Source organism: Acromyrmex echinatior, chromosome 3 (genome assembly GCF_024713525.1).
Source record: "Acromyrmex echinatior isolate Ae372 chromosome 3, ASM2471352v2, whole genome shotgun sequence".
Classification (NCBI taxonomy): domain Eukaryota; kingdom Metazoa; phylum Arthropoda; class Insecta; order Hymenoptera; family Formicidae; genus Acromyrmex; species Acromyrmex echinatior.
The window spans coordinates 8,995,259-9,056,617 of record NC_141854.1 but is presented as its reverse complement, the minus strand read 5'-3'; the positions used below and the strand labels follow the sequence as shown (position 1 = coordinate 9,056,617).

The following is a 61,359-nucleotide window of genomic DNA, read 5'->3' as shown; positions in this document are numbered from 1 at the left end:
CCATAGATCTTTGAGTTCGTGATTTTTTTCAAGAATTCTTTCAATTCTCACAGATCGTTGGATTTGAATAAATTCCTGTGAATGTAAATTTTTTTTTAAATTAAAATTATTGTCACTAATTCTCTTTATTTTCTTCATATACCATTCACAAATTGAAATATATTCTTTTGATAACCCAAAATATTTAAAAAATTTGCGAGTCCAAATCCGTAAATCCGAGCATTTATGAGCTCAAAAATTAGTAGATTCAACAATCTGTGAATCCGAGTGTCTCTGCATGCAAGAACCCATAGATTCCAAGAATTTCTATCGCATGAAAAATGCATTATATAGAATCATAGATCATCATACACATTCAACATATTGTGTGGCAATAACTATTGATCGCCTCTTTAATATCCGTATCTTTGCTTATACTTTTTCATCATACTCTGTAGCAGATTTCAATATAATAACACTTAATTTTAACTCTCAATTGAAAATATTCGGAACAAAGGAATACAAGTAACAATTGTTAACATACAAGACTTAAGTATCAATACAAGTATAGCAATGTAAATAAAATTTCCACCTATCGTATAATATAATCTATATCGTAATATAATCTGTATCTCATTAAACGTAAAAATCTGTATTTTAATAAACGTAACTTAAGTTGAGACAATTTTAATAACACAATTTACTAAAGTAAAAAAAATCTGATTGTTATACTTTAGTTATAAATCTCAGTGAGATTTTTTAACAAATTTTTTCCATTTTTATAAAGATTTTATCTTTGTTTCTTCAATACCAATATTTGGAAAAATTTCGAACATAGAAACTTCATACATAATTTATAACTTTATTTAACAATTCGATAAACAATTTCGCGTCGCTTGTGATTAATTTTCCCTTGTCATATTATTAACGTTATTCAAAGTTTTAAATACCATTACAAGTTATCATAGTTACTTAACAGCGATTAGTCCAACTGAACCTGACACGTACTTGTACCCCTTTGTACCTGCTGTCTTTTATTAAAATTTGCCAAGTACCACTTCTCTTATCAATGCCCAAAAATTTCAACATACTGACATGCCAAGATGTATCATAACGCGATGGGCAAAACACACTAATGTAATACATCTACATGGCTGAACTAAGATCATCGATCATCCGCAGTGCCATGACAATCGGCTGAGCTTGTCTTTGTGAAAAGAAATGTGTGTGACGCAAAGCTCAAGATATCTAACTGGAACGGTCGGTGGGCTCTTAACTAAGGGAAAACTTCTCTCTCTCTCTCTCTCTCTCTTTCTCTCTCTCTTTCTCTCTCGCGCGCGCGAATTAAGTTTTGCGAACGATCGACTAGCCGTCGATGGTCGAGATCACTCCCCGTGACACAACCCTGGCAGAAATAAGAGAAGATACCGCCCGGCTTTTGTGCGGGATTGTTCATTTCACCTTTCTTCCCTCCCGTTTAGTTTTGTGCATCTCGATTGTAGTTGATTGCTTCGTTGAGTTCATTTTCTTGTTTGTGTTGCTATTCCCTTTTGTTCAGTTTCTCTTTTTCCTTTCTCTTTATTTCTTTCTCTCGTCTTCCCTTTTTCTTTTTTTCCCTTTTGTATCCTTCTCTTGGCAATTGACATGATAGATGGATAACGCTGTTACAATCGTTGTAAGTACGACGAAGACGATGAGCTGATGAAATGATGATAGTGAGAAGAAGTAAGGCTAATCCGGAGCGGTATCGTCGGGCAGAGAGAAAACCGGATGGTACAGGGTGTGATCGCGGTCGGCCAACGAGGCAGGTTAAAAAAGAAATGTCTTCTTTCTGTTCTATTCTCTTGCGGCTTCCTACTTGGACGCGGTTAGTAGCGATGATGATCTGGCAATTGACAGGACTTAGTCCACCATCAATTCGAAGTGCACCGAGCCACGTCTCTCAAATCTGTCGTGGATGATGTTGTGCGCCCATGCCTTACATTCGATATTAATGAGTACGCCGTCTGTAATAAAATCAATAGATGTTAATTATTTCATTACATGTTACTACATACATGTTGGTCTTAATGGCTGCGTTCAAAGATAACTGATTAATAAGCGCTCAGTGATTTTTTAATATTGACTCCTATACTTAGATCCAGTAAAGAACTAAAGACAAATTGTATTAAAGAATCATTGAGCGCTCATTAATGAGTTTTCCCTTTTCTGCTAAATGCAGCCATTGACTTCCAACTTATAAACTCTAATAAACAAGATTCAACGATTTTTAGACATTTAAATTAAGTTTCAAATGTTGAAAGATAGAAGAGCTATCATAGTAATATATAAGAACTATTATATTAATGTATAAAAAATTGCTTTCTATTTCGAATATATTACGTTAATAATAAAATGTTAAAAATAAAATTAAGCGTATACGTACACTTGGGCTTTTCGAAGAACACAGCTACAAGAGGGCTCAAATATCCTTGGGTGTTCTTAAATGGGAAATAGTAGCCAGGAAAACCTCGACGTGGTATGTACTGAATTGCACCCATATTTTCCACATCGGCAGGGTTTTCACCAGCACAAGACACCCAAACAGTATCCAGTCTATTGGCTTTTTCTTCTTGTCTGATATGCTCCTTAAGATCTGCTGGCATCAAAGCCGGCAAATCTTTAGTATTGTTATAAAATTTCGGTTCCCATCCAAAAATCTAAAATAAATTTAAGATATGATTTTGTTAAATCGACATTTTTGTATAATTAATGTATCCAGTCATTTTAATTGCTTTCGAAATTTGAAATATTAAATGTATCTTTGAAAAACGATAAAGTTAATATTTTATATTCCTAAAAATTGATTTTTTTTTAGTAAGCCTAGAAAATGCTAAAACGTTTAATAAACTAACAAGAAAATTTTTAATTCAATAAGTCAATAAAATTTTAAAATATTCTTAATCTTTTTTTTTTGTTCATATATTATAGAAGAGAAAAAGATTTTTAAAAAATTAAAATCTAAATCTCAATTTAATATTCGATTTTTCTTCTTGATCTATAAACAAAGTTTCAATTTAAAGATTCAAAAAGAAAAAAATCAAATAAATAGGCAATTGGGAATTGGCTGTAAACGGTGTGCAGTTTTTGTTTCTATAAAATAATTCTATATTATGTCATTACTTGTATATGTTTTAGCTAATCTTTTAGCCTTCCTCAGCAAAAATTTCAATATAGATGCAATATTACAATATGTTGATTATCCATACGTCGTATAAAAATGAGAAGGAACTTTTCCTCAGTAAAATATCGATACTGTTCTATATCACTGGTCTTTGTCGTTTTCTTTTTAACCAGTGACAATTTTCTTTTTAACAATTTTGTTAAATTATATTATCATTTATTCAACTTTATTACACATTTATCATTGCCTACGCCGATAATTTTATCATGACTAATTTATTATAACTATTGACTTTGTTATTGTAATAATTGACCAATATAATCATCGGTTACATTATGGGATTTCCAGTCATTCACTACTATCCAGCTTTCAAACTGGAGAATTTTATTCTATTATGGAGGAATGTTACTGCCACGCAATGATATCGATTGTTATTTCATTATATAATGATTTTTATATGACGAATGGATAATCAACGTATTGTAATATTGCATACTGAAATTTTTGCTAAGGAAGGAAATTTAGTTCGTAATTTATTTACCACTTTCAATTTAAAGAGTTCTATGAAAGTTTAGCGAGCTACATAAAAAGAATACACAAACCTTATTCAGTTTCAAAAAAATGCAAGGCGCGGATCTGCTAAAACCATATTTGTTGAGCTTCGTACATTGTCCCCAACTCGCCATGTCTACATCGCAAACTTTGCCTGGTGGTGCTGGCCTACCGTAATCGCAATTTACTCTCTCATAGTTCGCACCCGGTGATCTTTGATATTCTGTATTGTATGGAAATTATATTTTAAAAATCGTATATTAATTTCATATTGATTAGTTAATAAATATTTGATTCAATAACTGATTAAGTAATATATTAATTAAACAACATTTCTTCAAAATAAATACTCTTGTAGAGTAAATTAATTTGATTTCATTTTTTGCTTTTATAATGAATCATGAAATGATCAAAGTATGTATGTGTGTACTATATGAATTACTATATGAATTTCTTTGGAAAATTCGTGTAGTACAATCACAAATATTTGTTTGTTCACATAAACTATGTTGATATTGAAAGATCGTTTTTGTCAATTGCCTTCTTCATATTAATTGTAAATAATTGTTGTGTACATACATATGATCAGTTTCGTGATACTATATGTTAAAACTGTGCACGCATACACTTCGCTCATGTGTGTCTTTCTTACCTTCCAAGAATTTGTCCAATTCTCTGGTCCAGTGAAGATAATTACCCTCATCGCTAGCCTTGTACCAAATCAAAGTACTTTCGACGTTGCTTTCAGGAGGCATAGGCCTAAAACCGAGACCCGGATTGCTGCCAATCAGCGAATTATCTAGCTGCCACTTCGGTGCGTTCGGATCCAACGTCTGATAGAACACAGCGAGCATCGCACCGAAGAAGCCGGACAGGACGGCATAGAAAATTACGTAGAACAGCAAAATTTTAGCTGAAAATATATTTGCTTATATAAATTTTAATGCCATTAAATCTATAATGCTAGAAATATATTTTCTTTTAGTTTAAAAATAATTTAAATGTCTTTTTTCAGATTCAATTCTTTATCTATTTATCAATTATATATCTATTGACATATGAATATTAATATTAACATATTAATATTCATTAATCTAAACTAAAATTAATCTATAACTAAAAAGATATTAAAACACATAGATATATATCTACACTATATATATATATTATGTAGATATATTTTACTAACCATAAAATTATTTTTTTATTTATAATATAAAATTGTAATTTTAATTTATAATCAAAACAACGGACAAGAATTATTTATTAAAATACATAATGTCATATAGCTCAAAGTAAAGTAAAGTAAAGTATATTAAATAAAATTAATGTAATACGAAGGACTAAGAGCCAAACCAATTCAAATTTAATATAATAACTAATAAATAATACCAAAACAATTGAAAATAAAAACAAACAGATGTTTCAATCTCTTTTGAGTCATTATCAATGTTAAAACGTGTAATAATTATAATTAGGATATAACGGTAATAGCCAAGATTGAGAATAAATACATAAAAAAATATATTATTATACAGACTTCGATTAAGATGTAATCTGAAAGAATGATTCGATATAAAAGTCTCGCATGTAACATTTTATTGGTATTCACAATTTCTGAAAAATCGCAGTACAAGATTTTATGACATAATATGGTAACGCCAATACATAGTTCATAGTAGTCGATAATATCTTATAAGTAGTCAATTGAATGAAATAATAGAAAAATCTATTAATATACAGAAAAAAAATTATTAGTATTAAGTAAAATGAAAAAGTAAATTAGTTTCATGGAATTTAAAATATAAAGTATAAAAAAAAGAAATGTGTACATAATAAATATAAAATTAATACCTTTATAAGTGAAAATGCAAGGTTGGATAATGCTAAGTTAAAAAGTTAAAAATTAAGTTAAAAAATTGAAAAGTTAATTAATTTTAACATTATTTAGTTACATTTTAGACTTTTAACTTTTTAACTTTACTTAGTTTTATCGATAACACTATTAACTTTTAATTTAATTTTTTTGAAATTAACATCAGAGTTGGATAATTATACGGATCCTATACTCCGATTATATGCTTATACATTCGTATCTGTCGATGTATTTTTCTAATTTCAAATAATTTCAAATCTTTCATTTATGTTTAAATAAACGTTAAAAAATAGGTTTAAAAGCAATCCGTCATCATGACCTCTCAGGAAAAAATGTTTCATTAATAATTATATAATTCTATATAATTATATACAAAATATGTCCATGTATATAACATTTTTTCCCGAGCTAAAATCATATTTTCTCGAAAAATATGCAAAAATGCAATTTACTGCTTTGTACAGGGATTATTTTTTGGTATTCCAGAATAATCTGAATAATCACGAAAAGATGATCAATATTCATGAAATATGCGTCTCTCCTTGTTAGTTAATTTTTTAAAATGTCTAAAATTTAATTTTTAAGTTAATTTTTTAACTTAGTTTTTTAATTTAGTTAAAAAAAAGTTAACTTGAAATCATAAAATAAAACAAATTTAATTTTTAACTTTTCAATTACCTTTTTTCATTAATTTAACTTTTAATTAATGGCACTATAAATTAATCTTTTATCTTAACTAAGTTAAATTTACAAGGCTGTTAACTTTAACTTAACTTAATTTTTAAAAAAATTAACTTACCCAACCTTACAAAAATGTGTTGTATAGTGTCATAGTATATTAAAATGTATGTAATAAAGTAAGATCAAGTCAATATATAAAATAGAGATTGGCGTGTAAGCAAATGCAATGATGATCGTTACTGTCTAAAATGCTATTGTAAAATAAGAGTCATATAAGAGTCAAACTAAAGGAAAGAAATATTATCGATATGGAAAGTTTAAAAATAGAAATGGAGAAAAGGAGAAGGAAACTAGGAAGAGGAAAGAGATTGTATAATATAAAGATAGAGTTCATGTAATGATTCCGTGTCATTATATCTATTTAAGCCCTGTTTTCATATCGATATTTTTTTCCTTTAATTTGACTCTCATATGACTCTTATTTTACAATAGTATTTTAGATAGTAACGATCATCTCTATTGCATTTGCTTACATGCCAATCTCTATTTTATATATTGACTTGATTTTACTTTATTATATTTTATTATATACCATGACTACAAAATACATTTTCGCTTATAAAGATATCAATTTTATATTTATTATGTACACATTTCTCTTTTTTACACTTTATATTTTAAATTTCATGAGCCTAACTTACTTTTTATTTTACTTAATACATTTTTGTATATTAACAGATTTTTCCATTATTTTATTCGATTGGCTACTTGTAAGATATATCAACTGCTATGAACTAATTTTGCACAAGATACGTTCTCCTCAAGAGACATTTTTATCTTTATTTATATTTAAATATTATAAATATTTGTGCAAATAACTTTTACGCTTTGAATACAATAAAAAATTTAAATGTTGCATTTAAATGATGCTTCTTTTAATGAGGTTTTTATTGTGCAACATATGAAAAAAGTATATCAAGGCTAATTCTATAAAATCGATCGAAACTACTCGAAACGCGAAAGCTGCTTTATTACGTAACTGCAAATCAAACTTAATTCTTTTGAAACATGCCATCTATTATATAAGATGATATTCAATAAAATTTTTATATTAACGTGTTAATTATTATTATTTATGCCAAAACAATTTTATTTTATGCCGATCGGTATATATTATATATAATATCTTTTGGAACAACGTTTTTGCTTTAATTTTTAAAATATTCATTAAAAATGCGATTATAATATTAACTTAACAACTGTATAACAATAATTTAGCTAATATTTGATTAAAATTTGATATAATATAATTAATGAAAAACCAAAATATGTAGAATATATTATCTAATTTAGAATTAAAATATTGAAGCTAATATATAAAATATATTTTATGAGCGTAACTTCTATTGTTGTATCGTTTGTTAGTTGAAGGCTGGAGCTCCGAGACAATTATGATCTGGCGTCTAATTGACCTGAATTGGTATTAGGTAAGCGATACCATGCGTTTGTTACACAAATCATTGACGAACATATTCTTACGCACGCAAAGCGATATATCTTCCAAGAGATGCATTCTCTAAATTGAAGATATCAATTGTAATTTTATAATTATTATAATTATTAAAAAATGCTTTTAAATGTCATGTTTAACTCTCCGTGATTACACTCTATTATAATTCTCTAATTCATTACATAAATGATATTGCCAGATCTTCTCTCTCGTCAGATTTTAATAAATAAAATTATTTCTAAAATGCAATCAATTATATTTTATTTCATTATGAAAGAATATAAATTACAATATAAATTACAGAGAGAAAAAAAGATTTCATTTTTAAATGGAAATTTTTCGTTTATTTCTATCATTATTAGTTATTTGTTTCTGAACGATAATATACTGCACGTATATAGTTCGCTTAATCGAATAAAGCTTGCGCCGGATCATAATTGCGTTGAACCTTAATATATTCACACTATAATTAAATGGGTAATTACAAAAGTTACAAATTAATTACAAATATATACTCGCGGACGTTCATGACATTCCATTTTTCTCCATCTTTATACCTGAAAGTGATTATTTAATAAACGAATTTTGGGAAAATATAATAACTGGCGATTCTAAAAGCAAAATACACTTTATTTCTCATAAGAAGTATTTTATGAGTTATTCTTCCTAATATAATTATTTTCGAAATATATATACATAAATATTTAATATTACATATCTAATATAAAAAATTTTATATCATATAATATTAAAAAATTATATAACATATATATAATAATAATATATAATTTTTACTGATTATAGCATATTTTATTATATAAATAGAAAAAGAAAAAAAACTCAATATGTAAAAACCATATTATAGTTGATAAGATAAATTGAATATCTCTGCCAAGTCTTCCAAAAGATAAGGTAATTATTCTAATCTTTTAATTCTAATTTTCTAACTAATTTCAAACATCAAGACCGTAAGCTAATACAAAAAAAAATAATAATCAACTCTCTATTATATGTATATCAATAGCTCTTAATGTCAATGGCTGCATATTCACCAAGTCGTTACGGTAACATTTCCATGACTTTTCTCGAGATATCGATCGACACGATATGGAATACAACGATGCGTTAGCACTGACAGTGTGCTATTAGTACTACGTGATAATAATAAATAATGCATGATTACTAATAATGTCAGCTAATTTGTAATATGCCGTGGGATATTACAAATCTCGTTAATTTGCAAAAACTTTTTGTCACTTGTCAAAAAATTTGCAGGATCGAACTGAAATGTAGGACATTCGGCTAGAAAAATCGGCTGCGTTACTAGTGCGCAGACGCTAACACTATCCAGTATAGAAATCAGACCATACCATTTCTGTGAGATGGTAACGGAGACGGCTTGTATTGATTTTGGCGGAAGTCGATCGACCTCAACAGAAGAGCGAAAAGGTAGCGGTAGAGAAAGCGGTGAAAAAGAGATAAATGGAGAAGAGGAAAGATAAAAAGTATAATAAACATAAATGGACTAAAATTATATGAAAAAAATTATTTAAAAAATATGTATCTTATTATAATAAATAAAATATCAAAACATTCAAGAAAGAAAATTTAAAATCGCGACATATATTTTCGATCGCGTAATAAAATACCCGTCAGTTATTTAAAAGAATCACCCTATTGAAAGCTTCTGATACCTTCACTCGTATATTTTCTCCTGTTCCTATTATATCTCAAGCGATAGAATGTAAAAATAGAACAACGGAAGTCTCCAGCGAGGTTGCACCTCTCAATGTACGGATGAAGGAAACCGCAAACTTTGATTTCGTTGCATAAAAAAAAACTTCAAACTAAAACAGATAACAGTAATAGTGAACTCTTTCTATGTATGTTCCCTCCTTACGAAAGAGAGTTTTCATTATTATATATAATATATATATTATATATATCTTTTATACCCCTTGTAATATATAAAAAAATAATAAATTGTAATTATTAATGGTTAAAAATATAAAATAAAAATTACATTGAAATTACAGAAAATGTTCTATTTATCCCATTAAACAAAAACATTTTCAGATATACATCATAAATTAATAATATTATTAAATTATTTATATACGCACATAGAGATTTATAATAATTTATTTAAATATTTTTATTAAAGTAAAAAATTTAATTTTTCATTTTGAAAACGTTTTTAAAAAAATTAAAGAAATGAAATAGATTAAAAATTATTAAGCTTATTATTTGCGTATACAAACTTCTCTTTAATAGTAAGAAGTAAAAAATATTAGCTTGACAAAACAGGATGTGCGTAACAGTACATTTAACTAAGGAGAAATAGCCACATTAAATAAACTACAGTTAGTACTCTGTTGGAAACTTTATATTTGTCACAAGATATTTTCGGTTTACCTTGTATATACGTAAACGAACGGAAATATTTCAGTCTGCATTGGAATCATCGTCGGACCGATTAATGTATTAGTATAATAGTTAGCCTAAAGATAATTTTAAACGTATTTGGCTATTTAAAAAGTTATTTAAAAAGTTAAGTTATTTAAAAAGAAAATATCAAGAAATCTTCAAATCTTACTCGATTATTCTATCTTCGCTTTGTGTTGGTTTCTTTAGTTAGTTTTAGTTTTGTTACGTAATCATCTCTATTAAGAAAATTGCCAATGTAAATTTAATTTTATTTATTTATATAATATATTAAATTTATATAATTTATTAAAAAATATAATTCAGTGTATACTATTATTACTTCAAACTTAATTCCTCCAAAAAAATCTTTAAATTTTGATATCTCAAGTGCTACATAATTTCTAAATTAGTATTCAATTTAAATAAACAATTTATGTAAATTTAAAAATTAACATCAGTTTTTTTATTATTTGCAAAATGCATTCCTCATTTTTGTACTTTTTTATTTTAACTTTATACTTTACAGTCGGTAAGTAATAAAGAGCTATAAAACCTTATGCTGCATATAATACTTTCGATGAAGGAAACTATCTTACGTAACAAGTTCACCAATAGATAAATTTTTGCTTCTATGAATAGTTGCTTTGTATAATAGCATAACGCGTGTTATGACTAATACCATTTCAAGTTATACATTAAGTCACGTTTTTACAAACTAAAAATATGTAGTACAAAGTATGTTACAACAATTCTAAGTATGTAAATTCATATACGTAAACTGAGGTAATAATATTAAGGCTGTGTTCTAAAATTCTCTGCCAGTGCTGAAAATGCATATTGTACATAACCTATACGTAAACTATAGATTTTCAGCGCTGGTAGTGAATTTTGAAATACAGCCTTAATAAATAAAATCATGGATAATCTCACAAGCAAAATTCTCAAATAACTTACAAAAAATAAAAGTTTCATATCAACTTTATCGATCATAATTATTGTACTGAGTAAAAATAATATTCACTTTTTCCCTCTCTCTCTCTCTCTCTCTCTCTCTCTCTCTCTCTCTCTCTCTCTCTCTCTCTCTTTCTAGTAAACATCAATTCTTGAAAATACTCAAATAAAATATTTTATAAATTTATTGAATTTACTTAATTTAATAAATATTAAATTTGTTAAATGTTTTACTGTATTTAATTACTTAGTCTCAACTTTTAACAAATATTTTAACATTATTATAAAACAGATATATCTAAAGATAAATAGAAATTTACATTGATACGTCAATAAATTTAGATCAAGTAAAAATTACAATTTAAATTGCAATAAATAATTGGCATATTATATAATATATAAATTAAAAATTTTTAATTGTATTTTACATATTATTGTTTGTGCATATAAAAATAAATTGCTATAACAGTAAAGAAAAATCGCGACAAAATTTTCCGATCTAAGAAATGTCATAGTGACACACACAACTACTATCCTCTATGTATTATTACGTAATGAGACTTCGTCATATATAACCTTCGACTATTCGTATCTTTTGAAATTTTCATATCTTTCATACTTAATATTAGTTAACAAAAGTTGATTTACTAATTTTTTATATAAAGATAAAATGTGAAAGATGAAACAATAAAAAGATACATTACAGATATATTTAATGCTATTAATTTAACAAGCGTTAACTCTAGTGAAAACACATATTTTTCTAATTTCTGATATCGAATAATTTTTTAACTTTTGATTTTACATAACTTGTTTACATAACTTTGATAACATTCAATATAATAGAGAAGAAAGAAATTTATTTATAAGAGAAATTCATTGGAAAAGTTGTATAAATCATTGTGTAATATTGATACAGATTTAGCATGTAATTCTTGTCTCATATTCTTCTTATTTTTATTAATACACATTTTTTAATAGTTTCACCTTAATTTTATCACCGTAACGCTGAATAATGTAAAATACCAGAACTGACGGTAAACATTCTAATCTAATAAACTATGGCTGCATTCCAAAATGTACTGCCAATGCTTGAAAATCTATAGTATGTGTAATGTAAATTATAGATTTTTAGCGCTGGCAGTGAATTTTGGAACACGGCCTTGTTACATTTATATTGACTATGTCATATATTTTGATCGATAAATTTTACAATAAAAAATTTTTGAACATTTCATAAAAAGACATTTAAAAAAAAATATCTTTAAAACATCTTTTAGACATGCGTATTATTTAGAACTAATCTCCCTTCAATTTTGCACGTTCGATAATAATAATAATAATAATAATAATAATAATAATAATAATAATAATAATAATAATAATAGCTTTATTGAGATGCAGAACAATAAAAAAAATCTTGGTATAGGTCAAACGAAATGTAATGGAAATAATTCGAAGTAGATCGAGTCGAAGAAAACGAAAATGGAAAATTCCGTAATAGTATTAATTTCGACTATTGTTATTAGAGAAATTAGATTGTAAATAAATTATTTCAAACGTATTTTGTAAAACAAGTTCAATATATACATTCTAGAAAAATTCTAAAAATTTAGTGCACGAAAAAGTGTGTTGAAATAATTTTTGTAATTTCCTTGGCAAATACGTTCCATAATTGGATCATAATGCTGTCAGAATGCATGTGATTTTCTTGCTTAACTTGTCATTTGTCATGCAAAGTGATACGAATGAAATAGTATGATGTATAATATAAATATGGAAACAATTTGAATGATAACGGTTTTCAGTAAGCAATATACTATCTAATCTACACTCACACACGGATTGGTCGAACCGCTACTCAGTTCCACAACTCACGGTTAACTCTTAATCGAGGTTCAACTTGTATCTCATTTCTTTCCAATTCTAGAATTGAAATGAGAAATAAATTGAACTTCGGGGGGGGGGAGTTAAGAGTAAACCGTGAGTTGTGGAACTGAGTCTTAGATTACTTTTCACGTCTAAAGATATTCTTTACGATCGAATCGTTAAAGACATTACAGTGACGTAACAAAATACAAAGGATTAATCCTCTACGACCTATAATTTCCACAAATAACGTATTACCCTACTTATATCTATATTTTTAGTATCAAAAATTTTACAATACTAAGTACTACGTGACTTTAAGGTAACATTAGGATATCTCGATTCTCTTTATTAATCAAAATTTGATAATTGGAGTCAGCATTTATCTCCCAGAAAATAATCTTGCGCACAGAGGGGCGGGTCAAAAACGCAAGGACTCAAGGGGAGAGAAGCTGATATTAGAATTTCTAAAGAGAATATTATATTGCCGTTTAAAAAAACTCACCCCAACTAGCGCCAGTGCGGCCCAGGAATTGTCCCGTTTCGGAGTTCCAGAGGAAGACGCGGAAGCCCTCCCATTTCCCAAGCTTTGGCGGCGGAGAGTAAAACTGCTCGACTTTTTTGCCCTCCATCTCGCTCTTACAGCGACTCCCGACGGGGTGAGAAAAATCGAGTGCGAGAAGAAAGGGTGGAACTCCGGGCGACAGCAGAAGATGTGAGAGAAGAACGCGCTGCCACCCGAAGAGCGTGCTGATCCCTCTCGAGGGCTCGAGGACTTCCTTCCTCCGGCGGAACGTTGGCCGCGATCGAACAGCTCCGCGGGCGAGGGCGCAAAGGAAGGAACGGTCGATTCGTGCCCCCGTCTGGAGGAGCCGCTGCTGTCGGGCGCTCTCGTCCGGCGAAGGGTTGAATATTGAGCGATCGAGGCTGGCCCGACCCCCGCGAGAGAGGGTCTTCAGTACCTATCCTTCCACCACTCTCCACCACTCTCACCCCCTCGCCTCTTCACGACGCACCCTCTACGGCAGCAACGCGCCGGCGTGACCACGCAGACGCGTCAATACGTGATTTCCTTAGCACCCCTCCCGCGGCACATGATCACCCTTGTTACCCATCTCTTCCTCTCTCCCCCTCGTAAAATCCGAGACCAGGTGGCTCCCCCACCGACAATCACCGACAATGGCGGGCGATGTACCACGCAATGACGATCTCGCGACCAATCCCCCGCTGATTTCGGGCCTCCCCGGCCGTTTCGTTTTAGGTGCTTTCGATCGACCCCCGTTCCGCGAAAACGCGACTGTTCAGAACAGAGCTTATGCGACGCGATGCGCAGTCGGCTCGCGTATGCGTATTAAGTCTTCTGCAAAAAGATGGATAGAGAAGGGAGAATGAGACTTAGGAAGGGTGAGGAATGCTATCGAGAACGTGTGAGCGAGAGGGGATAAAGGGGAGGAAAGCAGATAATGGGTCACGTGGAGTCTTCGACTACCGCGCGACTGCGAAAGCTCGAGTGGGAATAAACGGTTCGGTATTTTCCTCAAACTGTATTCATTACCGAAACACTGTTGCAATTATCCTCCAGTGATACGCACAGCAATGTTATACTCCGATAACATATCCGATGACGTGTACGATGTAGTACTTTATGAGCAACTTTTTACACGTCCATTCCGAAGTTATTGTCAACTGACATACTTATATTTAATCTTAATCATCGTCAATTTCGAAATCAGCAAAAGTATTACAAAATAATTTTGATTAATGTTTTCATATATTATAACAAATATAATATAAATATATAAAGAAAATCTTCATATAATAAATATTATAACATATTGTAAATAATGTAATAAGTATGTAAAATTGTAATTTTAAATAATGCAATTTGTTTAAACTAACAGTTTTATTGATATTAATCCTTTTATGTAACTTTTGGAATATTCTAATATTTATTTTTCTATTTCAAAGCTATCAATTAATAATAACATAGCTGCCAATTATGACAATTATTATCGAGTAATTGTTAATTAATGTATCGCAATTAGGTCAATTAGAAAATAGATTAACGATTTACAAGATTTTTCACGAATGTTCTATAACAAATTATTGGTTCTAATAAATTTTCAAACAATACTACTTATATTTCTTCAAAAATACAGTAATGTAAAATGAGCTTTTTAAATTGGAAAAAAATTGATAATTATTGCTGAAATTATAATTTATTGCTTGGCAATAATAATTTAGATTCAGTTAAGTTTATCAAGAGCAAATTTTGAATGTTATTTTTATAAAGTTTTATAAATAAATAGATTCACACGCACGCAATACTTACGTGTAAAAATAGTTAAATTTAAATTTAAAAAAATTGTATTGTTAAAGTATTCAATACGTTTTCTAATTTAATTAAAAATTTAATTCATCCACCTGTAATCAGTGTAAAGCGGTGTCTACATTGAGATTTTAATTAACTTAAGCATTGCTTGTAAATCACGTTTGATGTTATAGCGTTTTGAAATTAATGATAATGCCATACCAAACACAAGCTGTTATATAGCTTATTTTTACGTGATCTTTTCCTAAAACTGAAATGTCAACTGATATGATTAAATTAATATTAATATTAACTTAATATTATTAAATATACTGCTCTAAGCATCTCGTATTTCCGCACCTTAGAATTAAAGCGCATATACCTTTCTGACTAGGCATTTTTATTAATAGGCCAGCAAGAATCTAATGATATTTTTCGCGATACACAATTATACATATATATATATATATATATATATATATATATATATATATATATACACACACAAATATTAATAGCACGAAAAATATTACTATTTCCAATGGATGCGGACCAATTTAAAAAAAATATAAATAACGTAAGTACGGCATAAGTAAATATGACAATTTCATCGGGCTTCGACTTGACTTCGACTGGATATTAATTTTTTAATTACAAATATCATTTAATTTTACGTGCTTTAAAACCAAAATGCGAATTTATACGTAAAATTATATTAATAATTAATTGATAATCATATGTACTAACGAGCACAATAAACCTTAATATTTATAACTTTGAAATTATAATAAATTTGATATTAAACTTTGAACTTATAATAAATTTGATATTAAACCGATTATTTGTTATACGATCGAAATTGTCATATTTATTTATTTTATGTTATACACACACACACACATCATTAGGTACTTACTTTTATTATTAAATGTGATTGATTTTGGATTAAAGTTTCTAGTATAAATTTTTTTCAGCTCGATTTACGCATAAAACTTCATTTTTTGTATAATTAAAATTTTTAAGTATCAAAATAATCAGTTCTATAGCGTAAGAGAAATGATAAAAAAAAGGAATTTACTAAGAAAAAAAATTATTAGTCGATATATAAAGTACATTTAAATATTTCCAATAATATAATTACGTTTACAGGAATATAATTACATTTAAGTATTCGCGAAGATTAAATACATACTAACAATAAGCTGTACGCACTTAAAAGTAAGGCTTTCTTATTTCTTTAGAAGAGTACGCTCTTAAAATTCTAGATTTTTTTCTTTTATTTATAATTTTATTATTTTTACTATACATCTTGTACTCCCTTTACATTTTTGTGACAAATGCGTAATCTAATCTAGAATATCTCGTGAATTTCCTTTTTGATTGATCATTTCTATAAAGTTTTTTTTTTAATTCATCCATATTCACAACTTATGAACAGTAATATGCATTATTCACAGTCGCTATACAAATTTCGTTCGACACATTTTGTTGATATATATTTAACAACGGACGTAATCAACTTGTCTTAACACTCGAGAAGTCAAAGCGATTATTTTGACCCCTATCAAATTTTTAACTAGTAACCTTGATATTATTTGATAGAATCTTGTACTCTTTTCTATCATTTTCCAGCCATTGTGCTCTTAGATATTTCATAGCTCTTAGAAAAATTTCAATGCCGAAACGACTCGAAAAATCAAAATATGACCTTAAAAGGATATAAAAAATGAAATCATGATGAAAATTATTCAAATCAATGTTGAAATATATTATTGATTTTATTTTGAATTTGTAATTGTCTGGAAAAGAATAAGGAATCGCGAAGATCAAGCCCTTCCTATCAACTTTTCTAGCAATTGTATATACATACACGACATATCGTCTTTCTAATATTCTTGTAATTTTTAACAGTAACAGGAACTGCAACATCTAATGCCCAATCGTCAACCCTTTTAATATTTAGGGCTGGTTTTACAAACAAGCTAGGGCTAATATTTTTCCAGGAACAATATTTCGGCCATTGATCTTTCCTCGCAAAAATTTATCCAAATGCGAAAAAAATGCTGCATCCAAGAACTATGGAAATGATTAGCGCGAAGTGTATAACGGATAGAATTATCTAATAACGTATTCGATTAGACGCACTCAGTGCGCACTGGTGCATATTAAAGACGTCATATACAAAATAACGTAAAGATATGTTTATAAATAAACATAAAAATCGATTAAATCGTGAAATATTCAATACATTTTATTGTACTATTAAGTAAAATATGTAATAATATGTATTATGTAAAATATATAATATTTCATCATTCGAAATACTTGCATTTTATTTTTCTACTCAAAATTAAATCAGTGTACAATGGCTTTAATATGCACCAATGCGCATTAGTGCTTCCAATCGAATTCGCCATAATATCTTTCAGATTTATAGTGAATGGAGAATGTCAACAAAGAGTTAATTTGGTTTTAACAAATACTTCATGTAAAACTATATATTATTCATTTTTTATATTAGATTTCTTGACAACAATAAGCTTTGTTAAAAAAGTTTATATGTCAAAATTTTGCTTTTTTTTACATTCTTTACAGGCCAAATTCGTAAAAAATGTTTTCTACATTATGCTTTGATTTTCAAGCAGTTTCCATTTCTCTTAATTATATTCCTAATGTCGCTTACTTGCTACGATTGATTAAAAAAACAAAGTTTTTCAGAAAATTAGTCTGAATGTTTCAAATAATTAAAATTTTCTAATAAATTTTAATTTTAAAATATAATTTTGATATAATTATTGATTATAGAGGAATAAAATTATGTTCTTTTAAGGTATATTTTTTTTATATTTGTTTTTTTTTTGCAAACTAAAAAAATAATTTTTGAATTATGCCGTTATTGTGTAGCAAATTTAAGCGGTATATATTTAATAAAATTCAGTTATAATATAATGAGAAGGATGTGTCACAAATCAATCAATCGAAAAAAATATGCAGCTTACTTTCAAATCGTAAAGCCTCACCGGACATTTAATATTAAATTTGTTTCATTGTTTCTCGATTTGCCTGTTATATAGAAATCACAGTGATGCAAATGTGAAACGACAACAATATTATTTCTATTACATTGTTTATACAATTAGGAGAGGCAATTTTTGTTGACAACTTCTAGTTATTGACCAAATACATTATTTTATTAAACGAAATTTATTTAACTTGATACCTTCTATTGATAATCGGTATAATTTAATTTCATTTAATAACATTTTGCCATAATAACGAGTTTGACAACTGAAAAAAATTAAATAAAGTCTGAAGGCATTTTACATATTTCGGAAAATGTCCGATTTGGCTTATCAACGCTACATAATAATAGCATTTTAGTCGTTTCCGTAACTTTCTTACAAACAGCACAATTTCCTCCATTTTTTATCGGTTTCTCTTTATCTAGTTAATATATTTTCCAACTATTTTGTTCATTGCTATATCTATCGTCTTTCATTTTTGTTTTCTTTTTTTAATCAAAAATCACTTTTGCGTATTGCGACCGTTCGTACAAGAAAATATATGATTCTGTGAAGAGGAAAGTCTTCGTCTTTAAGATTCAACCATAAAAGTTCGTCCATGTACAAAGGGTTCGAGCTATTTCGCATTCGCTGATGAAAATCCGAATGATTGTTTTAAATGCACTAGCAATTTTGCTAGCGGGCTGCCACTCAACTCATATTCAGCTTTACCCTGCGTTGCTCCCTAAGAGTCCATTGCATCAACAGTGTTGCAGCTTTGGTTAACTAATCCATTTCATTTTTTGACATATTAAACAAGATTTACATTTGCATAATAAATTAACTATATAAATTTTAAAAAATGTATTTAAAAACTTGTGTCGCAAAATATGTAGACATGTACTATGTTAAATAGCTTAAAGCTAAAAAAATGGGCGATATCCTAAACAAAAAGGTGGAAAAATTGACAAAACTTTTAAGTAAAATACATCATACTTATATATTTTACTGAGTCAATTTAAAAATATTTTCAAACCTACGTCAATGAAAATACGCTTCTTAAAAAATTTGCAATTTTTAGAGACAGCGCAATTCTTCTATTTTAAATAATAGTTCCACAATGCAGACAAATACAGAGGATTTAGTTAACCACGCTTAACACATTAATTGCTGCAACCAAACGCGTAAAAAAGCTTAACGTTGATTACGCTCAAATACATGGGCAATCGATAAAAGTCGTATAAAATCGTTTCAAATGCACGTGCAATCGCATGACTACTCGTGTATAAATAATATGAGGATCGCCGTCTAACTACAAGTATAAGATAAGAAACAAGTTGTGAGCAGCAAAAACATATGTATAATTACGAAATATATATTATATATAGGATGCATATAACATATATTTCATGATTTTACCATAAACACACATATACACACACACACACACGCGCGCGAGCGCGCGCGCGCACGTACGTACACGCACACGCACACGCACGTACACGCACACGCACGTACACGTACGCACAGGCACACGCACGCACACGCACACATCCATGCACGTGCGCACTAACATACGTAAGCATGCACGCATATGTAAGCGAAACAAACACACATAGGAGCGCAACGGCAGCTAGATGATCGAACACTTTTGGTATGTTGTTCCTTCACTATTTTTTTCCATTTTTCTTTCTCGCTTTTTCCTCTTTTTTTCTATCATTTTTTTATTTCTGCCTCTTACATTCTATCTTTTTTTTGCGCGTACACACATACATAAGCACATGCACACGCACACATCGCACAACACATGCGTACTGTATACCATTTCGTATATATATTACACGCTTTTTTCTTTGTCACATGTCATTATCGGTTCATTGCGCACGTAAGAATCGAGAAAAATATATATACATAAAAACACGTCGTGGCGCAATAACGATAGTAGAAGTAATAATTATAGTTTAATAGTAATAGTAATAGCATATAGACATGGTAGATTAGAAGTTAAAGTATCGCTTGCTAAATATATTCGAATCTCGTATAATTTTTCGCTCCTTTCCTGTTTGGGGCACAATATATCTTTTATCCTTTTCATTTGCGTTTTTCTTATAGCTACTCGTTAAGAGAATTTAGGGCATAGGAGAAAAAATAAGAGCACTGCCGAGATGGGAGTCACAGTGATAAGTAACCAATAAGTGTCGCTGGAAGGACGTAAGTCATTATTTAAACCCAAAAATCTCTCAAAACGTGTCCTACAGTAAAAGAAACACAGACAAAAAATTGTGTTCCATATAACGCGGTCTTTCAATTGTTTCTCGCTTCGCTTTTGCTCTTTCTTTGTACAATACTACTACATTATATATTACATTTAGTTAGATCACTTTTCAATCACTATCATACATAAGAACTTGCAAAAGATGTACCCCATACCATAAACTGCGAAATGTCTTCAGTTAGAAAAATTTCGTCGCTGTCATACTTGGCGTCGATGTTATCGTCACCGTCATCGTCAGCATCAGTACTCACATTAATATCGTCATCACCATTATTCCAATTATAGAATAAAGTATTTAGAAAAATTACCGAAAAGTGAAAGGAGGAACAATATCGGTTGTCATTTCGCAACATCTTGTCCTTAAATTGATTCGCATTAGCGTACTGGTGATTACAATGACAGATGTGCTGGTGATGGTGATGGTGATAGTGATGGTAACGGTGATGATAAAAATGATAGCGATAGTGATATTGGTGATGACGATGATGGCAATAATTGCGATTATAGTGGCGGTGATAATTGTGACGAGTGGTAGCAGAGTGGTCCATGGCAGGGGATCACTTGTCGGAACTCGGGCACTCCCCAGTTTGCTTCATTATCGTGTAATCCAGTCGGTATTGGGCTGAAAGTAAAAGGATTTCGTGTTCTTTGTGATGACAATATGTGAGTAATATGTGTGATTACAGGTGAAACCATTCAGTATTCAAGTGCTGGTTTGTATATGCAGCAGTTATGAAATATTATGCTACAAAAAGTAAAACAAATAATATAAACATACTAAGAATAGTGCATCCATAGGCGTATTAAATTTATCCTAATTTGCATAAAATAGTTCAAATCGATCAAATTTTTTCTTTAAAATATAGATTTATATAAATAATTTTATGTAACATTATCTTCCTTTTCAATTTTTTATTTTCCGATTATCTAAATATCTCCACTTAAATAAAGGTTTCATCAAGATTAGATTAAATTCGTTTAAAAACCAGTTTTATTTTGATTACGCATCGAGTGAATCAAAAACCTTCTTTCTTCACACAACGTTCGATATTAAGAGGACGTACCTTTCTTCGTAATGTCTTCCATCGTCTGATCCTTGCAATCTATTGCGAGATGACTATTACTGCCGCAGTTATAACAAGAGATCTTTGTCTGTGGTATTACCGCTGCTGCATACGTTACTACCGGCGTAGGTGACATGTACGATGCTTGTACTGATGCTGCGGCAGCTGCGTTCGGTGGCGGTGGCGGCGGTGGAGTGCTACCAGATGCGGGATGTCCCGTGAATGGATACATAATCTCGCCGTTCGGTTGATACGCTGGTTGATAAGCTGGTCGTGCGGAAGGCCCATGCAAAAAATTGGAGTAAATACCGCTACTGGGACGTAACGTAGTTGGGAAGTGACCGTGCGGCAGATACGTGAGCTGTGAATGTGTCGGTGGCGCCGGGAAAGTGACACAGTGCGACAGACTCGGCGGTCCACCGTTACCATTGCCGGCCCCGTTCAGTATTCCCTGGCTCTTCTGTCGCATCGTGCGTGTCTGCGAATTCTTTCTGGTAAGTTGCCTGCTCTCCGGTGGCACCGACGATTGCATTGACGACTGCTGGGGTGCTGACACGACATGTGGCGGAGCCGTCGCCGTGGAATGCACCGGCGCGGAAGTCATATGGTCAGTGGCAGGCGGCGCAACGTTGTTGTCACCGCCACTGCTGCTACTGACCCATGGCGCAGCCGGTGGTGTCTCGGGGGGTGATCTACTACCGGTACTATCAGAACTGCTGCTTTGGGAACAGTGCCGGCTGCTCTCGGAGTCGAGTCGCAATGCTTGCAGTTGTCCAAGGCAATACACATGTTGAGCATTACATCTGAAAATAAATGATATATATTAAGGCAATTGATTACGTAATTCTTTAGTATTAAATATTAAATGTCAAGTATTGATGTTAAGTATTGTTCCAATCCCAAGTTCCTATATGTTAAATCTATTCTGTAAAAAAAAAAAATTCTGTAAATATACAAATTTCAAAAAACATATTTCTATTAGCTTTCGTTCGCTTATATCACAAAAAAACATTACTTTTTTCGTTTAAGATTTTTTCTTAACTTTTTGACTTTTAATATTTCTAACATAAGACAATTTAATTAAATAAAATATTATGTAAAGCACTGACAAAATTCATTCATATATACCTCGAATATCGATTTTGCATTCCAGCTACTGGTACAGTGAGACAAGCATAACATGGTGAATTCTGAGCTGTATACATTGGTGGTGCAGGATACATTTGTATTTGCGCCGGATCTATCGATGGCATACCAGGATAGCGCCGTACATTTGGAGTAGTCATATGATTGTGATAATGATGCACCGCCGGATGGTGTTCTTGTAATGGCATCGATTTCCCGCTTGTACTACTGCTTGAATCCCCCAAAACCTCTACGCCAGATGCCTAGAACAAGTATAATATAAATTAAAAAAAAAATACGTTAAATACAACATCAATTTACAAATTACATTATCAGGTTCTGAGAGTGGAAGTCTATAACTTTATTCTAATTTACTTAATTAAAAAAAATGAAGCTTACAATCTTATCTTATATATCATATATTATGTTTTTATATAAGATGTCAATCAAAATATTTTCTTGTTTGTAAAGCTAATATTTATTATTAATTATTTGTTAACACATTATTTATTTCTTAAATCAACATTTAAAGTAAAAAAATCCCGCAGTTTTCAATATATTAAAGTTTAATTTATATAACACTACTTTCAGTCAGTTTTTATTTTAAAAGTTATCATAAGATATCTTTCGATTCTTGCTAAGAAAAAATTACTCGAATTAAATAAAAAATTTTTGAAGTCTTCATATTTTATGTGCGACATTATATTTAAGCCTTACTTCATTCTCCATCGATTCGGCGAGCGAATGTGAGGTACTGCTTACGCTATCCAGCTTCTTATCCGTTGAAATCTGATTTAAGCCATTGCTGGTTTGACTTTTAACTATACTCCTCAATTGTCCCACTGCGTTCGGTGTCAAGCCGATGTCCCTTAAGTCTTCGTCACTCATTCTTCTGATCTATAATTCGCACATATGAATAATTCAGTTTCGAATTGCATATATGCAAATTATATTGTCTGTACATATATGCAAATTATATTGTCTGCACAAACATTCTAAATGATTACTATACGAAAACGTGATTTTACTTACCTCATCGCGAGAGAAGTTCTGTAGGTTACCCTTAAAATTCGGCATTTCTTTACTCAAAGTCTCTCGAAGGGAATCGCCAGAATTAGATGACCTAAGTCGTGGCGGTGGTGGAGGTTGTTTCGATTGAGTTGCCGAGATCAGAGTAGACGATGGAGTATTATCGATATTATGCCGAGAGAAACCCGACGAGTTCGATAAAGGAACGGATCGCGATGATGGGAGTAATGGCGATTGACTAGGAAGACTTCTGTTTGCACCGGGCGCTGGTAAAGGCGGCAGAGAATTGTTGCTGTTAGTAGTGTTCGAAACGGAGCTGCTTGTCTGGCTATTTGAGACGCTCGACGATATGAGACTGGTTGAGATGGATTGGGTAGATTGCGAGGATGAGGCGCGCGAGTTAACACTAGTCCTGCTACGGCTCATTGGCGAATTACTGCGACTAGGAGATCGTGACTGAGATGGCGAGGATTGGCGGCTGACTAAGGGCGAAGCGGGATAAGCTAACACGTCGCTGGTGTGATACATCAGCTGATTTCCCATCATAACCTGACTTGGCCAAGGAGGCATATGGTTCATGGATGGAAAACCGAGTTGAACATACTGCGTTGTACCGCCAGATCCCATCGGCATTTGCTCTGGACCAGGCAAACATAGTCCTGGTGGAGGTATCGTGAGACCAGGTGGTACTCCCGTGACTATAGCATTATTCCTCATTCCCATTTCTCCTAAACACAATATATCAATATATTGAAGAAATTTTTAATTCAGAGAATGCACATAAATATGTAATTCAAACGTAAAAACGCGGTTAATATTATTGTATTTAAAATCATTTTGAACTGGATATTATAAAATTCAAAATGTTATTAGACACAAAGATCCGTTTTAATCAAATAAGACCTTCTTTGTTTATATGTAAAGTAATTTTGTTTCACAAATAAAATGTAAAGATTCTTATATATAATAAACTATATACATAAATTTTATAGCATAAGGAATACATAATGAATATAAAAATCACTAAATGACTTCTAATTATAAAAAATTTTAAATTATTCAACCATTTTAAAATATACACGTACAAATAGATTTTCTAACAGAAGATATTCTACACAATTATTCAACTTAAGACAGAAAAATTTTTAGATAAAATATGAATAGCTTTGCAGTATTTATAACGCATAAACAAATTGTCATGTTATTGCTAGCATAGTTATCACTCTCTAATCCTATTAAGCTGTATTCAACTAAACTGAGTAAGTTCCAGTAAGTTAAATAAGAAATGCAAAAGTAAACATTAACCAATTATATCTTTGTATTTTGAAAAAATGGAATGTTAATACTGCTAAATAGTTCCACTATACAATACTTTTTGTATGACTTCATGTTATGTCATAATTGTAATTTGTTAAAATTATTATTATTACACGTTTTATTTTTCGATAGATATTTAAGAATTATGCAATACAGCGTACCATGATAAGATTGCATTGGCGGTGGTGGCATTAAGCAGCTACCCGGTATCTCAGGCTCCATTAATCTTTCGTTTGTACTCATGCACGGTGTACAACCCTGCATAAATTTAAACTATATGTACATTATACAATCAAATAATTTCCAACTTTTAAAATAACTAAACGGATTACTACATTACTATACAAATTAATATAATCACAGTTGCAATGTTATAGAAGCATGTTAAAAACTAAAAATTATTAAATTTATTATAAATTAATAAATGAATCTAAAATAATATATATCGCATACTTATATACATATATTTTTATACCCAACCAAAAAATATTTTTTTCTGTTACAGTCGATAAATCAAAGTAAATATATCGTAATACTCTTTAAAATTTCAATAATTATTCTTTAAGAACTTTGAAAAGGAAAAAAATAATTTAGTAAACATAAGACAATTCAATAAATTAAAAATAAATGTCAATTTTCATGAAAATATTAACTTTTTGTCTTTTGAAAAAATAAAATATTGTGTATTACTTGGGTCGGTTTGAAAGAAGAGTTTATCTTTGAAAGATTCAGACGAGCTTCTTCTTCCTGGAGTTTAATGAATATGTTGCCGAATACGCTTTTCTGTTCGTATGTGAACGCTGGATGATTCAGTGCCATCGTATACAGCAGTAGCAATTCTTCCAGGGGTTGATCGTCCACGCTGAAAGTGGTCCCGTTTAACAGATTGGTGATCTCCTGATGATCAAAATTCGACAGATTTTTGTACAAGATCACTGCACAGGCGTAATTGCACGAGTGCAACAGTGCCATGTAGAGAGCCAGTTTTCTTCGCGTGCGTTTATCTGTCACGCTGGAAGTCAACTCAGCCAGCTCCGAGGCGCTGTTTGCATGGTGTTCCACATCACGTAGGTCATTGTAGTCCCGCTTGCCGATATCCTCGATACACGTACCGAGATATCGTACCTCAAATGGCACGCACATGTTCAGCAATGTGCACATTACATCGATACGTTTATAACTGAACAGACAAAATATAGATTAATATCAAACGATATTGTATAGCAATATCATCAAATCATCACTATATCATAATTTTATGCTAATTTAAAATCAAAGTATTAAAATCCTAAATATGTATGCATTGGCTTTCTATCTCACTATAATATCTCTTTCGATAAACTTGTTACTACATAAACTTTAAAAAATAGATAATTCAATCATTTTATATTGTTTTTTGTTATCGATTATTTTTTCATATCATAATATACATATAATAAATATAATATAAATTATTCTATATATTACTATAATATATACATTCATTACGCATAATTATAAGTAATATATTTTAGTTAGAAGTAAAGCATTGAATAATGAGGTAATAATTTAATTATTTTGGTTTTTTAGAAATAATACTAAAAAAAATATGTGTGAAGTATAAAAGATATATATATATATATATATATATATATATATATATATAAGTATAAAACTTCAATGACATGTATATAATATATTAATTTTCCATCATTTAGCATTAATAGTTTCGATGTTATCATTTAAATAGGATATTTTTATTGCGCAATACGACTATTTCGCATGTAAGCATTTATTTTTAATAATACTTTATATTTATCTAAAATTAAATGCAGATTAATTATTCTCTTATAAATATTAGAATATATAATTATTGAATTTTCAACATATTCAATCGATAATTTTAATGAAAATGATGAAGTAATACAATTAAATTATATTTTGAGTTAAAAGACATTCGAGTCTAAAAGTTCGTGTGATAACTTAGTAGTTTTATAAAAAATAACTTATAATATACAAAAGCAAATAAATATAATAGAAGTATATTCTGCTTCATTACGTCTTTAAATCTTTTTCACTCTTTATCTTTTACCATTTGTATAATTTTCAATATACATATATAATATAGTATTATATTAAAGGCAAACTTATGTCGAGAACCATTAAAACTGTAGCCTATTGTACATAATTATTTTGCTTCTTATTCGACATACTAGTATTACTTATTATACTGACGAAACGTTTGAAAATTACAAAATAAGCAAGTAACGCAAAGGTAGTATGCAAAGAGATCTTAGAATAATAGAAAACATAATATAATAAGTAATTTTTTATAACCGAGAGAGTCACATCGTACAAGAAACATAGAACTACGAGATAACAAAGAATACAATTGTGTTCAATTCAATGTTGGTTCAAGAAGCATCAGTTAATGTGATGTAGAAGAAATAACGTAACATATACAATAAAGTGTATTTAAAAATTCCTAACGATATATCTCACGGACGTTGACCGAAAATTCGTGAGTGCAAAGAGCGTGTTTCGCGGAATATATGCGAAATAAAACGGAGAATGTATGCGGAGAAATCATAATTGTAATATTTTCAGGAAACGAGATTTAAGGCGATGGTGATCGCCCAACGGATAAGGGTGAGGGAGATACAACCCTGAGTCGCTGTAACCGTGCACGCTTCGCATCGAGAGCGACACGACGCGCTCTCAACGGTTACGCAAAATTACTCCTGAAATATCTCGGGAAGATGCGCGCGTTGGGATCGCGCGGCGATGCTTCCACATTACCTGGACAGATTCCCAAACCATGATACCACGTTCTCCTTACACACCATTGCCAGACAACATTGATACCACTTGGGTAGGAGGAAAGTGTGGAGCAACGGAGCGGACAACCAGCGGGCGGCCTCTCTCTTTCTCTCTCTTCCTTTCTCTTTCTCTCTCTCTCTCTCTCTCTCTTCCTCTCGCTTTCCGTCCCTCTATTCGTCTTTCTCCCTCCTCCGGTTCGTTCGCTCTCTCTTTCTTTTTCGTTTCTCTCGCTCTTCTTCTCGAGGGCACCGCACAATCGGGTTGACAATCAGATCCTTGCAAACGAGAACCGTTTCACCGCCGTGTAATGGTACCCCGTTGGGATCCGGTGGTAAGCGACGAATACCGCGGACGCACAAGATGCACAGTGGCGGCAACGACGGCGGTGGCACGACAGCCGTAACACACCGTTAAGCTTCCACATTCGCCGTGGCAGTCGTAAAGAGATATCCGATGCCACCGACGGGATAACGACGGGACTGATGTCCAATCGGAGTTGACGACGAAAATCGTAGTCGACGAGCGCGATCGCGGAGTCGCGCGCGCTATCCGTGCGTGGCGCGGGTACAGCGCGAGGACGACGAACGATGACGATGACGACGATGACGATGACGATGATGACGACGACGACGACGACGACAAGTCTCTCTCTCTCGCGGGCGGGTGGACGAGCGAGCGAGCGAGCGAGCAAATAGGCGCGTCAACAGCCGCGTACTCCGAATGCCCCCCGAATTTCTCTGAATATTTCCGCGAAACGAACAATACGTCGTACGATATGGAATATATGTTCACCGCCGCTCGCCCGTACTCTCTCGTTGCGATACTCGCGAATTTGCTCTCTTTCTCTTTTTCTCCCCCTCTCTTACTCACTCTTACTCTCGTTCCCTCTTTCTCTCACTCTCTTTCTCGCGCGCGCACGAGATGCCGCTACGAATGTAATCGGACAGTCGACGCGAGATCCGTTCACATATGTTCATATACTTGCTCGCGTTAAAAAAGGTATCGTATATTCGTTGCTTTGCATTTCAAGCTGCGTTCGATTTGGCACTCACGGCGCTTATGAGCGCTTTGTCAGTGTAAGCTAGAAAAAATTAAGGGAGAGTGAAGCGAATTTATCGGAAGTCCGCCATTTTTAGATAATTTTTTAATAGTAAGCGGGATATTTAATTTTTTTAAACTACAGATCCTGGTTACATTCATGCCGTCATAATAAGCTGACGAGCTTACTATTAAAGACGATCAGTTCGTGGAAATTTGTGCAACTGTTAAAATTTAATTGATCAAGAGTAAGAAATTGATACTTCATAATTTGTTAGTTTCGTAGAACATGTATAAATGTTTAAAACTTAATAATACTCGATTTTTATTGAAAACCGTGATTGTAATGTTATCATCCGAGTTTGATTATTAATGGAGATGATAACTGCAGAAAAAAGTTGTAATTTTTCGGCAATATATAAGATATAGCATTAAACGTATGCGTACTTATTTATACATCATTTATATGATAAAAAAGTTACTTTAAGTTAATTTAATAATATATTATCAAAATATTTATGTTAATAGTTGAAAATATTTATTAATCGTGGAGATAATGTCATCGTTATTCAATTATCCTCAGGCACACTCGGTGCCCTATTAATAATCACGAAAATTTTCCCAGGACCGATCGTCCTTAGAAACTCCGCACAATAAAAGGAACAGGGAATAAGAATTTCAACCTATCAGAAACTGTGTATTCCACAATACATGATTTCTGATAGGTTGAAATTCTTATTCTCTGTTCTGTGTTTCCTGTTCCTTTTATTGTGCGGAGCCCCTTAAGGCCCGGTTGCACCAATTTACTTTGACTTTAAGCAAGGCTTAAAACTCTCTCTGTCTCTGTCTCTCTTTCGCTTTAAAACGAGACAGAGAGAGTTTTAAGCCTCATTTAAAGTAATTTGGTGCAATCGGGCCTTAATCTCGTCGGTTATGCTGTGCTTTGATATACAACTGCCAGCACTGAACATCTATAGTTCGCGTTACGTATACTATATAGATTTTTAGTACTGGCAACATATCAAATCAGAGAAGGTTTCTTTCTGATCAAATATTGTATATACATATCGGAAGTATCGAAACACGGTCAAGGCAAAGAGAATTAGGCCTAGTTTCACAACTTACGGTTAACTCTTAATCGAGATTCAACTTCTTTCTCATCTCTTTCCAATTCTAGAAGAGACAATGAATAAGTTGAACCTCGAATCGGTTAAGAGTTAACCGTGAATTGTGGAACTGAACCTCGATGGAGGCGCAGGATAGAAGTCTACCATTTCGGAGGAGATATATTATTTTATCCTTGTCGTTAGTCTTCGCTGAGTGTCAAACAAGAATAAAATGATATCATGCACGTTATGCGTGAAATGGAACACAATCCAAGTTTCGGTTCGAATCTCGGAGCGTCCTGATATTTTTCTCATATTATCACTTATTTCTTAATGTTAAGCCATAGTTTGTATAGCATCATTTTAGCAAAATGAGGTGAACTTCTTTGCCAAGTTTAACAAAAATACAAAAGTTTAGTCACCCATCTGATCCAAGATCCTATTCATCGATGCTTTATCTATGATTGTACCGACTATTTCATGATGATATATGAATATTTAATGTGGAAATAAATTTTTATAAGAAGAGTGTGGCATACAATAATGTCATCTACAAATCCGGGAAAACATTTAATAAACAACAAAGATAAAATGATTCTAAAGCCGGTATTCATAGCCTCGTATTCGTAGGTTGTAATTTACGCGTAATTTGACGCTGCAAATATTCCATTGATCAATTAAAAGAAAGAATTTTATGAATTTATCAACCAAAGAATTCTTTCCCAAGGAAAATAAGAAAATCAAAATAATGTTAATTTGGCATCATATTATTTTGATTTTCTTGTTCTCCTTAAATTAAATTAATTGCATTTGAATCGCACCCAGTCAATTTTTAAGGCCAGAGCACAGAACAATAAAAATTACGATAACGTCAAAATAATATTAAAATGAATCAGAAATGATTGAAAAATAACTTTTAATGATTATTTTGGAATCATTTTGATATCATTTTAATATCATAATGACTTGTTATTCTGCTTGGAGGCCTTTATTCAAACAAAACCTATATTCAAATTTGACCTATATTCAAATCTAAAAAAAATTATCCAAATCGCATTTCTCTTATAAAGAGGCACGTAATTGGGTAATTTTCTGTATACATACATTAATTTGTGATTATGCAAATTTCATGGAAAGAAATGAAGAATTTTGATTAATTCATTTTCTTCTATTGTATTATACATTACAAAGACTCTATTGCTTGCTTTTATATTTGAGACTATTTTACATACAATTTTAAGATGTCATGAACCAATCAGAAAGCGATATTCATAGTCCAATGTATCGCGTCGCGAATCGCACTGATGTGATGAAGTCAGGTATGCAAAACGACTTTCTCATGTCGCGGACTTATAGCTCCGGCACACCAGCGTGATATTTGTCGCGTGCGACATACGATATCCAATGAGAGTATACCTTTAGAATAAAAACATCGGTAAAGCTATACACTCATTGGATATCGCGCGCGGCAAACATCGCGCTGATGTGTCGGAGACATTATGGATGGCGGCTGGTAAGCTATTATACATGAGAACCTTTCTCCTGTAACCGCAAAATGCCTCCAGACTATTGCTCTTTGAAGAAGTGTAAACTACACAACAATATCCATTTTTTGCGATGCTCCTGGTGAAAATAAATCGCTGAAATAACTAAAATTTATCAAATTAATAGATATTTCAACGATTTCAGCGATTTATTTCTATCAGGAGCAGCGCAAAAAGGATATTTTTGTGTGTGTGTGTGTGTGTGTGTGTGTGTGTGTGTGTGTGTGTGTTTTACATTTGCTTTTTCATAAAATAATAATGCGCGGAGGGCACTTTGCGGTTACAAGAAAAAGGACATTCTCATGTCCTGTCTTAGATTTCTCACTGCTAGAAACCACAGCAGCCGCGCCTATTTTTACATTAAATGTGCATTTCGTTTATCTTTCAATTCTTAACAGCAAATATAAATATAAAACATAGCCATATTGTAATTTATATATATTTCCAGAGAGAAATCTGAGAGAAACTATGCCAGCGTTTTTCATGACACCGTCGCAAAATCGCCCGTACACTACCGCCAGTACATATATTTTCGATTTAGATACTACGTGGCTACATCCATTTTGACCCTGTCGATAAGATCATAACCGCAGACGAGATATTGGGTCATCTAAAAAGTATCCGCGGTACTTTGTCACTAGATATATGACCATCAACATCTAGTAATAAAAAACCGCGGATACTTTTTAGATGACCCAATACTATTAAAAACGGTCGGCCCTGGGCAAATTTTAATAACTATCAATAGAGTCTCATAGAACTCTAAGAATTTTTTCAGAATTTTTTATCAACTTTTTAATTACTTTACTATATTTCCTTATTTTTACCAACACGAGAAAATAAGATAAAAAATATTATATAAATATTATATAAATTCCGAAAAAATTCTTAAAAAAAATCTTAGAGCTTTATGAGAAGAAAATAAACAATTTTTTCTCTTGCAGTTTTTCTGTAAAATTGGCAGTATTTGAATAAAAAATTATTGAAGAATTTTTGACAATTTTTAGCAATTAATATCTTGTTAACTATTGCGAAAATTGCAAAATGGTAAAGAACTTTTCTTCTTAGTTTAATCCATTCTATCCTGGTGCGAAAGATTTATCGTTACTTTTAGAATACTCTGTATATGTATAATATATAAAGATACAGCTTTGCTTATTTACTTATTTATTATTTATTTTATTTATGTATATTTTTAAGACAATATACAAAGATGTATAGGACATATAAGAGTCAACGTAATTAAGTATAAATGTAAGAACTATAATATGATATATTGAATGTATAAAAAAAATTCTATAAATAACACATTGTAAAACACATTACATTACATGTTTCGGCTCTTGGATTGAGTTATCCTCAGATAATACAAAATTCACAACCTTAAAATTAATTTCCATCGTCATAGAAAAATCATGATGAAAATTTTCCAATTTATATAACGATATTGATGAATGCCTCAGAGAGATGAATTACTTGCAAGCGATTTACTGATTACCGATTGTTCGAAATTTTATGATATTTTAATTAAAGAAACATTTATTAACTAATAAATAAAAATAAAAATAAAATAAAAATCTGAATAAAGTAAAAATCTGTTAAAATATTATCTACTTTTAAATTTTGAAAAACCAAGCAAAAACATTATCTCAATAAAACGTGATCGCAGTTCATTTCTTAAGAAGAAATACTTCGTCAAATTCATCATAAAATCATGTAAAATATAAGAGATAATAATCAGTTATCAGGTATATCAGTAATAATATAATGTAATATAGTCGCTATATTAAAACTTGAGAGAGAGAGAGAGAGAGAGAGAGAGAGAGAGAGAGAGATAATCTGTCCAAAAAGAATTTTTTTAAAGATATGTTAACGGTAAGGCTGACTGTCTGTCTTATCTGAGAAGCAATTAATAAATTGACAAAACGATTAGATAAGAATAATGTTAAATTTTTTTTTATAATCAATGTATACACTTTGTGAAGGCCATCCGTGTCCGTTTGGAGTCCGTTAACTGTTTTTTTGCTCTTTTTAATATATATATGTATATTTATATTTATTATATATTATATCAAGTTTTCTTAAAATACAATGGAATAACTTTTCTGAATAATCAATAGTACAGTCATGATGTACGAATATTTAGAGACAGAGAGCGTGTTCTTTGAATATGTCCCAATACTCATACAAGTGTTAAGGAAATCACTGTCTATATGTACATATATTGGGTCATCTAAAAAGTATCCGCGGTTTTTTGTCACTAGATGTGTGTTGATGATCATATATCTATTAGGTGTTGGAATTAATTCGTAGCGTTTTTAATGAAAGAATGTTATTTATTTCACATGAGCATTAAAAAATACATTAATGAAAGTACTTCCCATCACTTGTAAAACGCTACGAATTAATTCCAACACCTAATATTTTTAGATGACCCATATATTTTGGTTATGTTATTTTTTTTAATTGAAAATATCGAAAAGATATGAAAATCACTTTAGGGATTATATAAAATTAACGAATAGATTATTTTTAACACACTTATTTTATTATTATTTTTAACTTACTTATTATTTTTACATTTACTTTTACTTTTATTTCTACTCTTAGATATAATGTATAATGGGAACTTTCACATGCGACCTTTGGTTGGTGTTTATTGCGTAACGAGTGAGTTAGATGTATCAATGATTAACGTATTATCCGTGAAGGCAGGCAGTATGTTGTTGTGTGTTGCTCTTCGTATTTTTTTTTTAAATCATAATCAGAACATAATCAGAAGTGCTCAATAAAACAATGTTTTACAATTGTTACAGTCTACAGTGAACGATCTTAGTTGCTTGTGTGGTTATTAAGTGTGATTATTCGTAAATGTATTATATATTTAAGTGATAATCATGTAATACGAAATAGATATTTTGCATTCCCAGTAAAAAATTTTCCGTGCATGAATATAAACATATATAAATATTCATAAACATATATAATTATGTATGAAACATGTCCATACATATTTATACATTCTTCTTTCTTTGTGAAATTACTTTTTAGTGTACTAAAAAAAAAAATAATGAGAAAAACATCAAAAATAATTAAAAGGAACATTTTCGCATTGTTTGTTTTAGAAAAAAAATTAAGTTTGGAGAAATATAAAAGAATTATTCATATATTATATAATTGTAAATGTAAATTTTTTACATTTTTCCAAACCTGATTTTGTCTAAAATAAACAATGCAAAAATTATTCCATTAACTATTTTTGATATTATTTTTTTAATATTATTATTATTTTTAGTATACTAAAAAGTAATTTTACAAAAGAAAGATGTATAGACATATTTCATATATAATTATACATGATTATGAATATTTATGCGTGTTTAGATATATTTTATATTTATTCATGTTGATATATAAAAAATTTTTTACCGAGCTGTTTGTTCGTTTGATATTGGAATGAGAGAGTATGGAATTTTTCGGGAAAAATGTAATATAATGAACATATATATATAATTATATATAAAATATATCAATTTCATATATAATTATATATAATGTTGTATAATTTGAAATAGCAATTATTTCTTTTGATTGGTGCATGCAAGGAAATAAACTATGAAGTAATTCATAATAAATATTGGGTCATCTAAAAAATATCCGTGGTGTTTTGTCACTAGATGGTGTTGATGGTCAACACATCTAGTGATAAAAAACCGCGGATACTTTTTAGATGACCCAATATAAAAATCATGTATATACAGCAACGCTCAATGTATGAACGAATTCTAGCATACATCAGAGCAAGCATGGTTGTATGTTATCATTCAAAAAATCGAATAATTCTATTTTTAATGACTTATGTTAAGTACGCTTTTAATTTTAATTAAATAAAGTTGGCAAATATATTTTATCTTCAATAGCCGACTTTTATCAATAACAGTTTGAATTAGCAACTGATATTTAGCTTTTACTAAGTCCTTTTTTTACATATTTATTAAACGTGATCCAAGGTTTGTGTAATTGTCGTCGAATCACTCGTTGAAAGTCACTTTTTTGTAAGTTTAGTCATTCAGTTGTACATTTATTGTATACTCGTAATAATGCTAATGTCGATGATATCATAATTTTCAACTTATAATATTTTAATACCGGCGGTATTGTAATGTTTAACTTATAATTCAAAAAATACTTAATGAAAAAATATATTGTTATAGTATTCTTGAGATAAGAGTACAAAAGTATGTAATGGAAAATGGGAGTTTCCATTTAAAAAAAATAGATATGACGTTGATATTTGATATCATTTAAGATCAAATCGAGAAGAAGTAAATAGTTCTTTTTAAACTCTACAGTTTTTGTGTCTGAAATATTTTTTTAAAAAATGCATACTTTTTAAAATATTCAACCATTCCGGAATTTTTGTCCCTCATTGTATAATATGTATAAATTTTATTTTAATTCGCATAATTTTTTATTATATATTATTAGTTTTTTAAGGAAAATTAAAGATATTATTATTTAAGTTAAAATGAATGAGAATAAAAAGATACTATTTGGACTTTATTTTTTTAAAGTAGCTGTATTCAATTATTTTTTGAAGAAGCACGTGTACTTTTGACGATATATTTATTTTTTAAAAATAATTTTGCAATAATTAATTTAATCTGATACTAATCATAACTAAAACTTACGTTGTTACTAATTCATAATTTTTACAATTTGAGTAATTTTTATTTACTTAAATAAATTTTTTTATTTAGAAAAATTACGTAATCTATTTTATTATAATATAGTATGGAGATACAGGATAAAAAAAATAACATGTTACACAATCTTAAATGTTATAAATATATGTTAAAACATTATTTTAATATTTTGAATTTATATTCATAAAAAAGTAATGATTTTTCGTTTTGGCTAAAGCGAATTTATCTGCTGTAGAGTTTACATTAATCTGTGAAACTATTTCATGTTTGATTAAGCAGATGCCTTATATAGATAACTAGAAACAAGTAGATCTAGCTTAGATTCACTTAAAATCCGCCTCATGTGTGAGCCATTTCCATGCGCCGTTTCAGTAGAATGAGACAAATGAACATAAATAATAAAGGATAGATGCCAGCGTTCCGTCTGATTTATATCTGTTCAAATATTACGTTATTGCAATATACAACATTATAACACGTTGCAGCCTGGTGAAAATTTTTCTCAATTTTTATACGAATTGTAACATTTTCAAAAGTACTCAGAAATATTCCGAAAGTTTACATCTTCTCTCAGAATTTTTCATACAAGTGAATTCTGAAATATTCTGAAATTTTTCATTCTATAATTTTTAAAAAATATTTTTTTTAATTTTTTAGATTTTATAATATTTCATCAAAAATTATATTAGGTGTTGGAATTAATTCGTAGCGTTTTTAATGAAAGAATGTTATTTATTTCACATGAGCATTAAAAAATACATTAATGAAAGTACTTCCCATCACTTGTAAAACGCTACGAATTAATTCCAACACCTAATACTTACAAAAAATCTTAAAAATCTTACGATATTTTATAATTAACATATGAAAATATTCTGAGAAAAGATGTAGATTTTCTGAGAAATGTTCCAATTCGTATAAAAAAATGTGAGAAAGTTATAAAACTATATAGAAATTTTGAAAAATTATATGAAAAATTTTGAGAAAAATTTTCACCAGGTTATTGCTGCAAATTTCTGTGCTGTATGGGAATATTCATATTTTCTGTAATAAGAAACAAGAATGCTAGAAGAAGATTAGTGTAGCCTAATAATTATCACAGGCAATAATGAACAAAATAAAAAACGGCTTATGATTGCAAATTGAGAAATAAGTTCCTTTATTCATACGCTTGGACAGACCTGTATTCAAGCTATCCTTTGTTATTACGCTCTCTACTGAGACGAGAAGAGATGGAAATGTTTCAATTCACTAGTCAAATTTTGGACTCGATTTATTTAGAAGAATTTTTATACTGTACATTCTTCTCTCAACCTTGTGCTTCTGGCGAGGCCCGATTGTGAAATTCATAACTTCTAGATACGCTTTCACACTTATCTGTGACACACTTGTCTGTTTTCTGTTCCCACTCTAAATTGTTCTAAAATTCTCTTTCTCGCTTTAAACAAACATATATCTATCTTACTTTAAGTTTCAAAAGTGTATACTAGTTCAGCCACAGAAAACATCTATAATCTGACGTCGCATGACGTCACTCAATATATAAAACCGAAGTTTAATATTATCATCAGACAATTGATGAAGTAATAGATGATCATCGCATATTGCGCATCTTGTTTTTTTCATACTATACTGTAAGTACTACTAACTCTTAAATTAATCAATTGACAACGGATATAATTTTACAATTATAATTTTATGAAGTGTTTAGTGAAATGCTAGAAGTGAATGATAAAATTAATGCAGCAAAGATGCTGAAAAGCGACTGCAAGATTCATATGCAGGAATCAGAAATATTGTTGGAACCTGTGAAATCATGGAATTCACAAATATACATTGAATTCAATGATCTTTGTTACTCGGTTTATTGCAATCTCAAAGGTAAGCTCATTTTTTATATATTAAATGTAATGATTTTTCTGCATCTTCGATACCCTAATATATTTGTTTGTGCATGGAAAGAATTTTCTCTTAGAATTTGAAAATCATAATAACTATAAGACATGATACACTTACACACGCAAAAAAAATGGGCCACTATATTTTAGCACAAATTTTTAATATTTTTTAAATAGAAATAATTCTAACTTTTAAAGCTTAAAATCTCTACTTTCCAGATCAGTACTTTAATTCTAGCAAGCCGCTCAACGTATCTTATGCGATTTTTCACATTGCTGTAACTTTTTTATAATATAATTTGAAGACCCGGATTGAGACTGAAAAAAAAATTTAACTGTCCATAAATATGATAAGTCTGCAAAGGTTTTTTTTGCGTTATTCTCGATGTGAGAATGTTCAAAGGGGGTACTTGGGCTAAGGAGAATATAGTTGTCAAGACGTTTTTGAAACACTTCAGGTTACAATCCATTTTATATAAGAAGTTAAAACTAAAAGATAAGAGTTTCCTACTAATTTAAAAAATTTATGTTGAGCTTGATAACGTATTCTATGTATATAAAATCCGTTATTTTCATTTTCTTTCCTCCAAGAAAAATTACAACTTTTTTACATAAAACTTTTTTTACCTTTCTTGGTTTCCGAGATATTCGCTTGAAGCGAGTAAAATACTCTACCATATATAAAATATCTTATATAAATTTCATAATGTAACAATATTTTATGTTAATCATTTTGATTATGCAACACTTAATAAAATATGTCCGATGATATTCTTATTTTTTATACTAAAAATCATTACTAAAAAAAGTTGTTTATCCATGAGGATGATGCAACATCATTGATAGATGAACGCGGCAATTTCTTGTGAATAAAAATTCATACAGATTAAAGTACAATATGCAGCATTATAGAATTGTTCACTAACTCAAAATTAGATTTGAAGATAAAAGTATGCAGCATATGTCATTGAAATCGGTGAAGTCGTAATATGCAGTTTATTAATGCTTTTCATATTTCAAAAATTTCTATCATTACCTATAATGTTTAGATTGCTAAATTATTTCACATTTATGACTAATATGATAAAAATATTATAAAATTTTCCAGGTATTTTATGACATGATACCTTCAGACATTTCAAATAAGCGTGCAAGAGATTGATTTAATCACTTCCTAAACAGGTCAAAATAGATTATAGGATATCAATCATGAAACTTTTTTCCTAGGATAAAAATAGTAAAAAATTTCTCCATTAACTTCAATGGTTGAAGTTTTCACCTTTTACTTTCCATTCTAGTTTCATGATTAATACCCAGACATCAAAATGATATTAAAATGCTAAAGTTTGGCTTGATAGTCTGGATATATCCAAATCCAAACAGAAAAACAGACAGCCAGTTAGAACTCGTGCTGCTAGTTGCTGGTTTCGACTTTCTGCATTGCTTACTACCAGCGGAAGTTTTTGATTGGCTGTTGCTTTTCTGCTTTCTGCTTTTCTATCTACGTCTGAACCTATCCTATAAATATTACTCTCCAAACAAAACAAAATATGTTAATGATTTTAATAATGTTAAAATAAATGACTCTAAATAAAATAAAAATGATGTTAAAATCAATTGCGATAGAGAGTGACTTTTATTAATCGTTTTATAGTCATTTTGATGACATTCTGTTATGATAAAGATGGCATTAACCCGTTTCATATCTATAGATTAAAATAAATTTTTAGCATTTTTCATAAGGCGATTCATTTTTATTCTACTTGAATCTGTTGAAATAATATGTATATGAAAGTGTATACAGGGTGTCTCACAATTACCGCATTTTTTTTACGAACGTATTCTTAAGGGTAATTTTGAGACGAAAATTCTAATACAAAAATATCGAGGCTACAATAGTTTTTGAAAGATTACCTCAAAAATACGTTCTTAAGAAAAAATGTGGTAATTGTGAGACATCCTGCATATATACATATACATATGTATACAGGGTGTTTGGAAATTAACGATAAGTCTTTTGCACAGGGGCAGAATGGACTAAATTGAGAAAAAAAAGTCCTCTACCAATACCATTTACAATTGTCGCAATTAACAAATTATTAATTTATGAAAATAGTTAAATTCGCTCAGTCCACCGCCAAATGCAATCGTGCGATTTAGGGATAATACCCATCCCGCATGCCTTATCATTCTAGGCGGTTTAAAATGTCGTGAAAATCATACAGGAAATGTCCATTGAATTTCTATAGATTTTTTAAAATTTGAATATGTTTAAAATAATTTTATCTATGTATGATTAAAATTTCAAAGACTCTAGCGGAGCCGAAATATTTATCTTCAAAGTTTTAATTTTTAACACGTAAACTCCTATATTAAGCTTTGCGGAACTAACGTTTTAACACTTTGCGACGAAAATCTTCTACAGATTTTTTAAAAAATAAATATGTAATGTAGAAATATTACATGAACTTTATTTAAAAATGGAGAGACTTGATGGAATTCTCCTTCTCGTACTCCGAGCGGTAAGTCAGAAACATGCTCGATTCGACGTCGATTTGATGATTTCGACGTCGAATCGATTCGATGTCGATTTCATTATTATTTCTCACTGGGATAGAATTACATCGGACAATGCCGTTAAATTGATAGATCTCATCCAAATAGAAAAAAATCATGATGATATCAAAATGGCGTTAAAGTGGTTAGGTCCAAAATGATTATTAAAAGTCACTTTTTAACCAGTCATAATTCATTTAATGTTATGTTATTGTGATCTAATTGTCCTGCTTGGATGTAATGTGCGTAAATGCGACACATGACTGATATTTCATTTTTGGTTATACATAGTAAAATAAGAATGTTCAACTGTAGGGACTGAGAAAATCATTCTACATAATGTAACGGGACATTTCGAACCGGGGAAAGTCACGGTGATAGTCGGTCCTTCCGGTTCGGGGAAGACCACCCTGCTAAAAATCATATCAGGCAAACAACAAGTCGATATTAGAGGCACCATCACCGTCAACGGTGCTAAACAAAACAGAAAAATATTTCGCAAACAGGTGTGTTACGTACCGCAACAATTCGATCTATTGCCATACCTCACAACAAGAGAAACTCTTTACATAGCAGCTCGACTGAAACTCAGCGTTAATCAGAACACGCAAGCAATTTGTTCCATGGTGAGTAAAATATAAATACGACAGAACAGTTGCAAACACATTCATACACACACACACACACACACACACACACACACACACACACACACACACACACACACACACACACACACACACACACACACACACATATATGTATGTATGTATATATTATTTTATATATATATTAGGTGTTGGAATTAATTCGTAGCGTTTTTTAATGAAAGAATGTTATTTATTTCACATGAGCATTAAAAAATACATTAATGAAAGTACTTCCCATCACTTGTAAAACGCTACGAATTAATTCCAACACCTAATATATATATAAAATTATTTATTTAATAATTTTATATATACATAAAATATTTATTTAAATTATTATTAAATAATATTATTAAATAATATACCTATCCGCTCGAAAAACTGCTACACAATGAAATAGTTTCTTAGCCTATAATCGAGCAATTAATGGTTAAGAAAATAACATTTATTTTATTTTTATTTGCAATGTCGCAACCGTTTTGACTTACAAAGTCGTTCAGATTAATTATAAGTATACGGAGAAAAATGATTCTGCCGTTGTAGCAAACTATCATTGCTGCTGCATATTCATAATGACAATGATAAAATTTAGTTAATACAACCAGTTTTAGAAATTAATTGTTATTAGAGAAGAATCTGTTTTGTTGCTAAGATAGAAAAAATTTGCTGCGTGTATTTGTCTTTCAAATTAAGTTAATTTAAAGCAAAATAATGTGTCCTTAGCAAATTTTTTTGCTATTGAAGCAAAATCACTTGCTCATACAAATTCATTATGACAACGAAAGAAATTTTTTATTGTAATTGATTTGTATTATTACAGCAAAACTTGATTTGTTAGGACGCGCCTTCTACTCTATGTATGCTCAAATGACTGTCGTCTTCCTTCTGGAATCTTCAGTTATTACAGCGTCGCTGCGTCTATAAATATGTTGTCGCGAGTAATCTCTTATAATATCTTATCGCATTTATTTTTATTTTTCCTATTATTCACATTACATACTTTTGTTACTTTATTCAACGTCAACATATATTCATAATAATGCGGAATCTATTAGACAGTTGGGGAATAGCTAAAGAATTATTTCAAAATTAATACATTTTTTTAATACATCTCTCGATCATGTTTGTTGCCTATAAGAATAAGCAATTTTACTTGGATAACTTTTCATTAAGTCAAACTGGTAAGATCAGTAAATAGATCTTTTTGAATCCTACAACTTATGTCTGAACAATTTTTCTCAATAATGCATGTTTCCGAGATAAAAATTTGTAATGCTTTACTTGAAACATCTATATGATTATTATTATTATTTCTACTACTATTTAGCTTGGCGAGTAAATTTATGTAGATTGACATACATCAGAGTATTGCATACATCAGACATTTTTTCTGTCAGGTGAACGATATCGCGAAACGTTTCAACTTATCGAACTGTCTGGACACATTGACGAATAAATTAAGCGGTGGTGAACGGAAGAGACTTTCTATCGGCGTGGAAATGTTCGTTCAGCCATCCGTTTTTTTATTAGACGAGCCAACAAGCGGTCTCGACAGTACGGACTCTAATCAGGTAGCATAAATTTCTAATGCAACTATATATTAATAACAATCGTTTTATAAAAGAGGATGATAAAAAGGGTACTTCTGTCTAAAAGAGTATAAGTAAAAGGGAAAGGATTTTTTAATAAATTTTAAGAGACTTCCTGAAATATGATAATATGATAAAAAGTTCGAGAAAGATATAGGAAACACCTTGAAGAATTAAGCACGAATATGGGATCTAAATTTCAATGTTTTTGTTCAAGATGTCCTCCAATATATCGCCTCCAAAAACTTTTTAATAACTTTATAGTTTATCGTATCCAATTAAAATTTATAAAAACACTATTTCTTTTAGTATAAAACCTTTTATGGGCAGAAGTCAATCTTTTTTTAATATCCTCTTTTAATGTGTTATTTGATATTATTTGACATAAATTACTCGATATATAAATTAATCGATATTTATCCCTTCTTTTTATAAATTAATTATTTTATACAAATGCTCAGAATATTTAAGCAATATGTTACAACATAGCTAGAATGTTATAATGTATTGTTTTGAATTATAGTTCAACTTTAATATTAAGTTCTTAATGTGCTATATCGAAACTATATATGTATGATTTGCGTTAAATAGCTTATTAATATACTGCATGATATGGCAAGAGCGAATTGCACTGTGATTTGTACAATACATCAACCCAGCAGTCAGATGATTTCGCTCTTCGATAATATTATTGTACTTAACCAAGGCAGATGTATGTATTGCGGTCCAAAGAACGAGATCTTAAACATGTACAGTATTGCCGGATTTACGTGTCCCAACTTCTATAACATAATTGAATTTGGTAAGATTGACTCTATTGATTAGATTTGTTAAATAAATTACAAGAAGATAGGAGAATTAGGAAAATTAATATAGAATAGAGTATTGTGCGCATTTTTTATATTTTTTTATAATTTTAGAATTAGTTCTTATTAATCCTGCAAGTAAATTTTATAATTTTATATTAAAAAGATACATTTTGCAATTAATTTTGAAAAATAGATAGACTGTTATTTTTAATATTTTAATATTTGAAAATAAGAAATATGAATATTTCTGTATATACATATATATAGAATATATTTGATATATATATATATATATATATATATATATATATATATATACATAATAATATTATTTTTATAATAAAATATTTGATCCAGTTTTCCGTAAAAAATGTGTATTATTTAAAAATCTATTCAGTCATATCTATACAGCAAACTTTATCCCAGAGATCTTCTTAAGAACATTCTCAGAATGTTGGAATGTTTTCAGAATGTTCTGTAAAACCCCCCTTGATCTATGCTATATGGATATTTAAATTATAATAAATACATTTTAAAATAGTTGCCGAATTCTTTATTTTACATTTTAAAAATTAAAATACTTTAAAAACATCTAATAATTAAAAAAGCGAAAAAATAATTAATTGTGTTTTAATTACAGTGCTTGAGGTAGTAACAAAACAAAGGGGTGGAGATATGGAAAATCTATACAAGATCTGTTGTGACGAATACGTAAAGTTTAGGTTACGCAATAAACATAATGAAGAAGGTAATATATTTATTTTATAACAATTATGTACTGTTATGTACTGAAAATTTTGTGATTAATGATCTCGCCCACACGGAGAAAAATAATTTGCTGGCATAGCAGATTTTATTGTAGCAAAATTTATCAGTTAATACATATATGGATAGAAAAAAGATTTGTTAAAATTACTGATTGCTATTTGCTGGATTAAGCTAAAACTACAAATTATTTTTCTGTAAAAATTAATAAATTTTTGTTTAATTAACTAATCTTTTTTGCAATACAATTTGCTACAAAAGCAAAGTACATTTGAAAAACTAACAAGATGATTTTGTTCTATAAACAATTTATTTGAACTACATGAGCCAATCAAATTTGCTATTGTAGCAAGATATATTTAATAAATTAACGACATATTTTAATTGTATGAACAAAACAATTTTCCTAAAATAATATACAAAATCTGCTTGAGGAGAATTTGAGGAATGCCTAAAGAAATTATTTTAAAATTAACAACTTAAAATACATTTTTTTAATAGATCCCTCGATTAGGCAACAAAACATGATCGAAAGATGTATTAAAAAGATAGTACTAAATACAAGGTATTATACAATTTGGTGCCTCATGTAGCCGTACAAACTGGGTCACTAGAATCCGTGCATTTTTTTCACCTATTTAGAATGGTTCAAAAAATCTCTAAAAATTTACCAACATAACTTTTAACTTTCTAGAATAAATATTGAAACTTTATTTTGGAAAATAATAAAATGTAGTCTAATTTATAATTATCGAAATATTCAAAGAAACTTGCATGAATAGGAATCGCTCGATCACTAGTGACCCTTTGTATAGTAAGAATTAATATTGAAATAATTTCTTCAGATAATCTCCAACTGTCTAGCAGATTTCGTATTATTATAAATATATGTTGATATTAAAAGTAACAGAAACATATAACGTAAATAATAGAAAAAAAATGAAAATAAATGCGATAAGATATTGAGAGGTCATTCGCGATAACACATTTCATAGACGCAATGAACGTTATAAGAAGACTCCAGAAAGGAGACAGTCATTTAATATGCAGGATAGAAGGATAAGATATGCATCTTAACAAATCAAGTTTTGCTGTAATAACACAAATCGATTACAATAATAAATTTTTTTTGCTGTCATAATGGATTTGAATGAGCAGTAATAATTTTGTATAATAATAAAAAATATTACTAAGGACAATAGTAAAAAAATATTTGCTAAGATATTATTTTGCTTTAACAACAAATTAACTTTGGTTCTAAAGACAAATACACATAGCAAATTTTTTCTATCTTAGCAAAACAGATTCTACTTTACAACAAATAATTTCTAAAACTGATTATATCAACTAAATTTTATCACTGCTATTACAAATATACATAGCAATATATATTTGTTATAACAGCAAAATTATCTTTCTCCATGTTAAACTTAAATAGCATAGCGTTTTAAAATTTAAATAATGTCATTCCATAATTATTATTATTAAATTAAATTAACTAATACTAATTATTTAATTAATTTTTTTATAGAATTAGATTTATCGATTAATTTCAAACAGAAATGTGAAACAAAAGATACAGACGCATCTATAAATAGCACAACACAAAAGAAATCAACATGGCAAGAGCAAAAGATTTTATTTTTACGATCTTTAATTTATATCAAGCGACATACAGTGAGTAAAAACTTTCGAAAGTAATATTCAAACAATTTGTTTGACAAATTAAAAAATTATTATTTTGATTAATTTTTCAGACTTTAACAAAACTAAGATTTGCGACACACGTCATAGTCGCACTATTATTAGGGACAGTTTTCTATAATTTCGGTAATGACGCGGAAAAAGTTGGCAGCAACATCGCTTACTTATTTTTCTGTATATTATTTTTATACTTTACAAATGCTATATTGTTAGTACAAGTGTGTAAGTGATATATGTTCTTTTATGTATGAACATACATAAACACTGTATAATTTATGTAATATAGACTATAATCGATTTGATGCTATAAATGTTTTGAAACATTCATTGGTTAGTAAAATTTTTTTCTGATTAATCAATCAATAGGAGGATTTGTAACGCCAAGTAAACTGCATCTCTTGTTGACAATAATTAAATTATCGATATAATATTACAATATATCTTTTTGATACTTTTAAAAAGTTAATAAATCTCTTCGATAATGTTTTCACAATTTATCACGTTTATAATTATCATAAACGTATTTTATGAATTTCATAAATTGTATTAAGTTAAATCTGATTGTAGTTCCCGTTGAAGCGACAATATTGTTACAAGAACATTTAAACAATTGGTACTCTTTAAGATCCTACTACAGTGTAAAAATAATATCGGATCTTTTAATGCAAGTATGTTTAAATGCAGCACTATAACTTTGTTATTAATTATTTTTTTCAGGTATAAAGTTATGACTAAAGATTGTAATCAGATTATAACTATATAAATATATTATCATAGCTTTCTAAGTTAATTACAGTTTCGTTTTTTTTTTTTTTAGATACTTTGTGCCTCATCTTTCATACTTATATCATACTATTTAACAGGACAGCCAATGGAATATGATAGAATTTTACGGGTGTGGGGAATTTTCCTGTTAATTACAATGCTTGGACAAACAACCGGGATATTTTCAGGCATAATATTTGGCAGTGAGGTATTTTAACGGTGTATCTTTTAATTAATTTTTACATTACGTAACTTTTATGTTTGAAAAGCAAGATAAAGGTCATAACAATTTAACATTACATATTATAATACAATACATTACATCGGAAAAGTCTAGGTAGCAAACACATGTCACTTTGATGTTAAATTTTGATTGTTCATTGACAAGTATATTGATAATATTAATCGACATTCCTAAGATTATAAAAATAATAGTTTAATATCACAGATTTTGACATCATATTCGAGACAAAAAAGCAATATAACTATACTAAAAAAGCTTATGTGATCATACAAGACTAATACTTTTATGATGAACACTTAACGTTAATGAAAATATGACAGTTCAATAAAAAATGTTGTTAAAAAGATAAACACAGTTATTAATAAAGTTATGAGTTATCAGTAAAGTTATGAGTAAAGTTATCTAATGAAGTTAGAATACTTCTTTTTCGTAAATGATAAAAATTGTAGTTTTCACTGATTTTTCACATATGGAATACATTATTCTTTTTTTTTTTGTAAAATTACTGTTTAGTAATAAGAATAATAATAGTAATGTGAAAACATTAAAAATAATTAAATAAGTAATTTTTACACTATTTGTTTTAGAAAAAAATCAAGTTTGAAGAATATAAAAAATCACTTATGTATAATTACCTAATATATAAGATTATGCATAATTGTGAACATAATTTTTTTTTACATTTTTCCAAACTTGTTTTTCTCTAAAACGAACAATGCAAAAATGATCTCTTTAATTATTTTTAATGTTTTCACATTACATTATTATTTCTATTGCACTAAAAAATAATTTTACAAAAGAAAAAAAGATGAGCAAGTATGAACAAGTATGGACATATTTCATATATGATGATTATTCATGTTTATGAATATTTATATATGTTTATATATATTTATATATATTCATGCATGAAAAATTTTTTACTGGGATGCATGTTCAAAATCGGAATATAAATGAGACGTTTTATTTTTCGATTTTGGACATTTTATACATATTATTCTCTAGATATTTAATATAAAAATTTTAAATAACTAAGTATAATTTCTTTTCAGATAGGTATATTTGTAATACCGGCAATTGGTATACCATTATTGTTGTTTGCTGGATTCTTTTCAAAATTTGCAGAAATGTCGATATACTTGCAGCCTCTAGGATATGTGAGCTTTTTTAGGTACAATTTAATATTACAACGATTTATTAATTAAAAGCTTTTAAAATTTAAATTTATTACTGTAAATATGATGTTTTCCATATAAATAATATTTTTAATTTATAATGGCTATTTATTGAGAATTATTTCTCTTTCCGTGTGGAGATACGCTTTTATTTAACTTCAGTTCACTGTATATTTTCAGTTTTAAAAGAAAATTTTATTGCAGATATGCGTTTGAAGGAGTAATGCAAGCGATCTATCTTGATCGACCGAATCTAATGTGTTTAGAAATCTACTGTTACTTGCGTTCACCAAACAAGATTCTCACGATGATGGGCATACCAACAGTTCCATTCTATATAACTGTGATAATACTTGCTTTTTGGATAATCTTTTTTCACGTGATTACTTACGTAGTACTTCTTTGGAAAATTTATCATGCAAAAAAGTGATCATCAGTAAAATTAATATTAATAAATTGTTTATTCAAATTAATATTCACACACACACATATGGATGTGGATCCTTTAGACGTCCACAGGATATCTCGTTCAGACGTTCGACGTCCAGATTAAAGATGACGTCCCGATCACGTCTGGCAGACGTCTTTTGGACATACAATGTACTGCCTTTAGTCGTGAATGGATTTTTTATGGACATTGTTTGGATATATCCCAATGAGAAATGATAATGGAATGAATATCGAATGAATGTCGATTCTATTATCATTCTCTGAATATTGCGCGATTACAAACTTGTTTAGTAGAAAATAATATTTGTCAGTAAAAATAATGCTTTTTCGTAATATGAATAAGAACAGCATTGAAACAGTAATACTAATTTACAATTTTTACGTAGAATATTATTTTTTACTAAATAAATTTTGAATCGCGCGTATGGTCAAAAAATTTACACAGATATTTTTTACAAGCAGTAGATTTTATTATTATTATTGCTTAAATTAAGAAATTGTATTTTAAGAAAATACATTTATATTAATTGATTATTATTTAGTATTAATATAATGTCCATGATTATGTAATTATAATAAAAATAATAATTATGTAATTGTAATAAAAATAAAATTAATTAATTACTTGAATTAATTTTATACATATTTTGTACTGTTATTATGATTGTATATCAATATATCACTATATTGACGATTCAATAATGACAATAATAGCAGGGTTGGATAAGTTAACTTTCTTTTCAACTAAGTTAAATTAAAGTTAATAGCCTTGAAAATTTAACTTAATTAAAATATAAATTAATCCATAATGAAATTAATTGAATTAAAAGTTAAGTTAATAAAAAAAATTGAAAAGTTAAATATGGTACGAACGAACAATTAAAAACAAAAAAAGAAAAAGTTTGATCACTTTGCATAATTCGTATTTTTCCTTTCTCACAGCATAGTGTATTTATTAAAGAATCTGGTTATTTTTGTTCACAAGTAACGATTATACAATATAAAATTATTAAATTATATACTCATTAACCTCTCGCATTGTATCTGAGGATTGACTTTAAAAAAAATCAATTTAAAAGTTAATAGTTACCGATAAAATGTAACTAAATTAAGTTAAAAAATTAAGAGTCTAAAATGTAATTAAGTTAAGTTAAAATTAATTAACTCTTTAACTTAATTTTTATTTTTTTAACTTAGCACTTAATCCTGAATAATAACAGTAAATAATAATGATGATATCAATGATTATGATAATAATATTCAACGCTTATATGAACATATATAATGAATGTTCCCGGAATATCATATATCCTACATATATCCTACATATAAGACGTCCTCTAAACATTTAATTGATGTCCTTAGGACATCTTCAAAATATCTTATTTAATGTAAAAATCAAAGCCGGAATTTCGAGTGTACGTTAATAATGTATGTCAGAAATATAATATTGAATACACTTGTAATTGAATTTTGTGATCCAGTCTTTCGGATGTAGACATCCTACCGCAGCTACGTTAAAAATAAAACGCATAATTACTTTATGAATATTGATATTGAGCCAAAGTTTCTATTGTACTTAATTTTATTATAGTGACTTCCTTATCAGTTTGAATCCGTCAAGATACGACAGACGAAGATAATTATAGTCTTTACAGCTTAACAATATTTTTCGCTTCTGATAATTTTTTACTATTGACAACCTTATTTTATTTTATTGGAATGTTTTTATTGGTATATTTATTGGTATATGTTATGTTCACATTTTAAGAGGATTACGATGTCGAAAAGTCTGTAACTTATTTTTTTAATATATGATAATTATTTTCACAAAAACATCTTATGTTGCTTTGCATTGGCTATTTTTCCTTAATTTATTTGTTAAATATTGGAGTCTTTGAATAATTTATTATTATTTTAAATAAAAAATATACCGAATATTTTCAAATTTTAATTAATTTTCTCCATAAGCTTATGTTTTATTTGTAAGATCTTAATTTTTATGAATTTATAACTTTTCTCTGTTTTTACACACACACACACACACACACTCACACACACACACACACACACACACACACACACACACACACACACACACACACACACACACACATTTAACAATATATACATATATATTTACTAAAAGTGCAAAAGTTTATTATAGAAGTACAGATTATACTATAATAAATTATATATGCATTTGACGTTTGAGATACTGCCAAATGTCCTGATGATCTTAAATAAGTAGTTATATGAATTTAAAAATATAAGGAACAGAAAGTTTGTATGATCATATTGAGAATGAAATTTCTAAATTTATTTTAAAAATAGAAATAAATACACGCAATTCTCCGATTAAATGGTATTTACAATTATATTTGAGATGTAGAAAATTAATGTACAATAAACAACTTATGTTACTCCTTTAAATTTCATGATTTCTTCTTTTCGTGAACATCCGACAGAATAATTTCTTAATATAAAGATAATTGTTTAATAGGATCATATATTATAAAAACACAATTCTAAGTAGAGTACAGATGTTCAAGAGATGTTCTAAAAAACGCACTGATGTCCTGAGAACGTTCGCAGAAAGATCTCTAAGATAAAGTACGAATGAAATATATTATTAAGGTTATTAAAAAAAATATAAGCTATATTAAATATAGATATGAGCTATGTATATTTGTTCCTAGGTCACAAATTTTGTTTATCTTTTACTTGAATTATGTATGTGCACATACTATAAAACAAAACAAAAATTGAAAAGATACTAGAAGATTTGCGAGTTATCGCTGCGTTTTCATTCATTACTAATAGTAATATGCCATTCATTCATTGCGTAATGATTACGCTTATATAATATTCTCACTGTTAACATCGTCTATTATTAGATATCAGTGTTTTCATTAAATTTGACAATTTAATGATCATATACTCGCAGATATTGTTATCAACCTTATTGTTCATTTTATTGAAATTTAATGAACAATCATTAACAAGTGATATGAGAACTAGTTCAACATTTGATGTTATCAAATATTAACTCTTTTACATCGATATTCTTGATGACTTTTACTTCGATATTCTTGACGATTTTCATGATTATGTTATTTTCTGCGAATATTAAGTTTATACTGAAGAGGATTCAAATTAGAATCGAAATATATAATATATTTATCTTTTATAATAAAGTATATTTACATACTTACAACCTGTGTTGGCTCTTAAAGACATCTTTTTAACTTTTTAATTATTTTATGTTTAATTAATAAAAAAAAAACAGAAAACGCAATAAAGACATATTTTATATTTATAAGCACATCTCAATTTATAAGACAAGTTAGTTAAGGACGTTCTCTGAAAAAATCCATTTTCTTTAGATTTTTCTGGAACTTACAGAATAAGTTTGTTTAGTGTCTTGAACATATGTTCTTTAAAATTCAATACCCGGAGCGGAATTAAAAATCGAGATATTCCACTTTAAAGTTGAAGTTTAAAATATATGTATATATATTAGGTGTTGGAATTAATTCGTAGCGTTTTACAAGTGATGGGAAGTACTTTCATTAATGTATTTTTTAATGCTCATGTGAAATAAATAACATTCTTTCATTAAAAAACGCTACGAATTAATTCCAACACCTAATATATATATATATATACATATATATACATATGTACATATATATATACATATGTACATATACACACGCACGCGCACGCACACACACACACACACACACACACACACACACACATACACACACACATATGTGTATACATAGGATCCCTGAAGCTCATTGGAAAATAGTCTTTTTATTCACTGTAAAAAAGTTTTTCTTAACAATTTTTTGAAACAATGAGACATAAAATTTGATATCACAAGGAATAATATAAAATTTGTTTGAATATGGCTTCCGGTATTCGCTTTTAAGAAATCATTGAGCAAAGTAAGTAGCAAAGTAAGTAATAAGTCGCAATTTTTTTGACCGGCGGTAGTAGCAAAGGCGGGAAACATTTTATATTGTATAAAAAAACTTATATAAACACATTAACACTTACGGAATATCTTATACTATATAAAAATGAATTAAATTTTCATAAAAATTTTCATAATGATGAGTATTAATGTGCTCATTAGGTTGAACACAACTGCAGTCGAAGAACGTTCTTAATACATGTTATTTGACTCAATTTGTTGTACTGTCATACTGTTGTACTGTGTTACTGAAAACTTATTTTATAACTAAAAAATCATAAATAAAATAGCAACTTGAATAAAATAGTTAAAAATATACTATAATGACTTATGTTAAAAGACCATTTGGTTTTTATTAGATTGCTTCATACGTTGCCGTTTTTTTAAATTTAAATTTTTTTTCCGAGTTGATATATCGTCAAATGAGTTTAAGATGCCGTCATGTTAAGCAGTCGTTGCAAAAGATGTCGATAAACTAGAGGAAAAATGCTTCCTCATTGCGTGAAATGTTGCTAATTTATGTAACTTCTAAATTTGATGATAGCGATTAATAGCATCTTGATGACATGTAAAATATACGTGCCATTATGTTGTCGGCACGAAGCTATATATGAAATGCAAATTCATCACATGCCATTATTTTGCCAACAATATTAATTTCCAATGTTTTGAAATTTTGTAAACTAATGATATTTATTTGCTCATCCAAGTCAGAAATGATAATGAAATCGACATCGAATCGACATCGATTTTTTGATCACGTAGACCAAGAAGAACACTCATCTAATAATTTTACTTTTTGATGTTTAATTATAATGTTTAATTATAGAATGAAAAAGCGTATATGTTCGTCCATTAACAGTCAACCGTGAAGAATATATTCAGTATTCAGTGCGATAGTCGTCATACTGTCTTATATAATAAATATGTTAATACGTGTTTTGACTATTAATTGTAAGATATTTGTATGTCCCAAGGTCCAACTTATACCTGTGCCCAACTAATCTGTTTACTTATACATTTAAAAATTTAAAATTTAAAACTGATTTGTATGAGTCTGAAAGTCCAAAAAAGATAATATATTGATATAATAATTATAATGTATAATAATTATAATAATTAGATATTAAGTTCTAATGTCACGAGGTGTTCTAATGTCACTTTGAATTTTTTTAAATCGGACTTCCCATTTTTTTGCATATTCTCATAACTTACTTCTTAAAACATTCCAGTAAACGAAAATGGATTAAAACAGATTGAAATTTTATTTATCCAAATGCGTGTTTTAAATAGCGATAACTTTTTTTGAATCCAATTGAATTTAATTGATTTCAATTCAAATTCAATTGGATTCAATAGGTTTCAATTAAATTTAGCTACATACAATTGAATTGAAAAACTGCAATATCGCTGCAATTCCGTGCTGTATGGGAACTAATGATATCATCCTCGAATTCACAAAACTTTTATCTGAAACATTTTTCGACATAATGTTTCTGAGATATTTAAGTGGATTTTTTAAAATAGGATACCTGTTTTTTGTTTTATAGTGCATTTTTATACACAAGGATATAATTTAAATAATATAAATATCTTTACTCTAAAATCCGTATTACAATTATTTAATGATTAATTTATAGCATATTTTGTACAAAATTCTGTGTACAACATTGGTAACTAAAAATTATTTGTCTCTTTATAAACAAAACAATTGCATAGTTAATTTAACTTAACTATGTAATATACGTGTACGGATCAATGTTATTTCCGGTGCATAAGAAATGATAACATACTTTTTCAAACTTGTACTAGGTAATTATGCACATATGTATTGCCACATAATGAATATGTATATCGAAGATAAATACAGATGCTAGAATAAATAAAAGAAGTAAATCGGTATAGAAAGATGAAGTATTCCTTCGTCATTTCCCTTTTTATTTTTTATTTAAAAATAGTTTTATTTTTGTTAGTTTTATTTTTGTTAATATAAATTAGACAAAGTACAAAAAATCTGAAAAATTATAAAGTTCTAAATTTTGTGACACAATTATATCTATAACATACTCGTACACATTGCATAACCAATAATCATTTAGAGTTACTTTAATAAACTTCGATTAATTTAATCAGCACTGTTTTATTAAATAATACAAATAAAGTTATTAAATTAATTAATTGAATTATGTTCAATAATGTACTGAAATTATGTTTAGCAATGTACTAGATTAAGAATAATAAACTGTATTAAAGATTTTGTCTTAAAGCGATTCTACCGGCAGAGTTAATCATTGATTAAGTTAATCAAAATTTGATCGAAGCCTTAACTTTTCTTTTTATCTTTATTTATCTCTGAAATCGATTCTAAATTAAACACAAAGGAAGAGTGTTTTTTGGTCAGAATCACTTCAAACCATGCTATTTTATTCCTCTCGATGGAACTCACAACCCACTAAAACCGTTTGTTGTCCAAGCAATAGATGCTGAGAATGAGGCACTCTTACATCACAGCTTTACATGGAATATTACGCATAGCTACGTTCTGCTTCATTTTATCAAGCCACCATCATCATACTTTCTCAAAAACTCGTATATATAGGCATAAAATATGTTATTTTATCCCTTTGCCATCACATTGAAATCGAATTCCGTATTAATCATTACATTTTATTTTGATCAAGTATGTAAGTAATAATGTTGCTTATAAAAAATTGAACGATAAAACTGTAGTTTAAAGTTAATTTAGATAACTCAGGACATTTAGAAAATATGTTAAATATTAGAAAGAAACTACTTCTTACTTCTGTATTTCTTCTTCTTGCGTTAGACCTCTGGCTTGTGTTACACCTCTCTCAATAATTGTTCATAATGCAATTAAACAATAAAACTGAATCATGAAAAATAGTGCACAACTAATATTGTAAAATATGTCAAACACAGCTCTAAATTGTTGCGAAACTAAATAGTTTAATATAGGAAAAACAATCGCTAACTAAACAAACGAACACCAATAGCACATAATACTAAAATCTATGTTGAGAACACTAATCGAATAAGAAAGTGATGAACTAATAGAATTGAAAAAATAATTGCAAAATTAATTATCAGAATATTTTGAATAAAGCGAAAGAGCTTTTCTACTATTACTATGTATCGAACTGTACTACTCTAAACTTTGTGAAAGAAAACAATTGAAAAGAAAAAAATAATTACTTATTATTGTTATTTTTATAATTTAACACTGTACGTGTGTTTCGGCTTAAATTCTAGCCTTTTCAGTAAATATTTCAAGAGTTGCGTTTCATTAATTGATGTGTATGTGGATTTCCATTGGCTAATCTCCATATACATTTTTTCATAGCCGCCAGATTAATGACCCGGATGATCTCAAGAAATTTAACCTTGAATATAATATTAGTTGTAATATGTTGACAGAAAATAAATTGATTGATTAAAGAGCTATCTCATGAATCAACGCACAAAGATGTAACAATAATCTATAAATAATTAGCATTTGAATGTGTATATAATATAAAAATTGTGTATATAATATAAAAATTGGAGTGTATTATAATATGTCGATAAAATAAAATTAAAGTAACGATGTTGATGGTTGCAAGATGGTCTCACAGTGAAATGAAAATGAAACGACTAAAGTCAAATTTGTTTATCATTTGATATGAATAATCAGTAATCAAACAGAAAACAACGATAACAAGGATTCAATAGTTCTATGTCTATTTTAAATTATGCCGTTCTTTTAAAATACAACTTATAAAAATTTCGCTGATGAAGGCTTGACATTAGCCGAACGTCATTTAATTATTAAAATATGTATATTATTCGGACTTATATTATTCGGAAAAACGAATTTAGTCATTTATGCACACCACTTACTGTAGATCTTAAAGATTCCTAATCGCCCAATTTATTTATTGTTTAATTATTATTATTATTATAAGGAATCTTAAGATGTTTCTTGATTCAGCATTTATTATAATTTTGCAATACATGGAAATAGATACAAAATTATTATGAGTAACTTGAATAATTAAGAATCGGCACTGTAAATAAAGTAACATTATATTCAAGGTCTTAATTTCTTAAGAGCTCACCAATTGGTCATGGGAAAATGTATGGGAGATTAGCTAACAGAATCTGTACATCAGTCAATGAAATGCAATTCTTGAAATATTCGCTGAGAAGGCTAGAATTTAACCGAAACATACATTATTGAATTGTAGAAATATATCATTAGATTATAACGATTTTAGTCATTTAAGCATACCACTTACAGCGCCGATTCCTAATTGTCCAACTTACTCATTATTTAATTATTATTGTCATAAGGAATCTTACTTTTGTAATTTGTATCTATAGTTTATATTAAAAATTTCAAATGCGGCTTATTTCTTTTTTACTCCATCATTTTCTTTTACAAAAAAATCTAATAAAGAACTATTTCCTTTTTCTAAAAAAAACAATATTTTGTCCTTGATAACAAGTAAAGTTAACAGGAAAATATTGAACTATTATTATCTCTTCCGCAATGATAAAGGTTTCATTCAATCGATATACAGGCTATATCAAAAAAGATGTTTTATGTGCTATCGTTTGTGGAATTGAAGTCTATGACACTTGTATGATAACTCCGTTTTTACTTCTGCTATAGCGTCTAATGGCGACTAAAAGTAACCTTTCTGACAATGCAAGATCGATATAGTTCTTATGTGCTCTATGTATTCACAGTTGCTGAGTTCATAAATATTAGAGTTGTTTTTTTATAGCTAGGGCCTACCTTCTATCAAATTAGTATTTCATGACTGTGTGTTCCCGATCTATGCAGCACAGAAAATCTTTACGTAACTATTTTCAGTACTGGTAATATATCTCAGAATACCCTGTATATATTTAGTATAGCAGTTCAGCATCTAGTTTTTTATATTCAATATATTTTTGAATGTTAAGTTAAAACAAAAAAAATACAACATATTATTTAGGTCAAAATAAAATTATTCTTAAAATTCGTAAATGCATATCACTTAGGATCAGTTAGGTAGTGTAACATGTATAAATTTTATTTTAATTAGTGCAATTTTGTGATATTATTTTTTTAAGGAGAATTAAAGTTATATACATATTACTACTTGGATTGGAATAGGAAGAATGAGAATACAAAGAAACGTATCATTCGAGATTTATTTTTTAAAAGTAGCTGCAGTTATTTTTCAAAAAACTTATACTTGTATCTTTATTATTTTTTTTAAAGATGATTTTGTAATGATTCTCTTTTTATTAAGAGAAACTTAAATTAATATTAAACCTTATGTTGTACTAAAAACTTACGTTGTTGTAAAAGTATCATCATATTTTTTATTGAGTATTTTTTTATTTTTTTTTATTTTTTCTATCCATTTTAATTTTGAAAAAATTACATCATATAAACTACATAGTATAAAGATGTAAGATAAAAAAACATTTTGGATATAATGTGTTGAAACAGTATTTTATTAGATATTTATAAATTTGTGTTATGTTCATGAAAAAGTTATAATTTCACTTTTCTCTCTTTGGCTAAAAAGAATTAATTTACTACATGGCATATACATTAAACTGTAAATCACTTGTGTTTGATTGATAATGAGACACAGGTAATAATTAAAGATAGATTTCTAGGATATTTTTTTCTTTCCCCTTCTCTTAAATTTATGCTCGCGGTAGGAATCAGTTTCGTTAACTCCTCCTACTAGATACGTCTCTGCTTACGTTTATAATCAGCAGTACAAGATATCAGAGCAGTCATAAAATCGGAATTCAGTGCACAGTCTGTCGTATATGCAACTGATAAAATACTTAATAATTATAGCTCTTTAATTAATGAATTGACGACGAAGCTAATTTCATAAAAGTCTAGCAAAATGGTGAAAACAAACAATAATAACGTTGCAAGAATAGTGGATAACGATTGTAAGATCCATATGGAGGAATCGGAAAAGTTGTTGGAACCCAAAAAATCGCGGAACGCGCAAATGTGCATCGAATTCAACGATCTTTGTTATTCAGTTTGCAATAGTAAAGGCAAGTTCATTTATCATCTCTATAAAAGTTGAAATTTTTTTACATTCACGATATCCAAATTTTTTTTAGCGATAACATGTTGTCGGAATAATAACATGTTGTTGACGTATATACCGTCATATACGTCGATGTATATATGTGTCACGGTACATGTTGTAAATATATAGTACTGTCACGTTTTGCATGCCAAAAGCGTCCATCGATGACTCACTGCAGTGCATTAATTTTGGATCATAGTAACGGCCTGACTTATCGAAAATAAGAAAATGCAGTAAAAAGTTGATAAAAAATTCTGAAAAAATTCTTAAAATTTGATGAGAAAAAAATTAATGATTTTTGTCTCTTGCAGTTTTTCTGTAAAATTGATAGTATTTGAGTAGAAAATAAACGTCAAGTAGAAAATAAACTGTACTTAGACATTATAAATGTTAGTATTTCAAACACACACAGACTTCTATATAAAAGTCTGTGTAGTGTAGCACCAAAATTTTTCAGAGATATTTCTCAAAAATATTTTAAATGAAAAATGAAACATTTAAAAATTGCGACATATCTGCAATACTAGGTGGGGTGAAAAGTAACCTCCTTGGGAATGAAAAAAATTTTTTTCTTATGCAGAATCTCGCCCAAAATATGGCGTGTTCGCTCAGTACTAATCTTTGTAGCATCTGCTAGCTCGCGCACCTTCACTTTCCGGTCAGCCAACACCATTTCATGTATTTTTTTGACATTTTCCTCGGTAACCGCATCGGAGGGCCTGCCGCTGCGGACTTCATCGGTAGTGGAGTTGCGGCCACCACGAAACTCTCGAAACCAATATTTGACGGTGTAATCTGACGGAGTATTAGCCACATAATATTTATCCAACTTTTCTTTTGTTTCCTTCGCCGTTTTGCCTTTCAAAAAATAATGTTTTATGAGAGAACGAAAATCGTTTTCGCAAACACGTCAACAACAATCAGCTCTCAAAACAAAACTAAGGGCAGTATCGCACTGCCACTTGGCATGTTTGCCTAAATATGAACGGACTACAAGGCACCATAAACTTTTTTGCAGTAGTGGCGCATTCTGGCGGTCAAGGAGGTTACTTTTCACCCCATCTAGTATTTTTTGAGACAGAAAGTTCTTGAATAGCAAATCGCGATTTTTGTAATTAAAACCTTATAGAAAAATTGCCAAAAGATCATTTAAAAAACTTATAACCTTTTTGAAATATTGCTAAAAAGTTATTAAAATTGCTAAAACTTTTCTGAAATATGTCAGAAATGTTGCTGAAAATTTATTAAAATAACTTTAAAATCTTGGGAATATAAGTTTCATCTTGGAATCCCATTTTGGAATCTCACTTTCAAAGAATCATCTCAATAGAAGACAGATAAAAAATCTCATGCTATGTCTTTTATTCTAATTAATCTTTACGGGATTTTATTTGTAAGAAATAAGAACTGATGTCTATCTAGTGGCGTACAAAAAAAGAACACAGATAAAACTGATTCAGCAAATCTGTCAATAATCGTAATATATAGACAATTAATTTTCTATGTTACAGTAGCAAAGCTGACAGCTGAATAACATTAGCGAGTTGTTAAATCATCAAATCTTCTTAATAATTGATATTAATTTCGCGCAGTAGACTATAGCTTTACTGTACCACCCAATCTAATTTTTTTCATGCGGTGCTGCGCATACTATTGCTTATGGAGATTTTACTCTATACTTATATTCATTTCCAATCACTTATATCTCCAATTATTTTTCTTTATCTGAAGCAGTTTAATATACATATTTCGTTTTAAAATCTTAATTTACATGTCTGGATCTCCACGGCGTTTTTTGACTGACTTTGTAATTATCACAAATCTCGATAGAAAATATGACAAATGTCCAGTATAGGGGAGCACTCTCCGATAACTTGACATATGTGGTCAAAGTCATGACCCCGAATGACGTTTAAAAGATATTAGCGGTCGTCCTCAAAAAGTTATTAACAATCAAAGTTGCTAATTATTGTATAAGGAGCACACAACTCTCTACGCTAAGCTACTCTCATTCCCCCCCCCCCTTCTTAAGGGATGCATGACTTCCATAATTGTACTATTGCACGTGGATTTCAACGTTGTGCAACAGTATAATTATGAAAGTCGTGCGCTCCTTAAAAAAGGAGGGAGAGAGGAGGGGGGGTTAAAATAGCTTCATGTTGAAAGTCAAAACCTACGTATTTAATATTGTATGTGTAGCAGAAATATAATATACGTATAATAATATACATTATTTTTGAAATTTTTTTTGTAATAACTTTTTAACAAAGGACGATCACGGGCTAAAACCTTTTGCTGGTCGGAGTTGTGACCTTGGCATATGTTAAAG

General features: G+C 29.3%; 4 protein-coding genes across 5 annotated transcripts in view; 2 read left to right on the top strand and 2 right to left on the bottom strand.

Moving 5' to 3' along the window:
- Positions 1–1,502: 1,502 nt before the first annotated feature.
- On the bottom strand, positions 1,503–14,333 carry LOC105146348 (sodium/potassium-transporting ATPase subunit beta-2). The gene is made up of 5 exons (XM_011056533.2): positions 13,514–14,333; positions 4,347–4,607; positions 3,745–3,917; positions 2,405–2,678; positions 1,503–1,985 (listed from the first exon to the last, which is right to left on the bottom strand). Exons 1-5 carry the CDS (start codon positions 13,638–13,640, stop codon positions 1,882–1,884), a joined length of 939 nt encoding a protein of 312 aa, XP_011054835.1. The 5' UTR covers positions 13,641–14,333; the 3' UTR covers positions 1,503–1,881.
- A 2,076-nt stretch (positions 14,334–16,409) lies between these two features.
- Positions 16,410–29,016, bottom strand: LOC105146349 (uncharacterized). 2 transcript variants are annotated; one of them, XM_011056534.2, is made up of 8 exons: positions 27,910–29,016; positions 25,822–26,311; positions 25,293–25,404; positions 23,818–24,542; positions 23,503–23,682; positions 22,789–23,048; positions 21,661–22,463; positions 16,410–21,218 (listed from the first exon to the last, which is right to left on the bottom strand). In XM_011056534.2, the coding sequence occupies exons 1-8, from the start codon at positions 27,954–27,956 to the stop codon at positions 21,154–21,156; spliced, it is 2,682 nt and encodes an 893-aa protein (XP_011054836.2). In that variant the 5' UTR covers positions 27,957–29,016; the 3' UTR covers positions 16,410–21,153. The 2 variants fall into 2 exon arrangements, with proteins under 2 accessions (XP_011054836.2, XP_011054837.2); XM_011056535.2 differs by having other exon boundaries at positions 25,293–25,389.
- A 7,482-nt stretch (positions 29,017–36,498) lies between these two features.
- LOC105146350 (ATP-binding cassette sub-family G member 4-like) lies at positions 36,499–49,559 on the top strand. Its single transcript, XM_011056536.2, has 12 exons — positions 36,499–37,958; positions 38,029–38,205; positions 41,094–41,404; positions 42,826–42,999; positions 43,609–43,819; positions 44,467–44,574; positions 46,123–46,268; positions 46,349–46,517; positions 46,863–46,963; positions 47,113–47,268; positions 48,357–48,475; positions 48,684–49,559. Exons 2-12 carry the CDS (start codon positions 38,040–38,042, stop codon positions 48,907–48,909), a joined length of 1,887 nt encoding a protein of 628 aa, XP_011054838.1. The 5' UTR covers positions 36,499–37,958; positions 38,029–38,039; the 3' UTR covers positions 48,910–49,559.
- An 8,865-nt stretch (positions 49,560–58,424) lies between these two features.
- LOC105146351 (ATP-binding cassette sub-family G member 4-like) overlaps positions 58,425–61,359 on the top strand; it is a 20,722-nt gene continuing 17,787 nt past the window's right edge. Inside the window, exon 1 of the mRNA XM_011056537.2 lies at positions 58,425–58,992. Within this exon, the coding sequence (XP_011054839.1) occupies positions 58,833–58,992 (160 nt within the window). The 5' untranslated portion in view covers positions 58,425–58,832. The remainder of the gene's footprint in view (positions 58,993–61,359) is intronic.

What these genes read in the sequence shown, in the direction of transcription:
- LOC105146348 (XM_011056533.2), bottom strand. Translation starts at nt 13,640, where the DNA reads ATGGAGGGCAAAAAAGTCGAGCAGTTTTACTCTCCGCCGCCAAAGCTT. An exon ending in CCGCACTGGCGCTAGTTGGG is followed by an intron (nt 4,608 to 13,513) that starts GTGAGTTTTTTT and finishes ATATATTTTCAG; the next exon opens with CTAAAATTTTGCTGTTCTAC. An exon ending in ATTGGACAAATTCTTGGAAG is followed by an intron (nt 3,918 to 4,346) that starts GTAAGAAAGACA and finishes CATACAATACAG; the next exon opens with AATATCAAAGATCACCGGGT.
- LOC105146349 (XM_011056534.2), bottom strand. Translation starts at nt 27,956, where the DNA reads ATGGTGTGTAAGGAGAACGTGGTATCATGGTTTGGGAATCTGTCCAG. An exon ending in GCCAATGCAATCTTATCATG is followed by an intron (nt 24,543 to 25,292) that starts GTACGCTGTATT and finishes TATTGTGTTTAG; the next exon opens with GAGAAATGGGAATGAGGAAT. An exon ending in CCGAATCGATGGAGAATGAA is followed by an intron (nt 23,049 to 23,502) that starts GTAAGGCTTAAA and finishes TACTTGTTCTAG; the next exon opens with GCATCTGGCGTAGAGGTTTT.
- LOC105146350 (XM_011056536.2), top strand. Translation starts at nt 38,040, where the DNA reads ATGCTAGAAGTGAATGATAAAATTAATGCAGCAAAGATGCTGAAAAGC. An exon ending in ACAGTACGGACTCTAATCAG is followed by an intron (nt 43,000 to 43,608) that starts GTAGCATAAATT and finishes TGCGTTAAATAG; the next exon opens with CTTATTAATATACTGCATGA. An exon ending in TATATTGTTAGTACAAGTGT is followed by an intron (nt 46,518 to 46,862) that starts GTAAGTGATATA and finishes ATCTGATTGTAG; the next exon opens with TTCCCGTTGAAGCGACAATA.